Source organism: Zingiber officinale, chromosome 1A, assembly GCF_018446385.1.
Source record: "Zingiber officinale cultivar Zhangliang chromosome 1A, Zo_v1.1, whole genome shotgun sequence".
NCBI lineage: Eukaryota > Viridiplantae > Streptophyta > Magnoliopsida > Zingiberales > Zingiberaceae > Zingiber > Zingiber officinale.
In genome coordinates this window covers 133,379,252-133,451,340 of record NC_055987.1, presented here as the reverse complement: position 1 = coordinate 133,451,340, position 72,089 = coordinate 133,379,252, and the positions used below count along the sequence as shown (strand labels likewise).

The window sequence follows — 72,089 nt, the reverse complement described above, 5'->3', positions numbered from 1 at the left end:
GTTTCCTTGTTCCTCTTGATTTTTTTTTTGAAACATGCTGTGAAGGTTGTTGCTTGTGAAGCTTACTACCGTGATTTGAGGATTTGGATTCTTGTTTCCTCCTTGAATTTTATTTCGAAGCATGCTGTAAGGAATAGTTTTTTTTTTTGAAGTGTGCTTCCATGTATAGGGAAAACCCTCTAGATGAGGATGCAGTAAAATGGTTTTGTGTCTAGTAGACCTTTAGAGGCTTATGGGTTGTTGTAGGTAAAGCAAGGTTAGTTTGTATGGAATTCCAGTAGATTTCAGTGGCTTTGTTAGACCTTTGGTTTTGAAATTTGTAAACATGCTGATTAGACTATTGTTACATTTATTCTTTAACATGTTGTAGATCTTTAGTTCCTAGTTTCTTCATGCAGTTTGAGAACCCCTGATTGGGAGGTTTAGCACTTCAGTACAGACTACTTGTTAACTTTGGAGCATGTACCATTTTAGCTCAAGTGTGCGGCCAGACTTGCTTGTTTTTGTTCTTTTGTAAGCCAGAACAGCCACCGAATTCGCAGGGCAGGACTATTCCTTTTTGCTGGCTTGGTTGAGAATAAACGGCTATACAATTGGCATGGTTGGCATGGTAGATTTGGGTCTTTCTTTGAAACTTCTAGACCCGTACAGCATGTGTTTGAGTACTTTAGTTTAGGTTCCCATTAAGTGTTTAGTTTCTAGAATTTTGTTATCATAGTATGCAGATTTTGTATAAGTATGGCATGCAGATTTTTTATAAGTATTGCTTGCAGATTTTGATAAGTATGGCATGCAGATTTTTATAAGTATTGTACGCAGATTTTTATAAGTATTGCTTGTAGAATTTGATAAGTATTGTATGCAGATTTTGATTTGTTTAGCATTTCAGAATCTTGTTAGACAAAGTATGCAAATTTATTTCTGTTTAAACTACGGTTTTGGAACTTCCCAAGCACAGCAGTTTCAGTTGTTATAGCATTCAATTTTAGTTTGTTTAAGTATTCAATTTTGGTTTGTTAAAGTATTTGAGATCAATCTTGTATGAGTCATCCTTTTATTAGAGGTATTAACAAGTATAAGAAAGATAAAAGAAAAGAAAGAAAAAGGCCAAGGCCTTAAGTAGAACCCAAAGTCAAGACTTTAGGGATTTTGGCACACAAGGTGCTTTTGAAAATGTCAAGACATTTAAAGAAGAAGTAATTAAGATATTTTACTTTGAAGAGGCTAGTACCCGACTTCCAAGGTTGTCGTTAAACAAATCCAGGTGACTAATTCCAAGGTCTTGGCCCTGGTAAGACCAAGGTCTTCACCCTCGTAGGACTTGTGACTAGCTACCACAGTCTCTATTAGGGAGCGCGCTTTGGTACTACGCCTGGGCCCAAGAGAAGTTGATTATTATTTTAAAGTATTAAAGTATAAGTTTTCAAACAAGTGAAATAAAAGAATAAGTTTAGAATAAATGAAATAAGTTTCACTTTGTTTTAAAATCAACAAGTTTTAGTTTTCTTTTATGCTAGCATGTTATTTAGATTAGCTTACTGTTATTTGCTAGTAGATGAGTATGAGCAGCTTTATATGTTTAGCATTTCAGCCAGTTTGATTCCTTACTATTAGATGAGCATGAGTAGTTTTTAGTAAGCATTCAGTTAGTTTATGTTATAGATATGTGTACATGCATATCGAGATTTTGTGAGTTAGATAGCGCTTACTAAGAAATTTTGGTTATAGATTGCATTTCCTCTTACTGCAGATAAAGGAAAGGAAAGGCTATAGAAAAGGAAGGCGACGAGGTGGTGCAGATGGTGTGTGATTCCAGGACTATGGGAGAGACTTGGGATGTTATTGAGTTTCCGTGTTTTAGTGGTTAATAAATATTTGAGATTGTATCTTACATTTCATGCCATTGAAGATTATTCTGGTTTTAGATTGTATGCTGAGATGAGTTCTGTTTAATAAGTAGATATGTTGGTGTTTGACACTTATTTAATTGAGTGGTTGTTTGATATATGTTCCAGCCACCTGTGGCTGATGTATACTATATATGTATCTCAGTTTATGGTCACCGGTACAGGGGAGATACTGCCGAAATTTTTCGATAGAGACTCCTCGTGGTTTCGATCATACCGATTAAGTAGAGTTAGTAGTAAAGTAGCGTCCACCTCTAGAGAATAGTAGGGAGGTGTGGTCGTTACAGTAGCTTGGTCTAGCTCCCGTGGATGGTCCTTGTTCTTGGTTGTTATGATAAGAAAAGTTTGGATGATTCTTCCAACTAGAGTTGTATGTGTTGGAGTATGGATTGCCCTACCTTTGATTATAACTCATGATGGAGTCACACTGCTCAATTTGATTGACTTGTGTAGAGATGTCTCCTAAGGGGCATGAGTCTTGAGCATGATCTGAACTTCCACATGTTTCACAAACACATACTATGGTATTGACAGTGCTTGAACTAGTTCCCATATTTTTTAGCTTTTTGGTAAGAGCATCCATCTTTGCAAACATCAAAGTGATTACATCTAAATTAAATTTTCCTAATGTTTTAGTTGGGTTTGTAGATGAATAACCTCCACATCTTTCTGATGCTCATTGATGATAGTTCTGTGCTACACTTTCAATTATATCTTCAGCTTTATCAAGACTTTTATTCATCAATGTCCCTCCAGCTGCAGAATCTAAGGACACTTTTGTATGGTAATTGATGCCATTATAAAATGTGTGTAATACTAAGCATTTTTCAAGTCCATGGTGTGGGCATTGTCTGAGCATATTATTAAATCTATCTCATACTTTAAATAATGATTCAGAGTCTGACTGTCTAAAGCTTGCTATCAAATTTCTCATATGAGCAGTCTTGCTAGGGGTAGGGTTGTAAACGAGCTGAGCCGAGCCAAGTTTTATAGTGTTCAGGAGTGTTTGATAAGATTATCGAGCCGAGCCGAGCCGAGCCGAGTCTAAAATTAGCCAAGCTTTTGAAATGACTGTTCAAGCTTAGCTTGGTTTATACTTTTTAAGATCGGGCTTGGTTCGAGCTTGAATCAAACTTGGCTCGTTTAACTGGTATTGAGCTTTTAAACAAGCTCGAATCGAGCTTGGTTCAAATTCAAAACAAGCTCGGCTTGTTTAGGCTCTAACAAGCTCGGCTTGTTTACCCATTACCAAGCTTTAAGTCGAGCTTGCTTGTTTGTTTTAAAAAATAATTATAGGTATTTGTTTGATAAGAACTTATTTGTTTATTTATAAGCTTAAGAAAGCTTGTCATAAACTTCATTACTCAAAATCTGTAAGATAAATATTCTTTAATTATCATAATAAAGAAGTATTATTTATAAAAACTTTAAAAACTGCACCAAATAGGCAAATAGTATCCATAATTCATAACTCAAATAAATAAACCACATGAGAATATAACTTTGTAGCAAAACTACAAAACAATTATATAAAGTATCTAACTTCTAATTCATAACTTTAAAATAAGAATTCATACTTCATTACAAAAATATTACTAAATTGCTGCGTCTCCAAAATGCAACTTTCCCGTCTCCAAAGACCAAAGAGGCAAACACTCACCTTAACCCTTTCAGCCTTTCTCATCCTAAAAAGAAAACAAAAAATCTACAATTAAGATTGCAGTGTCATTTTATACCATAGTGAGAGGCAAATTATAAGGAGTTAATAGAATTTAGTTCAATTACTTATATTAGCATACTAAATAAAGATCATCAAGAAGGGTTAGCATCAAAGTGAGCAAACAATATTAAAGAATCAATAATTTAATAAAAGCATACCGTCAAGAACCATTTCTTTAGCATATGAAAATGGCTAAGATAAATTGTACTCCTTCACATTTTCCTTGTGATCTTGTTCAAAATTAAAATATCATAAGTTAAATACTAAATTACAACAAAAATCATAAAAATAAATAACGAATTACCTTTTTCTTTCTTTTGATACCATAAAGATGACGAAACCAATCCTCACCATAAAGTAGAACTTGAACTGTTTCAACTTCTAATGAAGCACAATAATTATCGATCACCCTACCACTAGCACTAAAAGCTGATTCTGAAGCAACAATAGTAATGGGAATAGATCATATGTCACAAGCCATCTTTGACAAAATTTGATATTTGAGATTATTTGTTTTCCACCACTCTAATGCATCAAAGTGAGTTTCATCATTTTGACATATATAAACACCATCATCTAAATAGATGTCTAATTCAGATTTGACATGTTGAACAATATCAATATTTCTAATAAAATTATCAAACTTTGACCGTCCTATCACAATAGCTTTTCCTTTCTCAGCATTTGAAGTGGGGTCAAAATCATCACCATTGAGATTTTTGTTGGATTTTTTTTCTTCATGTGCAGTGGCATATTCATTGTATAACTCATACAAACTATTCTTCACTAAAACAATTTGATTGGCACTAACTTCATGCTCATAAATTATAGGAAAAGCAAACTCAATAAGCTTCATTTTGTTCCTAGGATCTAAAATAGCAGCTATAGAGATTACCAAATTGCATTGACCCCAGTACTTATCAAACTTAGTCTTCATCTTTATAGGCATTGCTTTCATGAATGAACCCCCAATTAAAATTTGTTGATCTAGTATCTCTTTCATTTGCCAAAGTTCAGGAAGAAATAAATTTGAAGTAGGATATTCACTACCTATAATACATATGAAATTGGAAGGTTTAGTATCAAATAAATAAGTGGAGGTTAGGGCTGTAAATAATCTGAGAGAATAACTAGATAAAAACATTCACATGAGTCTATTAAAATAAATATTTAACTAATTGAAATTGATACCTGAGATGATTTTTGTGAGTTCATTAAAAAGCTCCAAAAAAGAACAAACTTCTTGAACATGAATCCAATTCTCTTCTCTTGGTAAATATTGATAATTAGAATCTCTTTGTTGATAATGAGGAAATACATCTTTGAACTCCAAAGCTGAGACAAGCATGGCGTAAGTAGCATTTCACCGAGTGCAAAAATCCAAAATCAACTTTTTTGATGATAACCTCAATTGTTTGGTTATGTCATAAAAAATGTGAAGGCGTGCCTTAGAAGCTGAAATGTGCTTTACACTTTCTCGAACATTTTCAATTATACTTTGAATTTCAGATAATCCATCTTGAACTAAAATATTTAAAATATGAGTACAACATCTAACATGAAATAGATGCCCATTTAAAGGAAGTTTCTTTTGGAATAAAATATTTTCTCTTAAAATTCTTACTACAGAATCATTGTTAGAGGAATTATCAATAGTGATTGTCCACACTTTTCTTTCTATACCCCATTCTTGCAAACATTTATATAAAGCATCATGTAAGACAATTCCAGTATGAGGAGGTGGAACATTACAAAAATTTAAGATCCTCTTTTGCAATCTCCAATCAGAATCTATGAAATGACATGTTAAAACCATGTATTTGAGTTTCTACCCTGATCTCCATAAATCTGTTGTGATGCTAACTCTATTTGTATCTTTCAACATGTACTTAATCCTTTTTTTCTCCATCTCATAGCTCAGTATACAATCTGCTTTAGTTGTTGCACGCAAAATACTTTGATAATTTGGAGTAGCCATTCTCATTAAGGCATTAAACAAATCATACTCAAAAAAATTAAATGGTAACTCATGCACCATAATCATATGAGACATAGCTTCTCTAATTCTCCCTTGATCATATTTGAAGTTTGTTAATTCACTCGTACTCATAGAAGTTGCAGTTTGAGCAAGATGAAGTTGTTTTTGACCCTTGTTCAATAAAATTTGGCACCTTGTACAACTTTTTAGATATCTAAACAATTGTGTTGTCGCACCATCCTTATTCTTTGAAAATAATTGGCAACAGTGGCTGCATTTGGCTTTTCTTATGCCATTAGCAAGATTAACTTCACTAAAGTCTTCCCAAAACTTTGAAGTCTTTTTTCGTTTCTTTTTATCAAATGGACTATCCTTACTTTCTTCAACTTCTCAATATTTGCCTCAATAATAGAAGCAGTTGTCTCCTCCATAGATGACCAAAGAAGATAAAAACCCTAAGTAAACCCAAACAAATGATATTGAAAATTTGTCACTAATTATAACAAAAGTGAACTGATGATATCATAAAGAGTTAATAAGACATATCAAACTTAATTAAACAAACAATGGAGTAACCATTGAAAAAATAAGAAAAAATAAAAATTACCAATCTTTTATGGAGCAAGACAAAGCGTTATTGGAAGGAGCAAGGTAGATCGCTACTGGAAGGTTAGGGCAAAGAGTATCCGACGCTGAGTGTGGCCAGGAAAATGAGTTGGAAGTGCACGATCGTCAAAGAAGACTAAAGAGAAGTATGAAAGCGAGTTGTGACTTGTGAGGAGAAAAAACATAAAGAAGTAGAAACAAGAAGAAAAATAAAGGAAGCAGTGGAAACTGGAAAGAAACTTGGAAACCAATTTAGGTTTTTGGCTGGATTAGAAGCTGAAGAGGAAAGAGTCGGGATTTGGGAAGACATTGGGATGTTGCAAACCTGTAATGTCGGCGCCTCGGTCCTGACGTTGCTGGTAAAGAGGAATTACAATTTACAAACTAGAAAATAGACTAAAAAAATAGTTGATAATAATTTTAAAATAGAAAACTAACAATTTAAATTTCTTATATCCTCTTAGAATTTAAAATATGTTTAATATTCGAGAAAAATAACTAATAATCTTATTGAAAATTAATATTATATATTTTAAAATTTAAATTGAGTTTTTTCATATTTGAGTTCAAAATAAATAAATTAATAATTATAAGAATAATAATTAATATACTTTATTTGATTAATCCAACTATATATATGATTTATTTAAATAAATCTATATTTAATTAATTATTTTTAATTAATCAAATTAATATGAAACTTAACCTACATATTCTTTTATAAATAAAATCATAAACTCAAAGCCACTTTTATCAACGTAATATACCTAAATATGTTACTACTTAATATTTTTATTTTTGCTAAAAAGTAAATAAAAATCAATCAAGATGAAGGTGAATTATTAAATTTATATATATATATATATATATATATATATATATATATATATATATATATATATATATATATATATATGATATCCTGCGCGACGCACACAGTACGTGACTGTGCGCGTCACGCAAGATATCAATTTGCTTTGCTTTTTTAAATTATTTTTTAAAATTTTGAATTTAAAAAATATTTTATTTTTAGGGTTCAAGCATCCCAATTGGGTTATAATTTGTAAGCTATTTTTTTTTAAAGATTTTATCTCTAGGGTTTAGGTTTCCCAATTGGATTATAATATTTAGTAAAAAAAATTAAAAATAAAATAAATTTAAGTATTTATGGAGTATTGTAATATATTTAGGGGATATATTCATGGATTAGAGATTTATATATGGATTTATATATGGAAATATTGATTTTTTAAAATTTAAAATTTAAAAAATAATAGATATCGTTTGTTATTATTATTTTTATTTTTAAAATTTTGAATTAAAAAAATAATTTAAATATTATTTAAAGATTTTAGTTTTAAGGTTCATGTTTCTCAATTGGGTTATAATTTTCAAGTTATTTTTTTTAAGATTTTACCTTTAGGGTTTAGGCTTCCCAATTAGATTATAGTGTTTAGTAAAAATAAAAATAAAAAATAAAATAAATTTAAGTATTTATGGAGTATTATAATGTGTTTAGGGGATATATTTATGTATTAGAGATTTATATAAAGAAATATTATTTTTTAAAATTTAAAATCTAAAAAAAAAGTCTGATATGCTCCGCACGCACAGTCGCGCACTGTGCGGCGCGCAGCATATCACGATTATATATATATATATATATATATATATATATATATATATTTGATAATCTAGGTATCTAAGCCTTCAGTTTGATTAATCCTAAAGGTGGGTGGTCTTCTATTGGCTCGCCTATCAAATAAATCTGAAAATATAAACAACAATCCACACAGTAACCTGATTGTCATAGTAGTTTGAATGTGGGATCCATTGAGTGCTTTAGAGATTACAATCCCTAAGATTTGAACCTTTGGTGCTCAAGATGGCCCATTATGTGCTTTAGGGATTATAAGGAACCCAATGGAGGATAATGATCTGAATGGATGATGGTATTGTTGGTGCAATATCCCTAGGTCAAGGATGACATGGTTGACTAAGCTTGAGTTGGCTCAAGCTTAAGTCTTTATGTTTGGGTTTCGATGTTTGACAATACAGATAATACGTGGAGATTACAGGTGTAATCATCCAATTGGGGAGATTGCTGGAGCAATTCCCCTCTGGTTAGGGTTTGACCAGTTTGAGTTTGAAGAAGAGTCAAGTAGGTCAAAATTGATCGGATACTTGATTGGGAAGTCCTAGTGAGTGAAGCTAGGCAGAAAGAAAAATCTTGATGAGTGAAGCCAGGTGAAAGACCTAGTGAGTGAAGCTAGGCAGTTGGAAAATCCTAGTGAGTGAAGCTAGGTGAAAGTCCTGGTGAGTGAAGCCAGATAGGTGGAAAGTCCCGGTGAGAGAAGTCAGGTAGTGGAAAAATCCTAGTGAGTGAAGCCAGGTGAAAATCCTAGTGGTTGAAGCTAGGTGAAAGTCCTGGTGAGTGAAGCCAAGCAGATGGGAAGTCCTAGTAAGTGAAGCTAGGCAGATGGAAAGACCTGGTGAGTGAATCAGGTATGTGGAAATCTAGGTTGGTCAAGGTTGACCGGACACCTGGTGTTTGGAAGTCCAAGTGGGTCATGGAGGACCGGAAACTTGGCATGAGATGGTAAGTCCAAGTGGGTCAAGGTTGACCGGACACTTGGCGCAAAGATAAAGTCCAGATGGGTCAAAAGTTGACTGAATTCTTAGCGATCGTAAGTCCAATAGGGAGTTGGCATGGAACTAGGAAGTTCAGATGTAGTAAACTTCCGAAGGCCATAACTTTTGACTCGGATATCGGAATGACATATCTCGAATGCAAAACGAAGCTAATTTCAAGCTCTAACCAGTTTTATACTTTCCAATCAATTGTCCAATCGATTGGGGGGTTCAATCGATTGGTCAATCTATTGGTTGACGTGAATTCGTGTAGAAATGGGCTGAATCGATTGGGTAATCGATTGAAACTTCCCCAATCGATTGGTCAATCGATTGAGAGAGTTTCTGAGCAAACAGTAAGCTTCTGAATCGATCAGTTGATTGATTGAAACCTCCAATTGATCGGTCGATCGATTGGAGCGCTAGAAATCGCTCGAGAAGCCTTGAATCGATCGGGTAATCGATTCAGGGCGATTCCAGATAGCACAGAGGCGCTCTGGATCGATCAGCCGGTTGATCCAAAGCCTCCCCAATCAATTGGGAGCAATCCAATCGATTAGGACTCGACCGTTGGCGCAAATAAAGCCGTTGGCGAGCGTATCTTCGGCAACTTCTTCGATTCTTCTCCACGGGCGATCACAGCAACTCTCCATAGCGATCTTTTCTTCCTCACCGCCAGTTCTTGAAGGTTCTTGGAGGTTCATCCAAGTCAAGAGGCGAGTTGCAACAAGAAGAAGAAGAAGCTGGGGTTTTCATTGTAATCTTGTAAGATTCATTTGTATTTTGCTTCTTTCTTTCTCATTGTTGTATTGTGAGGTTGTAAGGCTTCTCCGCCTTTGGTAGTTACCGAGAAGGAGTGTTTTTATAGTGGAGGGTGCGTGAGTGTGTGGATCCTTGGACTAGTCACCTCTTCTTGAGGTGGATACCAAGTAAATCCCTAGAGTTAGCGTTGTTGTTTGTGTTTCTTGTATTTCCGCTGCACATCATCCCAAGAAGCGAGCAACGATGAGCACGACGAGCTATTCACCCCCTTTAACTACATTTTGGTCCCAACAAGTGGTATCAGAGCAAGGTTGCTCTTCACCGGAATCATCGCAGGAAGGGGCAAAAAGATAGAGGGTGAAGAAGTTGGAGCAATTCTACAAGTCGAAGACTTCATTCAAGAAGCTCAACTTCAAATGGAATTCCAAGATGGACTTGGATTCGATACAAGGGTGCCTCCACCATTCACAATGATGAGCTTCGATCTTTAGAAATCAAGGATCAAAAATTTCTTGATGGTGGAGATAGAGCAATGGTTTGCTCTCATGGAAGGCTTCGAAGCTCCAACAAGTGCAAAGGGCAAAGTTCTCAAGAGAAGCAAGTGGAGCCAAGAACAAATTCAAAGGAGTGAGGCAAATGAAAAAGTGACCAAGCTTTTGGTCAATCTATTACCTAGCCACATTTTGGAGCAAACTGGAGAATTCAAGGATGCAAAGAAATTGTGGAGCAAATTGGCCAAGCTTCATGAAGAACCCTCCACTATACCAAATCAAGACAAATCCAAAGAGGGCAACTCATTGGAGCAAGATCAAGAGCAAGAGGACTCCGAAGTTGAGAGATGCTCAACTTCTGAAGAAGAGGTCCAAGAAGTTTTATCTTTAAAGGAATACAATGAAAAGGACAAAGAGGGAGCATACTCTTTGTTCCATATACAAGAGGAAGATGAAGAAGCCTCCACCTCTAGGATTGAGGGGGAGAGACCTTTGTTGACATCGGATCAAGAAGAAGGAGAAGCTTCTACATCCGGGTCAAATGGAGAAGAAGACAATGCATCCTCCAAAAATCAAGAAACATCAAATGGAGGAGCAAGTGTCATCCCTACATGTGAAGGTATAAATATTTCAATTAAAAATAAAAATCACATTATATGTTTTGAGTGTAGAGAACATGGGCACTACAAGAGCAAGTGCCCAAAATTGGCTAAGAAGAAGGGCCAAGTGGCACCTAAGGGCAAGGAGAAGCCCAAAGAGATCGCTCCCACAACAAAGAAGAGCAAGGAGCACATTGTGTGCTTTTTGTGCAACCAAAAAGGACATTATCGGAGCCAATGTCCTAAGGGGAAGAAAGTGGTCAAAGTCAAAGGAGGAAGCACGAGTCAAGGGGGAGCTTCTAAGATAAAACACAAGGTATCATTTATTGAACATATTCCTTTGATAAATGGTAAAAAGCATGCTAATTCCAATTTTTATCATTTTAATGCTATTTACCATAAAAATAGGAAATAAAATATATGTTCTACTATAGTGCACCTTTGATGAACGGACTCTACATTCTAGACTTAGAGAACCTCATCTATAACATAAGTACCAAAAGGTTCAAGTCAAATGAAATGAACCAAACCTATCTCTGGCATTGTCACTTAGGTCATATAAATGAGAATCGCTTATCTTAGCTCCATAAAGATGGTTTGCTGGACTCATTTGATTTTGAATCATATGAGACATGTGAGTCATGCCTACTGGTCAAGATGACCAAGACTCCCTTTAGTGAACACAGCGAAAGAGCGACTGACTTGTTAGGACTTATACATAATGATGTATGTGGCCCTTTCAATGTCGCTGCCAGAGGTGGTTATAGGTACTTCATTACATTTACTGATGACTTTAGTTGATATGGTTATGTGTATCTCATGACACATAAATCACAATCCTTTGAAAAGTTCAAAGAATTCAAGAATGAAGTACAAAACCAACTAGGCAAGTGTATTAAAATACTTCGATCAGATCGAGGTGGTGAATACCTTAGCCATGAGTTTCGTGACTATCTAGCTAAGTGTGGGATTCTATCTCAACTCACTCCTCCTGAAACACCACAGTGGAATGGTGTATCCGAAAGGAGGAATCATACCCTATTGGATATGGTACGATCTATGATGAGTCACACAGATCTTCCTATATCCTTTTGGGGATATGCTCTAGACACAGCAGCCTTCACACTTAACCGTGTTCCATCTAAGCCTGTGATAAAGACACCATATAGGATATGGACTGGGAGAGATGCCCAGGTGTCTTTTATGAGGATTTGGGGTTGTGAGGCTTACGTTCGACGTCAAGTCTCGAACAAACTGGGACCCAAATCTGATAAGTGCTACTTTATAGGATATCCCAAGGAAATGAAGGGATATTACTTCTATATTCTCAGTCAACACAAAGTGTTTGTGGCTAAGATTGGGGTATTTCTAGAAAGGGACTTTATTTCTAGAAAAACTAGTGGGAGTACGTTCGATCTTGAAGAAGTTCAAGATATGGACCATAGCACTGAAGCCTTGATGGAAGTTGAACTGGAACCACAAAGTGTTGTGGATGATGAGATTGTTCCACAAGGAGTTGAGGAACAACAACCAGTTCAAGTAGACCTACCTCTTCGCAGGTCTGATAGGGTACGTCGTCAGCCTGAGAGATACTCATTTCTCTTGTCTGACCATGATGACGTTATGCTCATTGAGAATGAGCCTACCTCCTATCAGGAAGCTGTGATGAGACCAGATTCTGAGTCATGGCTAGAGGCCATGAGATCCGAGATGGAATCCATGTACACCAACCAAGTATGGACTTTGGTTGATCCACCTGAAGGCGTCAAACCCATTGGGTGTAAGCAGGTCTTTAAGAGAAAGACTGACATGGATGGACTTATTACCTATAAGGGTCGCTTGGTAGCTTAAGGTTTCAAGCAAATTCATGGTATTGACTATGATGAAACCTTTTCTCCAGTAGCGATGTTTAAGTCCATTCGGATCATGCTTGCTGTTGTAGCATACCACGATTATTAGATCTGGCAGATGGATGTCAAAACTGTGTTTCTGAATGGAAACTTGCTTGAGGATGTGTACATGACACAACCTGAGGGTTTTGTAGATCCACTGCATATTGACAGAGTATGCAAACTGCATAAGTCCATTTATGGACTAAAGCAAGCTTCTCGGAGCTAGAATCTTCGATTCGATGATGCGATCAAATAGTTTGGTTTCATCAAGAATGAAGATGAACCCTGTGTCTACAAGAAGGTTGTTGGGACACAGTTGTCTTCCTTGTATTGTATGTGGATGACATACTACTCATTGGAAATAACATCCCTTTGCTGTAGTCTGTAAAGACTTGGCTTGGGAATTGTTTCTCAATGAAGGACTTAGGTGTTGGTGCAGCGGAGACCGGCAAGAGGGGGGGTGAATTTCTGAAAACAAAAAAAACAAACTATACCCTCCTCGGATTTCAACTCAGAATTTAAATCAGCAATAAAATAACAGCAACTAAATTAATGAAATATAAAAAGAAATAGGAACAGAAATGACTCAGGGATTTAACCTGGTTACAACCAAGGAGGTTGTTAATCCAGGACAGTAGAAAAGAGCGCAGTAAGAAAAATCTCCTTCTCTGAAGGCGGAGAAGCCTTTTACACTTTTGAAGCTCACTAGTTGCTTCGGAATCACTTACAGATTGATTGCTTGAGTTGTTGTTGAATTCCTAGCTCCAAGGGCCTTTTTATAGCTCCTGGAAAGTCTATCCCGAGAGTCCGAGGCGCCTCCAACAAGGTTCAAGGCGCCTCCAGCTCGGTCAGTGGATAAAACTTTATCCGCACGCAAATGGTCAAAACTGACCTGTTGAGGGCGCCTTCAACAGGGTTGAAGGTGCCTTCAAGGGCGCCTTCCAGGGCGCCTCCAATCCTGCTGGAGGCGCCTCCAAGCTGGCAGCATAGATTCCAGCTTGGTTTTTCCAGCTTCCGACGCTCCGTTCTTTTGGGTGATTTCGGCCAACCGGAATAGGGCTCACCTGAACCCAATTCCCGGCCTTCTCCTCAAGCAGCCTTCCATCCCGGCTTAACATCCCTCGAACGCTGCGCACGCTCTTCACGCCCACCGGAGTACTCTTCTGCAGCTCTCTCGTCCTTCGGACGCACCGATCCCGTCGGCTCCCTTCCCGTGTCGTCCTTCTCGTTAGCTGCGTCTTCCGCTCGACTTCCTGTGTTCCTAAGCTCCTGCATACTCAGACACAGGGATCAAACATAGCAGGACCTAACCAACTTGGTTGATCACATCAAAACTACCACGGAGTCGAACAATCTCCCCCTTTTTGATGTGCATCAACCCAAGTTCAAGTTAGGGTAAAAATAGACATAAAAAGTAATTTTAAAGAAAAATTACTAAACTAACAAGTTAAACATAATTTTCGCAATTTGTAAAATTGCAACACTTTTTATAAAAATAATAAAAGAAGTTTTAAATTTTTCTACCTCCCCCTAAACTTGTACTTTTCTTTCCCCCTTTGATCACAGCAAAAAATGGGGTCTTAAGTAAAATATTTTCAAGTAAAAATGAAATTTTGGAAAAAATTTTAAAGTTAAATTGGATTTTTTTTAAAAAATTATAAGTCAATAAAAAAATCCTAAGTAAATTTTTTAAATGTTCCCAAAAAAATTTCTAAGTCAAGTGAATGAACTTTTAGAATTTTCCAGAAGAAAATTTCTAACCCAAAAAAAATTAAGTTAGAATTTTAAAAAAAATTCTAATGAATTTTTGTTTATTTTAACAAATAATTGATAAACTTTCAAAGCATTATTTAATTCTTGTTTAATACTTTTTCAGAAAGTTAATTAAACATTTTCTTTCAATATTTTAGCTTCCAGGTCGTGGCGAGGCACTAGGCCTTCTTTGTTATTGGAGCAATAACCACTTCCTTAGATAAAGCTTCCATAAAGAATTTCAATGTTTAATTTTCTCACTGTAAGCTTTTTAATTTTTGAAAAATTAATTAAGCACAGATTTTGGAACCCAATAGAGGTTTCTTCCTACAGGATTATTCAAAAATCTAGGAGATACATAGTTTCTTGGTATTTTCCTAAGTTAACCTTGATGCTTCCTTATATACCAATTTAATTTACCATAAATTCTAATTTTTGACTTTGGAAATTTCTTCATTTTTCAATTTTTCAATTTCTAATTTTAAATTTTCATTTTCTGATTTCAAATTTTCTTTTTCTTTTTCTAATTTATCTAATTCTCTAGAAAGAGCTTTAATAAATCTAAAAGATTGATTCGGGGTTAGATTGCGTACCTTACTTACCTGATCTGGTGACGCTCCCCCTTCACTACATCTTTCTTTTGACGTTCCTCCCCCTTCATCGATGCTCATCTCTGAGCTGGACGTTTCTTCTAGCTGATGGTTGGCCATCAGTGCTAGTCCCGAGAATTCTTCGACTTCCGATTTGGAGGATGACGAATCATCCCACGTGGCCTTTAGGTTCTTGTGTTTGGAGGGTTCTGGCTTCTTGTACTTTACCCTTTCTTTCTCCTTTCTCTTGCAGCGGAGACTGGCAAGAGGGGGGGGTGAATTGCTGAAAACAAAAAAAACAAACTATACCCTCCTCGGATTTCAACTCAGAATTTAAATCAGCAATAAAATAACAACAACTAAATTAATGAAACAGAAAAAGAAATAGGAACAGAAAAGACTCAGGGATTTAACCTGGTTACAACCAAGGAGGTTGTTAATCCAGAACACTAGAAAAGAGCGCAGTAAGAAAAATCTCCTTCTCTGAAGGCGGAGAAGCCTTTTACACTTTTGAAGCTCACAAGTTGCTTAGGAATCGCTTACAGATTGATTTCTTGAGTTGTTGTTGAATTCCTAGCTCCAAGGGCCTTTTTATAGCTCCTGGAAAGTCTATCCCGAGGGTCCAAGGTGCCTCCAACAAGGTTCAAGGCGCCTCCAGCTCAGTCAGTGGATAAAACTTTTCCGCACGCAAACAGTCAAAACTGACCTGTTGAGGGCACCTTCAACAGGGTTGAAGGCGCCTTCAAGGGCGCCTTCCAGGGCGCCTCTAATCCTGCTGGAGGCGCCTCCAAGCTGGCAGCACAGATTCCAGTTTGGTTTTTCCAGCTTCCGACGCTCCGTTCTTTTGGGTGATTTTGGCCAACCGGAATAGGGCTCACCCGAACCTAATTCCCGGCCTTCTCCTCGAGCAGCCTTCCGTCCTGGCTTAACGTCCCTCGAACACCGTGCATGCTCTTCACACCCACCTGAGTACTCTTCCACAGCTCTCTCGTCCTTCGGACGCACCGAGCCCGTCGGCTCCCTTCCCGTGCTGTCCTTCTCGCTAGCTGCGTCTTCCGCTCGACTTCCTGTGCTCCTAAGCTCCTGCATACTCAGACACAGGGATCAAACATAGCAGGACCTAACCAACTTGGTTGATCACATCAAAACTACCACGGGGTCCAACATTAGGTGAAGTAGCCTGTATTCTAGGTATAAAGATCTATAGAGATAGATCTAAGAGATTGCTTGTCCTAAGTCAAAGTACATATATTGACAAGGTATTGCTACTGTTTGCCATGCAGAATTCCAAGAAAGGATTTCTGCCGATGTCACATGGTGTGAGTCTTTCGAAGACTCAAAGTCCCTCTTCTAGAGAGGAGAGAGATTGCATGGATAAGATCCCTTATACTTCAGCCATAGGATCTATCATGTACACCATGCTATGTACTCATCCTGATGTTTCGTATGCTTTGAGTATGATGAGCAGATACCAGTCAGATTCAGGTGAGCGTCACTGGATATCAGTCAAGAATATTCTTAAGTACTTAAGAAGGACTAAAAAATATTTCTTGATATTTGGAGGTGATGACGAGCTAGTTGTAAAGGGTTACGTGATGCCAACTTCCAAACTGACCAGGATGATTATAGATCGCAGTCTGGGTTCATGTTTTGCTTGAATGGTGGTGTTGTGAGCTGGAAGAGTTTGAAGAAGGACACAGTTGTTGATTCTACAACAGAGGCCGAGTATATTGCTGCATCAGAAGCAGCAAAGGAGGCAGTTTGGATCCACAAGTTCATTACTGAGCTTGGGGTGGTTCCTAGCATAGTCGATCCTATAGAGCTCTATTGTGACAATAATGGAGCAATTGCACAGGCTAAGGAACCTTGCTCACACCAGCGGACCAAACACATACTACGGCGCTTCCATCTCATTCGAGAGATCGTCGATAGAGGAGATGTGAATATTTGCAGAGTACCCACAGAGGCTAACATCGCTGATCCCTTGACCAAGGCTTTGGCACAGAGAAAGCATGATGGTCACACTAGGTCATTGGGCCTTAGAGCCTACACTGATTGGCACTAGTGCTAGTGGGAGATTGTTAGTTAGAGCCCTAGAGCCAATCATATGATGATTGTTGTATGGACTCGATGTATCATATTCCTATATATTAATAAAGGCATTTCTTTATGGTTATTATACTTACTTGTATTGGTGCCAAATAACTAAGTATAATAGCATCCTTGAGTAGAAGGTTCTTATCTATATCAATCAATTGGTTGAATTGATAGTGAGATGATATAGAGAACACCACTCTTAATCATTCCTAGTCAAGTATTAACATTCAGGGACAATATTAATGTGATGAGACTAGCATGTAGGTCAACTCGATAACTTGATCTCACAAGTTATGGATATAGAGATATCAAGTTGACACATGGGTATGCATTGGAGAATGTATACAGAATGACCGGCCATAAAAAAGTATCATGGATCGTTATATGAGTGTCATATACTTTCTCATGTGACTATTAGTATGACTATCAGTCCTTGGACCTGAAGTCATCATAGTTCCCTACATAAGGAGTTGCATACTTTGGCTTCGTCAAACGTTACCCGTAACTGGGTGGACTATAAAGGCGATTACTGGGTATGTAACAAATTATACGGAGGGATGTGAGTGATGTAGATGGGATCTATCCCTCCTATATGACGGGTGTGACATCATGATTCTTGATAGAGTGAGACCACTAAGTGCATGGCCATGTCCAAATGAGTCAATATGAGATATTGAGCTCATTTGATTAGAGTGAGTCTACTTGGGGTTCAAGACATAGATTGATTAGAGGATGACACGGTCTATGCCTCAATTGATCAATCTAGATGTCAAGGATAGAAGGACATTGTCACATATTGTGAGAGTCACAATTAGTAGTCACAATGGTGATGTTGGATCTCAACATTCTTGTAACTTGGGTAGTAATGATGTGTTGCTAGATACTGCTCATTACTTATATTTCTAAATGGGTTTAGGAGCATTGCCAACGTTACAAGAACCTATAGGGTCACACATAAAAGGTAATTAGATGGAGATTAGGTTCATATGATGAACCAAGAGGATTAGGTTCATATGATGAACCAAATTGGATTAAGTGTAATCCAAATTAGATTAATTGAGTAAGACTCGATTAAGTTAGACTTGAGTTAGACTCAAGTGAGGCTAGACTTGAGTTAAACTCAAGTGAGACTTAATGATAATATTCATTGAATTTTGAATTCAATGATAAATGGTGACATTCATTGAATTATGAATTCAATTTGAATATTAGATTTAAATTTCGATTCAAATTATGAAAAGAAGAGGAGTTTCAAAATGGTCATTTAATGAAGAATGAATATTCATTAAATACTCATTAAGACTCATTAATGAGGCTCATTAATAGAGTTAATGAACATTAAGTATTTTCATTAGATGAAAATACTTAAGCCATTTTTACTCTCATTTTTCATGAACAACGGATCATCATTATTCTTCCTCTCTTCTAGCTCTCTCTCCCTCTCCTCCATTGCCGAGTCACCCAAGAGTGCTAGCACACTCTAAGTGGTTCTTCTCCACCTATTGTCTGTGTGGATACGTATAGAGGAGTGTACGTTTGACACTCTCGAGATCTGGCAACCTTTTTGGACGAGCGGGATAAGCGAAGGGCGTCGCAACAAGGGTAACGCTTCTTATTCATGTAGATCTAAGGTAGATCTTGGTTAGAAACATGTGCATGATTTATTTTTATATATCTTTGCACGGATCCGTGGCAAGACTTTGAGATTTCCGCAACGCAAAAAGCAGTTTTTGCGGCTCGAAAGTCCCAACACCCCTTACCACAAGGATTTTCGCTGTGGTCTTTTGATTTTCTATTTATTTACTTAGAGCTATGTTTCAGACTTGTTCTGGTTTTGCACTCTGGATTTTATGTGTTTTGTCTTAAGCATTGTAATGGTTGAACTTTTGCTTGCTCGGTGGATTTTCTATTTGGTATGTTTAGCTACGCGCCTGCTGGTAGGCAGAAGAGTTAAGTTTGGATGTTGTTTTCGATTTCTTTTCATATTGTGATGACAGTTGGAGGCTCATATATTATAACTGCGTGGATTGTTTGTTTTTATATGTCATATATATTCCAACTGTGTTGGCTGATGAGTGTGAGCCCTAAGGGCTATGTAGATAAGTTTCAGATAGTTACCCGTACAAGGGAGATGTTGTCAAAATTTCTTCTGGCAGGAACTTCCCCGAGGCATGACAAGGCGCTCGGAACCCTTCTAGGTGTCCGGACCATAGATTTTATCCAGACCCGTTGTGTCGTGATCTATTATGACACGGATAAATTTTTATCTACCCCCAGGCGCCCGAAACCCTTCTTGGCACTCTGATCAGGTCTATAAATATAGTCCTAATTTTTGTAGTTAGAACAACACTTGTAATGAATTCTCTTTCTATTCTACTACTTATTGTGAGCTGTCAACATTGTAAAAAGGCTACTTCACCCAAAGGAGATTTTAGTGAGCTTCATTTATCTAAGATTAGCAATCTTCTGATTACAAACCTAGTAAATTCTCTTGCCTCTATTTTTAGTTTATTCTTTGAATTTTTGTTATTAATCAAGTCTATGCCTAACTTACTCCGAAGATCGAGAAAGGGTTGATTTTAATTTTAGGGCAATTCACCCCCCTCTTGCTACCCTTTAAGGGACCTTCATTACGAACTAGCAAATCTTGAAGGGGGACCGTGATCACGTACATGTGCTCACTCATGTACTATCTCTCGTACTCTCTGCTACACATGCTAGCTATTTGCTCATCCTCAGTACGAGATACTAAAGTTGAGGTATCAATCCACATCACCCATGGTCTCTATCCAAGTTGTCCGTGTCTCATCCTCATGATCTCATCATCCGCATTGTCCATCTCCGTCTTGTGTCCTCTATCAGTGAATGCCCAGCACCCTCCATGTCATGTGTCACCGTCCCATGTCTAGGAGCCATCAATAGCTCCAAGTAATCTATGTCAGCCTCTCCCTGTGTCATCAACCTCGGGCCACCCAGTGTCACCTCCAAGTCCCATGAAGTCACTTTTAGCAAGTGATAGCTGTCAACAGATTTGATGCACTTTTACGACGAGCCATTTTCTGTGGGCTAGATAGGCCTTTATGGTGGGCCAATGTATGCTCATGGGCTTTTTGGCAAAGCCTCAGCCATAAACGGATTTGATGTTATCCTTACCATGAGCCATTTGTTGTGGACTAGATAGACCTTTATAGTGAATCTATTCACCCTCTTAGGCTTTTTGGCAAAGCTCCAGCGATAAACGAATTTGACATGTCTTTACCGCTATCCATTTGTTGCAGATTAGATAGATCATTCTAGGGTGAATCTATGCACCAGTACATCACCCTCATCTCCTACAGGCTCTCCTACATACAGTTCTCATGATCTACTACATGACTCCACCTGCTGTAGTCCCTCCACTCATACATCACCTTCATCCCATAAGGTCCCTCCCACTTACAGTCCTCATGCTCTACTGCATGACTCCATCCGTTGTGGTCTCCCCGCTCGACTCTCCTCACTCATCACTCCTCACTACATACTCTCTATGATGACATCTAGTAAAACTCTGTCCACTGCATCAAAGTGCTCCTCCAGGTGTCCTGTATCCCATTCAACATCCTGCTCTAGTAGGTCATCCGCATATCTCCTCCAACTAGCTGTGGAAGGGTGTCTCTGTATTTGGGTCATCTGCCACTGAGTGTATCTAAAAGGAGGTATCCTCCACCATGGTGGTGTAGTGAGAAGTCGAGGCATGTGGTCCTCTGTGTGTAGTCTCATGCTGCTATCGGCTCTAAAATAGTACTCAAGTTTTTTTTCCTTTTTTTCCTCTTTTTTTTCCTTTTCCTCAGGGGTGTAGACCTCTCCTTAAAATGTAGATGAAGGATGACTACTATCTACTCTCAGTAGTTATGTCGGTGCCCTATCTACACGGGTGATGTCTATGACCTCAAAATGCATGTTCTTGCTAAGTGTTCCGCAATCCCTACACTCAAGCGATAACAAAATGCATGCCCTCATTGCCCTAATATATATGTATGCTATCATGTATGTCCCCAAGTTGGGACTATCTATGCATGTGTGAAGATATGTATGTAGTAAGCCAGTAACCCAAAAAAATCGCATGGCCTCTGAAGTATTACTAATGTCTAAGTACCAAATCTGATAGTATGCCGAGCATCCTGAAAACATGTATCTGTATCTTCCTCAGAACCAGCTCTTCATCAAGCCTCTTTCCCTCGAATATGCTGTGATTCCTTGTCATCCAAATGTGGTGTACCATTGCTGACATGGTAAGGTGGCGAGCCCTAGTCAAGGTAGACGACCCCTAGTGATGTCGTCTGAAGGTTCGCAACATGCATCGGTATGTGGTCATCTGAGGTCGCATCTGTAGCCAAACTCTAATCCGCCCCTTTAATTGTTGGATCAACTCACATCTAAAGAAGACATTGTAACGACCCAATTTTCCTTATTTTGAGTTCTAAATGTCCTTAAAAATATTTGGAAATGCTTTTAAAATATTCTAGAGATTTTTAGGAATTTTTAGAGTATTTTTATGCAATTTTTGGAGTCCGTTTGGTATTTTTTACCGAGAGGAGAAAGTTAAAAAAAAAAAAGTTGTAGAAGCTAGGTTTCGAACCCAGCTCCTCGGACCCAAGCACAACCGGCCCGACCAATCGAGCTAAGCTCGTTTTGTTAACTAAATATGGGAATAAATTTATTTAAGGTATAGTTTCGATTTAAACCCTAGTATAAGAAAAGAAAATTAGGTTTTGGGATTTCGGAAAATCAGAATTTCCTCTCAAAAATCCTTTCTCTTCTCACACGGCGACTCCGACTCCTGCTCGGGCGAAAACCGCAGCCTCTCCTAGGGTTTCCTCCCTCCGACAGTCGGTGAAGTTTTCTCTCCAGCGAACCCTCGCGGATCCGAGCTTCCCTCGTGGAGGAGGGTCTGTGGGCACAAGGGAGGTTGAAGCTCCGAGCAAACCGGAACTCTAGAGTTCTTCCCGTCGGTTGTAAGTCCAAGCAAATCACTATGAGTTGCTTCTCACCTGCAATAGGAGTAGTTCCGAGCTTTAATTTGTTTTCCTTGCTTTCGGATTGTGTAGTACAGAATTCATGTTGTTGCCGTGAGATCCATTACTGGTTAGGGTTCTGTATTGATTCCGAAGCTTTGCATCATTTTGCTCTCCTGTTGAATTTTTGTCAGAAATTTGTTAGTTAGTCATTCATGAATTAGGATTGGATGTTAGATGAAATTGGGTTATGTTATAAGTTGTTCTGTTGTTGTACACGAAATAGCAGATAAATGCTATAGCCATACCATGCAAAACATCATGTAAAGAGCCTATAGTTGCAAACTCATAGGCCTACGGACACATATTTCCTTCCACACAGTATCCTAGAATCTCAACAAAATTTTCATGCTTTAATCTGGATATCATTTAAGCCATCTTCAGAAGCATCAAGTTTTTTACAGCAACATGCTTTTCATTGTCTAGAATTGCAAAGTACACCCTTCCATATGACCCTATCCCAGCAAGTTTTAGCTTGAGTTGAAGCTTGCTGTGCAGGTTCGGTGGTGTTGATAATCCTTAACATGCTGCTAGATTTAGTGTTATTAATCCTTAACATGCTGCTAGATTTAGTGTTATTAATCCTTAACATGTTGCTAGACTTTGTGTTATTAATTCTTTGACACACAGATTTAAATTCCTTCTTAGTGTAGTTTAGCATTTCAATGCAGTTTTGTAACCTTCCTAACATTTTTCTTGTTACTCCAAAGGGCAAGAACAGCCTTTGTTCAAAGTATGTAGTGATAGTTTCTTGGTTTTCTTGAATAACATGGACAACCTTAGGTTCGGTTTCTATTAGCTAAACTTAGTAGCCTTCCTTTTAAAACAATCAGTTTCTAGTTTCTTTAGAGTTTATAGTGCAGAATTGTATAGCTTAATAAGTAGAATTGTGTTTATTCTGTGAAACTCAAGAATTTTCATGCATATAGTATTTTATTAAACTCTTTTAAGAGTTATGAGAGATTATAAGCAAGAAAGACCAAGGTCTAGACTTGATTTCAATTCCAGAAGATTGAAAATCAAAAGCGCACACAAAGTGTTTACGTAAATGCCAAGTAAGGGCAAGTATAAAGAAGTTATAGTTAAAAAGAAAGTATTTTACTTTTAATGGCATGTACCGGACACAAGGTCCAGGACACAAGGTCCATTGGGTGGGCTCCTAGATCGCCCCTAGGCACAAGATCGCCTAGAAGAACCTTACTAGTTTCGGGATTAGCTACCTCGACTCTTAATAAGGATGTGCGTAAAATTGGTACAATGCCGAGCCCAAAAGAAGTTTATTATTATTTTGAAGTATTAAAGTATAAGTTTTTGAAACAAATGAAACAAACTTCAAATATGTTTAGAATTAGAAAGTTTAGTTTCTTGTTATTTGAAGCATGCAGTAGTAGTTTATTTGTTTCTTGATACTAGATTATTCAGCATGTTTAGTTTTACATGTTTAGTAGTTTTACATGTTTAGTAGCTTTACATGTTTAGTATGCTTCTTTTCTTGGTTTATGTGCATAATTAGCTATACAAGGATTAGCATTTCAGTTAGCATGATTTGCTTTGCTATTTATGAGCATGATTAATTTTATATGTTAGCATTCAGTTTTAGCATGTTTTTATTTATATACATGCATATCGAGTTTTTGTGAGTAGATAGCGCTCACTAAGCTTTATGCTTATAGACTGCACTTCCTCCTATTGCAGATAAAGGAAAGGAAAAGATTTAGCAAGGAAGGCGACAAGGTGGTGGTGATGAAGGTGTGTGATGGCTGGACTATGGGGAGATCAAGAGTTTGCTAAGGAATTGTTAAGACTTTCCTGTTTAGAGTTCTTTTAGTTTTCTTTAAATGCTATTATGAGTTAAGATTGTAATTAAGTTTATTCCGCATTTGTAGTTGGGTTCTATTGATGGAGTGATATTGTTGTTTGCTATTGTTAGGGTAGTTTCCTTCTTTTATTTGTGATATTATACTGTGTGGTTGTGAAAATATATGTTTCAGCCGCCTGTGGCTGAGTATAGTTTGTTTGTATTGATGATTTGGTCACCGGTACAGGGGAGACTCTGCCGAAATTTTTCGGTAGGGATTTCTCGTGGTTTTTAATTATACCGGTTTTAGAGTTAGTAGATAAATAACGGTCACTCTTAGAGAGTAGTAGTAGTAGTAAGAAGGGTGGTCGTTACAGTTGGTATCAGAGCAAGTTCCATTCTCCAGCATCACACACACATCAGCATCATCCTTGCCGTCTCCAAGTAAGAAAGTATTTATATTCTTTCTTTATTCTGATTTCCTTATTATTAACTGCAGTACAGAGTAATTGCTTATGAATACTTAAGTAAGATAGAAGTTATTGTTTCTCCTTTCTTGATCCATATATATGTATGTAACGCCCGAAAATTCTCAAAACTATTTTAGAAATATAGTATAATTATTCTGGAATTTTTAGATATTTTTCCGGAATTTTTAGAGTAGCGGAAGTAGCAAAAATAATTAGAAAAGCAAAATAGCCTAAGCGGGGGATTGAACCCGAGACCTATGGCTTAGGGATAATGTTAGCAACCAGTTGAACCCAGCAGGGCCATGCTGAAAGAGAAGGGAAACATTTATATTTAAGTTTAAGTTGGGCCAAAATTACCCATTTAATATAAATAGGAAATTAGAAGAGGAGTTATGGGATTTTTATTCGTGACTTTCTCCTCCTCACCCTAACCTCACGCCGACTCCCCTTCTTCTCTCCTTCTCTCGGCGCCAACCACAAGGAAGACCTAGGGTTCTCTCCCTAGGGCCCCAAGGACATCTTCCGGCGATAACTCCGGCACGAGGACGCTCTCCTTCGCGAGGGGAACGCTTAGACGCAAGAAGATCGTCGAGAAGTCGTCTCCACCGGAATTCTAGCGAATAGAATTGTAAGGAAATTAGCGTACGAGGTAAGAAACCCCTCACCTGCAGTATAAGTAGCTTCCGTTTGGTTTTCTATGCATTAGTTTAGTAATATGCAGATTTTTCGACATATAGGGTGTATTTAACCCTCCTCGCAGGTTTAGGGATTTAGTGAGTACCTTTAGATGGGTCGGACACGTCTTTCCCCCTTCAGTTGGAGGTTTAGATGCTGTTGGGTGCCTAAAGGTAGTCTCCCTAATAGAGAGGGGAGTTAAAGCACACTAGATGTTTGATAAAATAGCTAGTTAAGTAAAAATGCAAATTAGGCATTTTAACAGCTCAGTTGAATGCATTAGAAGCATCTAAATCAGTAAATCAGTTTATTCTAGCTTATATGGGACTACGGTCCAATGGGTGGGCTCCCACAGTCGCCTCTGGGTTCAGACAACCTAGCTCTAGGTTCAGATAACCTAGAAACAACAATTTAGGACAGTTTAGCTATATTCAGTATTTTACTTTTCAGTTGGCACTGTATCGGATTAGATATCCATTGGGTTGGACTCCCACAGTCGTCCCTAGGTTCAGATAACCTAGTAAACCCTATTGAATTCGGGACTTGCAAACCCGGGTTTAGTTAGGGATGCGCGCACCCATTAGCACATGATTATTATTTTGATCTACTATGCTATTAGTTTTCAAAACTCATAAAATCAGTTATGTTAGTTGAGTTGATCTCAGCTTCAGGTTAGCTTCAGTTAGCTTAGTTCTCTATTATTGTTCTATGTGATTAGCTTGCTATGCCATGTTTCAGCTTACATGTTCAGTTATTTCAGTTTATGCTTGCAACCATAGTATGCCATGCCAGTACATGTTTTCAAATAGCATTCTTTAAAAGCATGTCTGCATCGTTGCATGTTTTAGTGTGGTAGTTGGTTTCTTACTAAGCTTTAAGCTTACAGATTCTACTTTCCTTATACTGCAGATAGAGGTAAAGGGAAAATGGACTAGCAGAGGAGGCTGGAGTTCAATGCAAAGATGGTGTGTGTGGCAGGAACTGGAATAAAAGATCCTCAGGGATTTTAGCAAGCTTAAATAGTTGAATTCTTAGTATTTCTTCTTTCATGCAGTTTTTAGACCTTAGAATATTTAAACCATGGGAGATTTATTTAGTTTGTTAGTAATTATGTTATAATGCTGGTTAATAGTTGCTAGAATATATTCCAATTGATTTTAGAATTGTTGGGTGAGGTTTTGGCACGCCAGAGTGCTGAAATCAGAGTTCCAGGGTGAAATCAGAACCCAGATCGGTCTACAGACCGATCAGAGTCGAGTTGTGCCGCTGGATCGGTCAGCCGACCGATCCAGATGCGAACAGAGAGTTCGCGTCTGCACTGGATCGGTCCGCTGACCGATCCAGAGGCGAACAGTGAGCACAGACGCTCACTGATCGGTCAGCCGACCGATCAGTGAGCCACTGGATCGGACAAGCCGACCTATCAGTGTGCTCCTGGATTGGTCGATAGACTGATCAATGTGCTCCTGGATCGGTCGATAGACCGATCCAGCCGCATACAGAAGCTTTATAGCTTATGGATCGGTCAGCCGACCGATCCAGAGCCTTTTTCCATGCCAGTATCAAGCTGGATCGATCACGGGATCGATCCGACAGCCCAATCGATCCATGGATCGATTGAAATGCCTGATTACAGCTAGCAGGACATCCGGGAGGCATAGATTATCTTCCCTAGCATGTGTACAACTCCTAGGTACATCCAGAATATTAAGTTCAGATTTTATAGTAATCAGTTTAGTAAAAAAAAATTTAATCAATCCAGATTTCCGCAATAGTAATTTAGCACAGCATTACGTAACGATCGGCCTTACAGCCTAGTCAGTAGAAGGCGGGTCGTTACGGAGTGGTATCAGAGCAGTGTTCCATACTTCCTACACACACATCAGCATTGAACCTGCAGCTTCCAAGTAAGAATACCTCTGCTTTAATTATGTTTCTTGCTTTCTTGTTATAGTTCATGTTTGTAGATAACTGATGCATGTTAGTATGTGATAGTAGATAACATGATAGCAATAGTTATACAATTATAATTGTATTAGTTATGCATGTCCTGTCCTCCATGTCTTTAGAAATGGCACGGGGCTTGACTAGAAGGACACCGACTCGAGCCCGCATGAGGCGGGCGGTTCGGTGCCTCCCCGGACCTTGACACTAGTGGCTCGATTCTGGCTAGAGCGAACAGAAATAGCCACCTTAAAGGCTTGTCGCAGAACACTCCCACTACCGAACCTAACGACACCGGTGGTCTTAGAGGTTCCACCATCCGACCCTCAAGACACAGTGGCTGACAGAGGCAAGGAGAGAAGCCTATCGATCCGGTGGCGGAGAGTCAAGCCGAGAACTTCAGGCACTAGTGAACCATGGGATGCACAAGCTTGGTTCAAAACATTGGAGAGGATGGAGCTTCGGATGGCGAGCAGGAGAAGGTGAAGTGTGTCTCCTTCTGCCGGATGCATGCATGTGGTGGGAGAGAATCGAGCGAAGCACCCAGTGAACCAGATGTTGTGGGCTGACTTGAGAAGGAGTTCTTTGAGGAATTCTTTCACATGCGGGTCACGAACCGCCACTACGACACTGAGTTTCGTCGGGGCAACCTTTCAGTGGAGGAAGCCGTGAAGAAATTCAACAGTTGGCTCGTCCCTGAACTAGTCAGCACTGAAAAAGAACGAGTCCGGTTGATGCTCAAAATGCTGAGGCGGAAATAGCAATGAACGTGGTGGCGGCATCCACAGGCCACAAACCACCGAAGAAGTAGTCAGCAGCGCCTTGAGCACTACAGAATAATATCAAGCAGCAGGCAAATCCTCTCGGAACCTAAGGGTCAAGGAGGCTCGGTACCCGAAGCAGGCCACGGCTCTCATGGCTCTAGCGGAAAGGAACTCCGCAACAAGCGCAAACCGTGGAGTTACCCAAAGGAGGACCGACCAGAAGCCCGATTATCAAAGTGTGCTACTTGTGGGAAATTCCATCCTGAGTTTATCGTAAGGGCACACGAGATGCTTTGAATGTGGACAAGAGGGTGCATGGCTAGCGGTGCCCAAACAAGACCCGGTCTTCCTCACCACACCGATTGATGCGGAGGCCATTTACATCATATGCAGGCCGCTTTAGATGGTCCACACATCAGCCAGGGCAGATTAGAAGCCGCTCCAGCTATGACTAATGCGAGGATCTACTCACTCACCAGAGAGGACGTAGCAAATGCTTCGACAGTTGTTACAGGTCAGATTAATATTTTTCAGCAAATAGCAACTGTCTTATTCGATACGGGGGCAACCCATTCTTATATAGCCAGGGCATTCGCAAACAAGTTAGCAATACCTCCAGAGGTACTCAGTAGTCAGTTTCTGACGACATTACCTTCGGGAGAAATTATGGCATCTACGCACTGGCTCAGAGCAGTATCAGTTATTATAGCAGACAGAGAACTCTTTTGTGATCTGATAATGCTAGATATGACTGACTACAATGTCATCTTTGGAATGGACTTCCTGATTAGATACGGTGCTTCCATAGAGTGTCGTAAACAGAAAGTCATATTCCAACCCGAAGCAGAAGCACAGTTTGAATACATCGGGGAACCAAGAAGAAAGACCAAGAAGTTTCTCTCAGCTCTGAAGGCACAGAGGTTGATGGATTCAGGATGTACGGGGTTCTTAGCACACGTAGTCGGTACCAGTCAGGACAAGGACCAACAGCTAGCAGAGGTCCGAGTCGTATGTGACTACCCAGCAGTCTTCCCTGAAGAGTTACCAGGCCTAGCACCAGACAGGGAGATCGAATTTGAGATAGAGCTCATTCCCGGTACAAATCCTATCTCCAAAGCACCTTACCGCATGGCTCCAGCAGAACTGAAGGAACTTCATGAGCAACTACAGGAGCTGCTTGACAAGGGCTTCATACGTCCTAGTCACTCACCATGGGGAGCGCCAGTGTTGTTCGTGAAGAAGAAGGACGGGAGCATGCGCCTGTGTATAGATTACAGAGCGTTGAACCAAGTTACCATCAAGAACAGGTATCCTCTTCCCAGAATTGATGACCTGTTCGATCAGCTAAAGGGAGCAGCAGTGTTCTCTAAGATAGACCTCAGATCAGGTTATCATCAGGTGAAGGTTAAAGAAGGGGATATATCCAAGACAGCATTCAGGACCAGATACGGACATTATGAGTTCGTAGTCATGCCCTTTGGCGTGACAAATGCTCCAGCTACTTTCATGGACCTCATGAATAGGGTATTCAGAGAATACTTAGATAAGTTTGTTATCGTGTTTATCGACGACATTCTTATCTATTCCAGAACTCAGGAAGAACACGCAGAGCACCTGAAAACAGTATTGCAGACCCTTCAGCAGAACCAGTTGTACGCCAAGTTCACAAAATGTGAATTTTGGTTAGATCGGGTGTCCTTCCTGGGTCACATCATCTCAGAGGATGGTATCATGGTAGACCCCAGTAAGATAGAAGCTGTGAGCAACTGGAAAAGACCCAAGAATGCCAGTGAGATCAGAAGCTTTCTGGGATTAGCAGGCTATTACAGAAAATTCGTAGAGGACTTCTCCAGGATAGCCTCCCCACTGACAGCTCTTACCAGAAAGAACAGAAAATTTCAGTGGACAGAGGACTGCGAGAACAGTTTCAGCGAGCTGAAAAGGAGATTGACCAGTGCACCTATTCTGACTCTACCAGAAAATACAGACAGCTTTGATATATATAGTGATGCCTCTAAATTGGGATTAGGAGCAGTACTGATGCAAAATGGCAAGGTGATAGCCTATGCCTCCAGACAACTCAAGGATTATGAGAAGAACTATCCTACTCATGACCTTGAGCTTGCAGCAGTGGTGTTCGCTCTCAAAATTTGGAGACATTACTTGTATGGAGCTCAGTGCAGAGTGTATACAGATCATCAGAGTCTGAAGTACTTCTTCACTCAGAAGGATCTGAATATGCGACAGCGCAGATGGTTAGAGCTGGTCAAGGACTACGATATAGACATCCTCTACCACCCAGGGAAAGCAAATAGGGTAGCAGATGCACTTAGCAGAAAGTCCAGTGCTACCCTATTATCTCTAGCAGCCATGTCACCACCCCTATAGAAAGAGATCACATATTTCGATCTCGAACTCATAGTTGGACAACTCTCTACTATGACCTTAGAGTCGACCTTGCTTGGTGACATCCAGACAGCTCAGGAACAGGATCCTGAAATTCAGAAAATCAAGCAAGGATTAGCAGAAACAGAAAGTGGAGAGCTTAGAGTGTCAAATAGCGGGGTGTTGTATTTTGGCGACAGATTATGTGTTCCAGATCAGGAGGAACTACAGAGGAAAATCCTAGACGAGGCTCACAAGACTCCCTACGTGATGCATCCTGGCTCCACCAAAATGTATCAAGACTTGAAGAAACGTTTTTGGTGGCCTGGGATGAAGAGAGACATCACTCGATATGTCAGCACCTGCCTAACCTGTCAGAGGGTTAAGGCAGAACATCAGAGACCAGGAGGAGTTTTGCAGCCTATTCAGATTCTAAAATGGAAGTGGGAAGACATTTCTATGGATTTTATAGTGGGATTACCCAGAACCACGAATGGTTTTGATACCATCTGGGTAATAGTCGACAGATTGACTAAATCAGCCCACTTCTTAGCTATCAGGATATCCTACTCCATGGAACAGCTAGCTCAGTTGTATCTCAAGGAGATCGTTAGATTACATGGAGTCCCACGAACCATTATTTCAGACAGAGACAGTAGGTTCACATCACACTTCTGGGAGTGTGTACAGTCAGCTTTGGGCACGAAGTTAAAGTTTAGCACAGCCTTCCATCCTCAGACAGATGGACAGACGGAGCGAGTAAATCAGGTACTCGAAGATATGCTCCGAGCATGTGCCCTAGATTTCAAAGGAAGTTGGTGCAAATATCTGAGTCTAGCAGAATTTGCATACAACAACAACTATCAGGCCACTATCGGTATGGCACCTTATGAGGCTCTCTATGGGCGGAGGTGTAGATCTCCAATCTGGTATGAGAGTGGTGAGCAGAAGAACTAGAGCTTCAGACGGATCTAGTAGCAGATACCACAACAGCTATACCAGATCCGCCAGAGGATAGAGACACTCAGGCGCGGAAGAGTTATCTTGATACAGCGCCCTTAGAGTTTTCGATTGGGGATTCAGTGTTCCTCAGAGTAGCTCCCATGAAGGGAGTAATGCGTTTTGGGAAGAAGGGCAAGCTAAGTCCCAGATATGTGGGACCATACCTTATCAGCAGAAGAGTGGGCAAGGTAGCATATGAGCTAGAGCTACCCCAGGAAATGTCAGCTGTCCACAACGTATTTCATGTCTCTATGCTGAAGAAGCATACCCCAGATGCCACCCAGGTGATTGAGCCCCAGTCGGTACAGATCCGCGAAGACCTCAGCTATGACAGTCGGCCTATTCAGATAATAGACCGAGCAGTTAAGAAATTGCGGAACAAAGAAGTACCATTAGTCAAAGTTATTTGGCACAGTCACACAGCAGAAGAGGCAACTTGGGAGACAGAAGCCAGCATGAGACAGAAGTACCCAGAATTGTTCTAAGTTCGAGGATGAACTTTTTATAAGGTATGGGGGATTGTAACGCCCGAAAATTCTCAAAACTATTTTAGAAATATAGTATAATTATTCTGGAATTTTTAGATATTTTTTCGGAATTTTTAGAGTAGCGGAAGTAGCAAAAATAATTAGAAAAGCAAAATAGCCTAAGCGGGGGATTGAACCCGAGACCTATGGCTTAGGGATAATGTTAGTAACCAGTTGAACCCAGCAGGGCCGTGCTGAAAGAGAAGGGAAACATTTATATTTAAGTTTAAATTGGGCCGAAATTACCCACTTAATATAAATAGGAAATTAGAAGAGGAGTTATGGGATTTTTATTCGTGACTTTCTCCTCCTCACCCTAACCTCACGCCGACTCCCCTTCTTCTCTCCTTCTCTCGGCGCCAACCACAAGGAAGACCTAGGGTTCTCTCCCTAGGGCCCCAAGGACATCTTCCGGTGATAACTCCAGCACGAGGACGCTCTTCTTCGCGAGGGGAACGCTTAGATGCGAGAAGATCGTCGAGAAGTCATCTCCACCGGAATTCTAGCGAATAGAATTGTAAGGAAATTAGCGTACGAGGTAAGAAACCCCTCACCTGCAGTATAAGTAGCTTCCGTTTGGTTTTCTATGCATTAGTTTAGTTATATGCAGATTTTTCGACATATAGGGTGTATTTAACCCTCCTCGCAGGTTTAGGGATTTAGTGAGTACCTTTAGATGGGCCGGACACGTATTTCCCCCTTCAGTTGGAGGTTTAGATGCTGTTGGGTGCCTAAAGGTAGTCTCCCTAATAGAGAGGGGAGTTAAAGCACACTAGGTGTTCGATAAAATAGCTAGTTAAGTAAAAATACAAATTAGGCATTTTAACAGCTCAGTTGAATGCATTAGAAGCATCTAAATCAGTAAATCAGTTTATTCTAGCTTATATGGGACTACGGTCCAATGGGTGGGCTCCCACAGTCGCCTCTGGGTTCAGACAACATAGCTCTAGGTTCAGATAACCTAGAAACAGCAATTTAGGACAGTTTAGCTATATTTAGTATTTTACTTTTCAGTTGGCACTGTACCGGATTAGATATCCATTGGGTTGGACTCCCACAGTCGTCCCTAGGTTCAGATAACCTTGTAAACCCTATTGAATTCGGGACTTGCAAACCCGGGTTTAGTTAGGGATGCGCGCACAGTAAGTACAGTTGCCGGGCCCAACAGCGCATGATTATTATTTTGATCTACTATGCTATTAGTTTTCAAAACTCATAAAATCATTTATGTTAGTTGAGTTGATCTCAGCTTCAGGTTAGCTTCAGTTAGCTTAGTTCTCTATTATTGTTCTATGTGATTAGCTTGCTATGCCATGTTTTAGCTTACATGTTCAGTTATTTCAGTTTATGCTTGCAACCATAGTATGTCATGCCAGTACATGTTTTCAAATAGCATTCTTTAAAAGCATGTCTGCATCGTTGCATGTTTTAGTGAGGTAGTTGGTTTCTTACTAAGCTTTAAGCTTACAGATTCTACTTTCCTTATACTGCAGATAGAGGTAAAGGAAAAATGGACTAGCAGAGGAGGCTGGAGTTCAATGCAAAGATGGTGTGTGTGGCAGGAACTAGAATAAAATATCCTCAAGGATTTTAGCAAGCTTAAATAGTTGAATTCTTAGTATTTCTTCTTTCATGCAGTTTTTAGACCTTAGAATGTTTAAATCATGGGAGATTTATTTAGTTTGTTAGTAATTATGTTAGAATGCTGGTTAATAGTTGCTAGAATATATTCCAATTGATTTTAGAATTGTTAGGTGAGGTTTTGGCACGCCAGAGTGCTGAAATCAGAGTTCCAGGGTGAAATCAGAACCCAGATCGTTCTACAGACCGATCAGAGTCGAGTTGTGCCGCTGGATCGGTCAGCCGACCGATCCAGATGCGAACAGAGAGTTCGCGTCTGCACTGGATCGGTCCGCTGACCGATCCAGAGGCGAACAGACTATCAGTGAGCCACCGGATCGGTCTGACCGACCGATCGGTAGACCGATCCAGCCGCATACAGAAGCTTTATAGCTTATGGATCGGTCAGCCGACCGATCCAGAACCTTTTTCCGTGCCAGTATCAAGTTGGATCGATCACGGGATCGATCCGACAGCCCAATCGATCCATGGATCGATTGAAATGCCTGATTACAGCTAGCAGGACATCTGGGAGGCATAGATTATCTTCCCTAGCATGTGTACAACTCCTAGGTACATCCAGAATATTAAGTTCAGATTTTACAGTAATCAGTTTAGTAAAAAAAATTTAATCAATTCAGATTTCCGCAATAGTAATTTAGCACTGCATTACGTAACGATCGGCCTTACAGCCTAGTCAGTAGAAGGCGGGTCGTTACAATGTATGTTTAGGATGGATAGAGAAGATAGCAAGTCTCTTTCTTTGCATAATTAGATGGCAAGAAGAGAACATCCCCGTACTGTTCATACTGAGGACCAAGTTCAGGAGAACGTAGAGCCCAGAATCCCTGGGCCTATTCTCTCTGAAGTTGTTACTCAACTTCAGAGACAAGTAGCGAGCAGCAGCAAGTGATTGCCAATCTAATGGCCAATCAGAAGCCAGCTCCTCTCACTCCCCCAACCATTAATGTGGAGACCCCAGTGGTGACTGAAGTCCTATCGGTTTTCCTAGAAGTCGCCACAACACCTAGAAGACAAGAAGCATACCACATCCAGTGGCTGGAGCTGAAACCAGAAAGATTCTCAGGCACGACTGAGCCCTGGGATGCCCAGGCTTGGTTCAAGACATTTGAGAGCACAATGGAGCTTCTTGACTGACCAGAAGTCGAGAAGGTTGATACCATTAAGTGTGCCTCTTTCTGCCTATCTGGAGATGCTTGTATGTAGTGGGAGTGAGTTAAGAGTAAGAGAGCAGTCAACCAGATGAGCTGGGTTGACTTTGAGATAGAGTTTTACTAAGAGTTCTTCCGCCAACGGATCACCAATAAACATTATGAGCAGTTTATAGAATTTAGACCAGGTGACCTACCAGTAGAAGAAGTGGTTAAAAGATTTAACAAGCTAGCTCACCTTTGCCTAGAGTTAGTAAGTACAGTGAAAGAATGAGTCAGACTGATGCTCCTAATGCTGAGACCAGAAATAACACCTAATGTGAGTAGTGAAACTCACCGACCATAGATTGGCGAAGAGCTGGTCAGCAGGGCATTAGTGAGCACTGTCTGAACAGCAACAAGGCTCAACAAACGCAACACAAGCCAATCAAGATAGAAGACAAGACAGTGGGGAAACAGAGAACCCAGTCAAGTAATCAGAACTGGAAGGACAAAGATAACAAGAAAGACCCAAGCAGGAAGATGTTCGGGTAGTCTGTAAGTATCCAAAGGTATTTCCAGAAGGGCTACCTGGACTACCTCCCAACAGAGAAGTGGAGCCAATTTCAAAAGCTTCGAACCGAATTTCTCTAGCAGAGCTAAACGAGTTACAAGAACAACTTCAGGAGCTGCTTGACAAAGGCTTTATCCACCCTAGTCATTCACCATGGGGAGCTCCTGTGTTGTTTGTCAAGAAGAAGGACGGATCTATGCGGATGTGCATAGATTATAGAGCTCTGAATCAAGTGACCATCAAGAACAAGTATCCACTGCCCAGGATCGACGACTTATTTGATCAGTTGAGAGGGGCAACAATGTTCTCAAAGATGGACCTGCGCTCTGGGTACCATCAGCTGAAAGTGAAAGAAAGAGATATACCCAGAACGACTTTCAGGACCAGATATGGACACTACGAATTTGTAGTCATGCCTTTTGGTATGACTAATGCACCTGCCGTCTTCATGGACTTAATGAACAGAGTGTTCAGAGAATACCTCGACAAATTTGTCATCGTGTTCATCGACGACATTCTGTTCTATTGCAGAACCCCAGAGGAGCATGACACGCACTTGAGAATAGTCCTGCAGACCCTACAGCAGAAACAGCTTTATGCTAAGTTCTCAAAGTGCGGATTCTGGTTAGATCAGGTGGCATTTCTAGGCCACATAATTTCTAAAGAAAGTATCCAAGTGGATCCAGCCAAAATAGAAGCGGTCAATAACTGGAGTAGACCCAAGAACGCTAGGGAGATCAGAAGCTTCCTTGGTTTAGCTGGATACTACAGAAAATTTGTGGAGGATTTTTTCCCAGGATAGCCTCTCCACTAACGGCCTTAACCAGGAAGAACAAGAAGTTTGAATGGTCAGATAAATGTGAGCAGAGTTTCCAAGAGCTAAAGAAGAGACTGACCAGTGCTCCCATTCTGACAGTCCCAGAAAGTGACAAGAGTTTTGACATCTACAGTGATGCTTCCAAGATGGGTCTAGGAGCTGTACTCATGTAAGAAGGAAAAATTATAGCTTATGCTTCCAAGCAAAGCTAATAAAGTAACAGATGCACTAAGCAGGAAATCCAATGCATCCTTGATGTCTTTGTCATCATTAGCTCTACCACTGCAGAAGGAGTTGTCAGATTTTGGTATGGAAATTATTTATGGGCAACTCTCTGCATTGACCTTAGAGTCAACCCTACTTGAGGATATACAGAGAAAGCAAAGTGAAGATCCTGATATCCAAAAGGTCAAGCAAGGGATACAGGAAGAAGGAAATTTGGAGTTTCGAGTATCAGACAGTGGAATTCTTTATCAGGGGAGTCGCCTTTGTGTTCCCAATGATGAAGAGGTGAGAAATAAAATTTTAGAGGAAGCTCATAGTACACCCTACTCCATGCATCCTGGTTCTACCAAGATGTATCAAGACGTGAAACAGAGATTCTGGTAGTCTGGACTCAAAAAAGATGTAGCTAAGTATGTCAGTACCTGCCTGACATGTCAGAGGGTCAAAGCAAAACACCAGAGACCAGGAGGAGTTCTACAGCCTCTTCCTATACCAGAGTGGAAGTGGGAAGACATATCCATGGACTTCATAACAGGTCTTCCAAGAACCACAAATGGATATGATGCGATATGGGTGATAGTGGACAGATTGACCAAGTCTGCTCTTTTTCTAGCCATCAAGGTGTCTCATTCTATAGAGCAGTTGGCACAGCTGTATGTTAAAGAGGTGATCAAAATTCACGGAGTTCCTAAATCTATTGTTTCTGATAGAGATGGGCGCTTCACCTCTCACTTCTGGGAGTGTGTTCAGACTGCACTAGGCACCAAACTCAAGTTCAGCACAGCCTTTCATTCTCAGACTGATGGACAAACAGAGCGAGTAAATCAGATTCTAGAAGATATGCTCAGAGCTTGTGCACTAGATTTCAAGGGAAGTTTGTGCAAGTACCTGTGCTTAGCTGAATTTGCCTACAACAATAGCTATCAGGCCACCATCAAGATGGCTCCTTATGAGGCATTGTATGGCAGGAAGTGCAGATCACCCATTTGCTGGCAAGAAGCAGGTGAAAGAAGAGAGATGGAAGTGGAACTGGGCATTCAGACAGAACTGATAGATGAGACTACTCGGGCTATCCAGAAGATTAGACAGAGGATTGAGACTGCCAGAGTAGACAGAAGAGTTATGCTGACACACGCCGTAGGCCACTTGAATTCCAAGTAGGGGATTCAGTCTTTCTCAAGGTCGCTCCTATGAGGGGAGTGATGAGATTTGGCAAGAAGGGCAAATTAAGTCCTCGTTATGTAGGGCATTACCTGATCACAGAAAGGATTGGGAAAGTAGCTTACAGGCTGGACTTACCACAAGACATGTCAGCAATACATAATGTATTTCATGTCTCTCTGCTAAAGAAGTGTCTCCACGACCCTAGCCGAGTGATTCAGCCTCAGTCAGTGCAGATCCAAGAGGATCTTAGTTATGAGAGCAGACCTACACAGATAGTGGACAGAGCAGTCAAGAGACTAAGAAACAAAGAAGTACCACTAGTGAAGGTCGTCTGGCAGAACCAGAAGCACGAGGAAGTCACTTGGGAGCGGGAGGACAGTATGAGACAGAAGTATCCAAAACTATTCAAAGTTCGAGGATGAACTTTTTATAAGGTATGGAGAATTGTAACAACCCAATTTTCCTTATTTTGAGTTCTAAATGTCCTTAAAAATATTTGGAAATGCTTTTAAAATATTCTAGAGATTTTTAGGAATTTTTAGAGTATTTTTATGTAATTTTTGGAGTCCGTTTGGTATTTTTTACAAAGAGGAGAAAGTTAAAAAAAAAAAGTTGTAGAAGCTAGGTTTCAAACCCAGCTCCTCGGACCCAAGCACAACCGGCCCGACCAATTGAGCTAAGCTCGTTTTGTTAACTAAATATGGGAATAAATTTATTTAAGGTATAGTTTCGATTTAAACCCTAGTATAAGAAAAGAAAATTAGGTTTTGGGATTTCGAAAAATCAGAATTTCCTCTCAAAAATCCTTTCTCTTCTCTCACGGCGACGCCGACTCCTGCTCGGACGAAAACCACAGCCTCTCCTAGGGTTTCCTCCCTCCGACGGCGGGTGAAGTTTTCTCTCCGGCGAACCCTCGCGGATCCGAGCTTCCCTCGTGGAGGAGGGTCTGTGGGCACAAGGGAGGTTGAAGCTCCGAGCAAACCGGAACTCTAGAGTTCTTCCCGTCGGTTGTAAGTCCAAGCAAATCACTATGAGTTGCTTCTCACCTGCAATAGGAGTAGTTCCGAGCTTTAATTTGTTTTCCTTGCTTTCGGATTGTGTAGTACAGAATTCATGTTGTTGCCGTGAGATCCATTACTGGTTAGGGTTCTGTATTGATTCCGAAGCTTTGCATCATTTTGCTCTCCTGTTGAATTTTTGTCAGAAATTTGTTAGTTAGTCATTCATGAATTAGGATTGGATGTTAGATGAAATTGGGTTATGTTATAAGTTGTTCTGTTGTTGTACATGAAATAGCAGATAAATGCTATAGCCATACCATGCAAAACATCATGTAAAGAGCCTATAGTTGCAAACTCATAGGCCTACGGACACATATTTCCTTCCACACAGTATCCTAGAATCTCAACAAAATTTTCATGCTTTAATCTGGATATCATTTAAGCCATCTTCAGAAGCATCAAGTTTTTTACAGCAACATGCTTTTCATTGTCTAGAATTGCAAAGTACACCCTTCCATATGACCCTATCCCAGCAAGTTTTAGCTTGAGTTGAAGCTTGCTGTGCAGGTTCGGTGGTGTTGATAATCCTTAACATGCTGCTAGATTTAGTGTTATTAATCCTTAACATGCTGCTAGATTTAGTGTTATTAATCCTTAACATGTTGCTAGACTTTGTGTTATTAATTCTTTGACACACAGATTTAAATTCCTTCTTAGTGTAGTTTAGCATTTCAAAGCAGTTTTGTAACCTTCCAAACATTTTTCTTGTTACTCCAAAGGGCAAGAACAGCCTTTGTTCAAAGTATGTAGTGATAGTTTCTTGGTTTTCTTGAATAACATGGGCAACCTTAGGTTCGGTTTCTATTAGCTAAACTTAGTAGCCTTCCTTTTAAAACAATCAGTTTCTAGTTTCTTTAGAGTTTATAGTGCAGAATTGTATAGCTTAATATGTAGAATTGTGTTTATTCTGTGAAACTCTAGAATTTTCATGCATATGGTGTTTTATTAAACCCTTTTAAGGGTTATAAGAGATTATAAGCAAGAAAGACCAAGGTCTAGACTTGATTTCAATTCCAGAAGATTGAAAATCAAAAGCGCACACAAAGTGTTTGCCTAAATGCCAAGTAAGGGCAAGTATAAAGAAGTTATAGTTAAAAAGAAAGTATTTTACTTTTAATGGCATGTACCGGACACAAGGTCCAGGACACAAGGTCCATTGGGTGGGCTCCTAGATCGCCCCTAGGCACAAGATCGCCTAGAAGAACCTTAGTAGTTTCGGGATTAGCTACCTCAACTCTTATTAAGGATGCGCATAAAATTGGTACAATGCCGGGCCCAAAAGAAGTTTATTATTATTTTGAAGTATTTAAGTATAAGTTTTTGAAACAAATGAAACAAGCTTCAAATATGTTTAGAATTAGAAAGTTTAGTTTGTTGTTATTTGAAGCATGCAGTAGTAGTTTATTTGTTTCTTGCTACTAGATTATTCAGCATGTTTAGTTTTACATGTTTAGTAGTTTTACATGTTTAGTAGCTTTACATGTTTAGTATGCTTCTTTTATTGGTTTATGAGCATAATTAGCTATACAATGATTAGCATTTCATTTAGCATGATTTGCTTTGCTATTTATGAGCATGAGTAATTTTATATGTTAGCATTCAGTTTTAGCATGTTTTTATTTATATACATGCATATCGAGTTTTTGTGAGTAGATAGCGCTCACTAAGCTTTATGCTTATAGACTGCACTTCCTCCTATTGCAGATAAAGGAAAGGAAAAGATTTAGCAAGGAAGGCGACAAGGTGGTGGTGATGAAGGTGTGTGATGGCTAGACTATGGGGAGATCAAGAGTTTGCTAAGGAATTGTTAAGACTTTCCTGTTTAGAGTTCTTTTAGTTTTCTTTAAATGCTATTATGAGTTAAGATTGTAATTAAGTTTATTCCGCATTTGTAGTTGGGTTCTATTGATGGAGTGATATTGTTGTTTGCTATTGTTAGGGTAGTTTCCTTCTTTTATTTGTGATATTATACTGTGTGGTTGTGAAAATATATGTTCCAGCCGCATGTGGCTAAGTATAGTTTGTTTGTATTGATGATTTGGTCACCGGTACAGGGGAGACTCTGCCGAAATTTTTCGGTAGGGATTCCTCGTGGTTTTTAATTATACCGGTTAAGTAGAGTTAGTAGATAAGTAACGGTCACTCTTAGAGAGTAGTAGTTGTAGTAAGAAGGGTGGTCGTTACAGTTGGTATCAGAGCAAGTTCCATTCTCCAGCATCACACACATATCAGCATCATCCTTGCCGTCTCCAAGTAAAAAAGTATTTAAATTCTTTCTTTATTCTGCTTTCCTTATTATTAACTGCAGTACAGAGCAATTGCTTATGAGTACTTAAGTAAGATAGAAGTTATTGTTTCTCCTTTCTTGATCCATATATATGTATGTTTAGGAAGGATAGAGAAGATAGCAAGTCTCTTTCTTTGCATAATTAGATGGCAAGAAAAGAACATCCCCGTACTGTTCATACTGAGGACCAAGTTTAGGAGAACGAAGAGCCCAAAATCCCTGGGCCTATGCTCTCTAAAGTTGTTGCTCAACTTCAGAGATAAGTAGTGAACAGCAGCAAGTGATTGCCAATCTAATGGCCAATTAGAAGCCAGCTCCTCTCACTCCCCCAACCATTAATGTAGAGACCCCAGTGGTGACTGAAGTCCTATCGGTTGTCCTAGAAGTTGCCACAACACCTAAAAGACAAGAAGCATACCTCATCCAGTGGCTGGAGCTGAAACCATAAAGATTCTCAGGCACGACTGAGCCCTGGGATGCCCAGGCTTGGTTCAAGACATTTGAGAGCACAATGGAGCTTCTTGACTGACCAGAAGTCGAGAAGGTTGATACCATTAAGTGTGCCTCTTTCTGCCTATCTGGAGATGCTTGTATGTAGTGGGAGTGAGTTAAGAGTAAGAGAGCAGTCAACCAGATGAGCTGGGTTGACTTTGAGATAGAGTTTTACTAAGAGTTCTTCCGCCAACGGATCACCAATAAACATTATGAGCAGTTTATAGAATTTAGATCAGGTGACCTACCAGTAGAAGAAGCGGTTAAAAGATTTAACAGGCTAGCTCACCTTTGCCTAGAGTTAGTAAGTATAGTGAAAGAATGAGTCAGACTGATGCTCCTAATGCTGAGACCAGAAATAACACCTAATGTGAGTAGTGAAACTCACCGACCATAGATTGGCGAAGAGCTGGTCAGCAGGGCATTAGTGAGCACTGTCTGAACAGCAACAAGGCTCAACAAACACAACACAAGCCAATCAAGATAGAAGACAAGACAGTGGGGAAACAGAGAACCCAGTCAAGTAATCAGAACTGGAAGGACAAAGATAACAAGAAAGACCCAAGCAGGAAGATGTTCGGGTAGTCTGTGATTATCCAAAGGTATTTCCAGAAGGGCTACCTGGACTACCTAACAGAGAAGTGGAGCCAATTTCAAAAGCTTCATACCGAATTTCTCTAGCAGAGCTAAACGAGTTACAAGAACAACTTCAGGAGCTGCTTGACAAAGGCTTTATCCGTCCTAGTCATTCACCATGGGGAGCTCCTGTATTGTTTGTCAAGAAGAAGGACGGATCTTTACGGATGTGCATAGATTATAGAGCTCTGAATCAAGTGACCATCAAGAACAAGTATCCACTGCCCAGGATCGACGACTTATTTGATAAGTTGAGAGGGGCAACAATGTTCTCAAAGATGGACCTGCGCTCTGGGTACCATCAGCTGAAGTGAAAGAAAGAGATATACCCAGAACGACTTTCCGGACCAGATATGGACACTACGAATTTGTAGTCATGCCTTTTGGTATGACTAATGCACCTGCAGTCTTCATGGACTTAATGAACAGAGTGTTCAGAGAATACCTCGACAAATTTGTCATCGTGTTCATTGACGACATTCTAATCTATTGCAGAACCCCAGAGGAGCATGACATGCACTTGAGAATAGTCCTGCAGACCCTACAGCAGAAACAGCTTTATGCTAAGTTCTCAAAGTGCGGATTCTGGTTAGATCAGGTGGCATTTCTAGGCCACATAATTTCTAAAGAAAGTATCCAAGTGGATCCAGCCAAAATAGAAGCGGTCAATAACTGGAGTAGACCCAAGAACGCTAGGGAGATCAGAAGCTTCCTTGGTTTAGCTGGATACTACAGAAAATTTGTGGAGGACTTTTTTCTAGGATAGCCTCTCCACTAACGGCCTTAACCAGGAAGAACAAGAAGTTTGAATGGTCAGATAAATGTGAGCAGAGTTTCCAAGAGCTAAAGAAGAGGAGTTCTATTCCCAGAAAGTGACAAGAGTTTTGACATCTACAGTGATGCTTCCAAGATGGGTCTAGGAGCTGTACTCATGCAAGAAGGAAAAATTATAGCTTATGCTTCCAAGCAAAGCTAATAAAGTAGCAGATGCATTAAGCAGGAAATCCAGTGCATCATTGATGTCTTTGTCATCATTAGCTCTACCACTGCAGAAGGAGTTGTCAGATTTTGGTATAGAAATTATTTATGGGCAACTCTCTGCATTGACCTTAGAGTCAACCCTACTTGAGGATATACAGAGAAAGCAAAGTGAAGATCCTGATATCCAAAAGATCAAGCAAGGGATACAAGAAGAAGGAAATTTGAAGTTTCGAGTATCAGACAGTGGAATTCTTTATCAGGGGAGTCGCCTTTGTGTTCCCAATGATGAAGAGATGAGAAAGAAAATTTTAGAGGACGCTCATAGTACACCCTACTCCATGCATCCTGGTTCTACCAAGATGTATCAAGACGTGAAACAGAGATTCTGGTGGTCTGGACTCAAAAGAGATGTAGCTAAATATGTCAGTACCTGCCTGACATGTCAGAGGGTCAAAGCAGAACACCAGAGACCAGGAGGAGTTCTACAGCCTCTTCCTATACCAGAGTGGAAGTGGGAAGACATATCCATGGACTTCATAACAGGTTTTCCAAGAACCACAAATGGATATGATGCGATATGGGTGATAGTGGGCAGATTGACCAAGTCTGCTCATTTTCTAGCCATCAAGGTGTCTCATTCTATAGAGTAGTTGGCACAGCTGTATGTTAAAGAGGAGATCAGACTTCACGGAGTTCCTAAATCTATTGTTTCTGATAGAGATGGGCGCTTCACCTCTCACTTCTGGGAGTGTGTTCAGACTGCACTAGGCACCAAATCTTTCATCCTCAGACTGATGGACAAACAGAGCGAGTAAATCAGATTCTAGAAGATATGCTCAGAGCTTGTGCACTAGATTTCAAGGGAAGTTGGTGCAAGTACCTGTGCTTAGCTGAATTTGCCTACAACAACAGCTATCAGGCCACCATCAAGATGGCTCCTTATGAGGCATTGTATGGCAGGAAGTGCAGATCACCCATTTGCTGGCAAGAGGCAGGTGAAAGAAGAGAGATGGAAGTGGAACTGGGCATTCAGACAGAACTGATAGATGAGACTACTCAGGCTATCCAGAAGATTAGACAGAGGATTGAGACTGCCAGAGTAGACAGAAGAGTTATGCTGACATACGCCGTAGGCCACTTGAATTCCAAGTGGGGGATTCAGTCTTTCTCAAGGTCGCTCCTATGAGGGGAGTGATGAGATTTGGCAAGAAGGGCAAATTAAGTCCTCGTTATGTAGGGCATTACCTGATCACAGAAAGGATTGGGAAAGTAGCTTACAGGCTGGACTTACCACAAGACATGTCAGCAATACATAATGTATTTCATGTCTCTCTGCTAAAGAAGTGTCTCCACGACCCTAGCCAAGTGATTCAGCCTCAGTCAGTGCAGATCCAAGAGGATCTTAGTTATGAGAGCAGACCTACACAGATAGTGGACAGAGCAGTCAAGAGACTAAGAAACAAAGAAGTACCACTAGTGAAGGTCGTCTGGCAGAACCAGAAGCACGAGGAAGTCACTTGGGAGCGCGAGGACAGTATGAGACAGAAGTATCCAAAACTATTCTAAGTTCGAGGACGAACTTTTTATAAGGTATGGGGAATTGTAACGACCCAATTTTCCTTATTTTGAGTTCTAAATGTCCTTAAAAATATTTGGAAATACTTTTAAAATATTCTTGAGATTTTTAGGAATTTTAGAGTATTTTTATTTAGTTTTTGGAGTCCGTTTGGTATTTTTTACCGAGAGGAGAAAGTAAAAAAAAAAAAAAAGTTGTAGAAGCTAGGTTTCGAACCCAGCTCCTCGGACCCAAGCACAACCGGCCCGACCAATCGAGCTAAGCTCATTTTGTTAACTAAATATGGGAATAAATTTATTTAAGGTATAGTTTCGATTTAAACCCTAGTATAAGAAAAGAAAATTAGGTTTTGGGATTTCGGAAAATCAGAATTTCCTCTCAAAAATCCTTTCTCTTCTCACACGGCGACGCCGACTCCTGCTCGGGCGAAAACCGCAGCCTCTCCTAGGGTTTCCTCCCTCCGACGGCCGGTGAAGTTTTCTCTCCAGCGAACCCTCGCGGATCCGAGCTTCCCTCGTGGAGGAGGGTTTGTGGGCACAAGGGAGGTTGAAGCTCCGAGCAAACCGGAACCCTAGAGTTCTTCCCGTCGGTTGTAAGTCTAAGCAAATCGCTGTGAGTTGCTTCTCACCTGCAATAGGAGTAGTTCCGAGCTTTAATTTGTTTTCCTTGCTTTCGGATTGTGTAGTACTGAATTCATGTTGTTGCCGTGAGATCCATTACTGGTTAGGGTTCTGTATTGATTCCGAAGCTTTGCATCATTTTGCTCTCCTGTTGAATTTTTGTCAGAAATTTGTTAGTTAGTCATTCATGAATTAGGATTGGATGTTAGATGAAATTGGGTTATGTTATAAGTTGTTCTGTTGTTGTACACGAAATAGCAGATAAATGCTATAGCCATACCATGCAAAACATCATGTAAAGAGCCTATAGTTGCAAACTCATAGGCCTACGGACACATATTTCCTTCCACACAGTATCCTAGAATCTCAACAAAATTTTCATGCTTTAATCTGGATATCATTTGAGCCATCTTCAGAAGCATCAAGTTTTTTACAGCAACATGCTTTTCATTGTCTAGAATTGCAAAGTACACCCTTCCATATGACCCTATCCCAGCAAGTTTTAGCTTGAGTTGGAGCTTGCTGTGCAGGTTCGGTGGTGTTGATAATCCTTAACATGCTGCTAGATTTAGTGTTATTAATCCTTAACATGCTGCTAGATTTAGTGTTATTAATCCTTAACATGTTGCTAGACTTTGTGTTATTAATTCTTTGACACACAGATTTAAATTCCTTCTTAGTGTAGTTTAGCATTTCAGTGCAGTTTTGTAACCTTCCTAACATTTTTCTTGTTACTCCAAAGGGCAAGAACATCCTTTGTTCAAAGTATGTAGTGATAGTTTCTTGGTTTTCTTGAATAACATGGGCAACCTTAGGTTCGGTTTCTATTAGCTGAACTCAGTAGCCTTCCTTTTAAAACAATCAGTTTCTAGTTTCTTTAGAGTTTATAGTGCAGAATTGTATAGCTTAATATGTAGAATTGTGTTTATTCTGTGAAACTCTAGAATTTTCATGCATATGGTGTTTTATTAAACTCTTTTAAGGGTTATGAGAGATTATAAGCAAGAAAGACCAAGGTCTAGACTTGATTTCAATTCCAGAAGATTGAAAATCAAAAGCGCACACAAAGTGTTTGCGTAAATACCAAGTAAGGGCAAGTATAAAGAAGTTATAGTTAAAAAGAAAGTATTTTACTTTTAATGGCATGTACCGGACACAAGGTCCAGGACACCAGGTCCATTGGGTGGGCTCCTAGATCGCCCCTAGGCACAAGATCGCCTAGAAGAACCTTAGTAGTTTCGGGATTAGCTACCTCGACTCTTATTAAGGATGCGCGCAAAATTGGTACAATGTCGGGCCCAAAAGAAGTTTATTATTATTTTGAAGTATTAAAGTATAAGTTTTTAAACAATTGAAACAAGCTTCAAATATGTTTAGAATTAGAAAGTTTAGTTTCTTGTTATTTGAAGCATGCAGTAGTAGTTTATTTGTTTCTTGCTACTAGATTATTCAGCATGTTTAGTAGTTTTACATGTTTAGTAGCTTTACATGTTTAGTAGCTTTACATGTTTAGTATGCTTCTTTCATTGGTTTATGAGCATAATTAGCTATACAATGATTAGCATTTCAGTTAGCATGATTTCCTTTGCTATTTATGAGCATGAGTAATTTTATATGTTAGCATTCAGTTTTATCATGTTTTTATTTATATACTTGCATATAGAGTTTTTGTGAGTAGATAGCGCTCACTAAGCTTTATGCTTATAGACTGCACTTCCTCCTATTGCAGATAAAGGAAAGGAAAAGATTTAGCAAGGAAGGCGACAAGGTGGTGGTGATGAAGGTGTGTGATGGCTGGACTATGGGGAGATCAAGAGTTTGCCAAGGAATTGTTAAGACTTTCCTGTTTAGAGTTCTTTTAGTTTTCTTTAAATGCTATTATGAGTTAAGATTGTAATTAAGTTTATTCCGCATTTGTAGTTGGGTTCTATTGATGGAGTGATATTGTTGTTTGCTATTGTTAGGGTAGTTTCCTTCTTTTATTTGTGATATTATACTGTGTGGTTGTGAAAATATATGTTCCAGCCGCCTGTGGCTGAGTATAGTTTGTTTGTATTGATGATTTGGTCACCGGTACAGGGGAGACTCTGCCGAAATTTTTCGGTAGGGATTCCTCGTGGTTTTTAATTATACCGATTAAGTAGAATTAGTAGATAAGTAACGGTCACTCTTAGAGAGTAGTAGTAGTAGTAAGAAGAGTGGTCATTACAGACATGATCCAGTGTCTCCTCATCATGTCGACAGAAAGTGCACAGTTTATCCTCTAGGAAATCCTATCCAGCTGGCACTGGGAGCCTCCCATGTGCCAAAAGCCACACTGTAAAGCATGACTTGGTTGGAGGTTCTTCTGTCATACTGTGGCTGCCTAGGGCCTCCTAGCTTTGGTGTCTTTGAAATGATCATATGCCTTACTGACACCGTCTCTCTCCTGATTGAACCATAAAGATAGGATCTATCTTGTTGCCTCTAGATTGTCTATCATGCCAAGGATACTATCGATGATGTGCACCAACTCACTACAACAAAAACCCTCATAGACATCGGTTTTCCACCGGTGTCTATTACATTTTCGATTGATGTCTATGAAGGCGATGTAAAAGGTCTGCCATTTTAGACATCGGGTTAAAACCGATGTAGTATCACTTAACGACACCGGTGTTAGAATCGATTATTAACTGGTGTAGTATCACTTAACGACACTGTTTCATCAACGATGTAAAACCGATGTAATATTATATGTTAATAACACCAATTTTGGCAGCGGTATACGATCGATGTAAATATTAGTTAATGACACCGATTTTGCAGCGGTGGAAATTCAATATAATATCAGTATTTTTTAACAACACAAATTTGATTTCCGAAACAGTGAAAAACCCACAGTAACAAAAAAAATACACAAATATTCACAAATTACTCAAATATTCTTCATTCAATAGGATCCATAAAATACATAAATATTCATAAATTACATAAATATTCTTCTTACAACAGTATCCATAAAATACAAACACATTCTTTTTACATCAAAAGCTAATAGATATCAGAATCAAGGTAGAATATTCTTTTAACAACACATCAAGGTAGAACATCGTGAGTCAAAAATCAAGCTGAGGCTACATTAAATTATGAGAATCAGAATATGTTCAACTTGCTATCCTGCTCCATTCTTCTTGCGCCTTTCATTTCCCTAATCTCACCGCTTTTCACCTTCAAATGCCTAGTTTTCTGAGTTAAAACATCCACTGTTCTAATCTGTCAAACAAAAGTATCATTTGGTCTACTTAACTACAGTAAAGAACAAAAACAGAAGAATTATACATGCTACAGAGTGAGGCCATATTGATAACAGGTAGTTGAAGATTGTAAACCTCAAATTTCATTCCCATGCTCTGATGAATCAAGGTATAGCAAGATTTTAAGATTTACGAACTACTAAACAAAAATATCATGAGGAAGAATCTATAGAAGTACCTGAACAACATGGGAAAATTCATTAAGGAATACATTTTGTGTGGCTAGGGACAGATGACTGCAAGCCAAAACCTCCAGCATATGCTTGATAGCCAAATCAAGAACTCCAATAAAAGAATACCACGTAAGTAAATGGAAGGAGATAAGGTGAAAAGCATCAAAGATAAATGCACAAATATACAAACAAAGCATAGAGAACCTTCCAACATTGTAGTGAACATGATCAGATATATAACTCCAACCATTTTCTCTGTAAACGAAGAGTGCATTCCTGTAAGCTCGAATCGCATGTTGTCTCTACATTTTACAGAATGAATGTTTTACAATTAGCACATAAAACTTTGAACATGCTTTAAATATCTAAGACAAGTTTCAATATGAAGATGAATTTGACATGCAATCGAGTACCTGATCAGAAATGTAGTAACGATTTCCAGACAAAACAAGATGAAAACCATACTTACGTAACATTGGTGGAATGGAAAGCAAATAGCAGTAGGATGCTAGTTCAAGCATCACAGCTGCATGCAGAGAAGGCTCCTGATGAAATATGTACATTAGTTGCACGCTTAGACACTCAGGTTTAGTCAATTTTATTTACACGCTTATAAGATACTGGTTGAGAAAGCCAATGGGAACCATATGACATTATAAGAAATGAAATAGGATTTACCTATTCTAGACTCTAGCTGAATCACTTATTGTTCTAACTTCTAACTATGGCTCATTTATGAAAATAGATATTAATGTAATGTGTTTTTTTTTTTAAAATATTATTATGATGTAGATACGAATAATTGGCATAATATTCTTTTAGAAAATACTATTCTGATATACTAATGATGTATAAAGGAATTAAATGGACCAAAAGAACAAGTGTAATCAAATATAATTTTTTTTTAAGCAATAGGATAGTGTTTAACTATGAGGCTTTGAAATGACAACCAAACCCGATAAATTCAACATGTGGGAATCAAATTATCATTAGCAGGATAATAATATCATAAGGAACATTACATGAACACTCTTTTGACACATCCGAAGGCCAAAAGAATCATGTTTACGGATCTTTCACACAAGTATATCAAATTGTTTGATTTTACAAGCAAGATACTCTCAGTTTAAAGTAGAAAATATACCAAAACTATGTAATATCATATCTTAATATATTACAGAGCATGGAAAAAAAAATTAAGAACCCAGACTTCTAGAAAATCAACATAAATACCTCATTAGAAGGTACTTTTAAGCATGCCCGCAATGTTGGATTCTCCAATTTCTGAAGTAATACCCCAAGAGAAGGAAATCCTAATTTTGCCAAAAATAAAAAATAAAAAAATCTAACTGTCATTTATAAAAAAAATATGATACACACACGCACATCAATACTAGAGGTGCAAACGAATCAAGCCAATTCGCGAGTTTTTCAAGCTAGCTCAAAAAATATTTGATTCGTATTCGAAATTATTGAATTCGAGCAGAACTCGAACATGTTCAATAATTTTTTCGGGCCAAATTCGAACCCATAATATTTTGTTAGATTGTTCACGAGCTGCTCGCGAGCCGAACTCGAATTGAATTCTAATTATTTTAACATTATTTTAACTTAAATATATTCAAATTAAGATTTGAATAATTGGAACAAAATTCGAATTTAAGTCATTTCGAATTATAGTTCGAATATGCTCAAATCAAGGTTCAATCAATTCAAATCGAACTCGAGCTCGAATTTTATTTTGAATCGAGCTCGAGATAAAATTATTTGTATTTTCAAGCTTCGAATATCATATATATTTTTTGAGTTTGAACTCAAATATCAATATTTTCATATTATTCGGCTCGATTTGATTCATTTGCACCCCTAATCTATACATGCATTTATTAAAGTGAATAACTCCAATATGATGTGAGAAGCAAAAAAAAAAAAACCTATATTACCTTAAATAACATACAAAGAATTAATTCAACAACCAAACTGACAAAGGTATAAATTTAAATCTTTATGAAGACACAAGTCATAATCACGCGAAGTGGACCCAAGTAGTCTAACTAGCATACTTACAGCTTAATCAGAATAGAATAGTCATAGGTATCAGAGGTATTGCATTCTCTATATCAATTAGCTAGGAACTCCAATCAAACTAGTGGAAAACATTAGATAATTATATCTAACAATCATTCTGAACTAGATCTATCAAAATAGAATCTTTCAGATGTCAGCTTACCAGTATACTTCCCATTTCTTTCATAATCATCAAGAAAATGAGAAACCACAGTGGTTGGAATAACATATCCAATATTTTCAGTGTCTTCGGATCTGAAAACCTAAATGAAATCTCTAGTGAGATATGAAAGAAGGTAGAATGCTTTTTTAGGTGCAAAAGCAGTACTCAGATGCATTTCCATTAAACATTATTCTGGGACAAAGTTAATCTATAAAAGATTTTTGAAAAGTTTGGAATAGATAAAGTAGGGAAAATAAAAGGCAGATTTAGCAGAAGGAATACCTGGAATGCCACACCAATACACTCACCACGATCATTGAAGGCAGGACCACCACTGTTTCCTGCAAAACAAGTACGTTTCTTTGACAACATTAATATGCTTTTACAAGAATATATCTGTACCTTGCTAGAGAAAGTGGTGCAATACTATCTAAAAAATAAAATGCTATCTTTCTAGCAAGGAAACTAGGTTGAGTTACCAACCAGGGTTTATTGCAGCATCAATCTGAATACCAAGCAGATCAGAGGATCCATGAGCATACTAACCTGAAACAGAAGCAAAAAAAAAAGTGATTAATATTAAAAAAACTCATTTGGACACCATGTTCTAAAATTTTCAACCAACTTAAAATTGATAACACTTAAGTCAGCCATTTATCATCTATAAAACAATCTCAGCAAGAATATAAAATTCACCAAAAAAATACTAAAAGCTTATGATCACAATTTAATGAAATCAAACCTCAATTCGTGATACCACACCCTTTGTCACAGAGATTGTATCTCCACCAAGTGGATATCCTACAACAGTTACTGAATCCTGTGTATCATATAACTTGTTAGTTTGATGAATTATGGAAGAACAACTAGATTAAATAACCCTATAGAAAAGAGAGCCTTAGAAAATGTGAAGTGCTTTAACTTTGTGAAGCACTTGGGGGGGCGGTACATGGACCGGCTGACAAGGGCCCTCAGATCGTCCGCCTTCTGCGGCAGCAGCAGCTCGCACACGTCTCTCTTCTCTTTTGCAGACATCACCCTCAACTGCTCCGGCGACATGCAGATTCCAGCGGTGAGAATAGCCACGCGCTCCACCGACTCCGCCTCCATCTCCGCCAGGCGGAACGCCACGAACCCGCCGTAGCTGATCCCCATCACGGAGTACCGGGCGACCCCGAGGAGGCACATCGCCTCCGCGACGCACCGCGCCTGGTAGCCCACGGAACGGTCGGCGCAGGAGGAACGGGATCTGCCGAAGAAGAGGAGGTCCGGGATATAGAGATCGAAGGAGCGGGATAGGGCCCCGATCTGGCGGTCCCATTGCCACTTTGAGTTGCCGCCGAAGCTGTGAATGAGGAGGAGGGCAGGGTTCCGGCTAGCGCGGTGGGGGTTGGGGCCCCAGATGTGCAGCGACGCGTGGTCGATGTCGAGCGTGACGGATCGGAGACCGCAGTGGAGGAAGGAGAGGTGGAGCAACAACTCGAGTAGGGAGACAAAGGAGAGCAGGCGTCGAGCGGCGGCGACGACTCGGCGGAAGAAGGAGAGGAGGGCGACGGCGAGGAGCAGAAGCAGGTGGTGAAAGGATTTCGTGGATGCCATCGCGATAGAGATCGATGGGAATGGGTTTAGGTTTGGGGGGAGAGGAAGGTAGGAGGAGAGGCGTTGTGGCAGACGGTTCGAGTCGCGGTTACGCCAGACTGCCACTGCCTGCCCGCTTCATATTAATAAAATCTGCTTACGATATTGGTTTAGGTTTGGAGATAACTTTGTGAAGTGTTATAAATTTGGGCTGGTGGAAAAATTAAATTATTATTTTTGGTTCATTAACATCGGATTTTAAAAACCGCTGTTAAAATCGGTGTCTATTAACCAAAAAAAAGGCGCTCATAGACATCAGCTAAAAAACCGATGTCTATGAGCGAAAATCTGTGCTCATAGACACCGGTTTTTGGAAAAACCGGTGTAAAATACTCAAAGACATCGGTTTTTGCTTAAAACCGTTGTTGTTCCACCGATGTCTATGAGGGTTTTTCTTGTAGTGACTACTTAATAAGTGGAGAGTCTGTGTGTCTAACCTTCCACCCCCATACCCCCACCTACTGTAAGTATGTGTGGTGCATCTAGCATATCCATAGTGTGTCCTATTTGTCCTATACGCGCCATAGAACCTTTGCTAGGAGAGATTGGTTTCATGCACATAAATCCCTCAAGTCAAGACCACCTTTCAGCTTCATCCAGACTATCTCTGACCATGCAATGGGGCGTCTCTTGGTCGTCCACATAAAGGATTGGTTGATGTTATAAATGTGGTCAACCACTCCTTGGGGCAGGGGTAAAATAGACATCCAGTAGCACTCCACCCCCCTATAGGTCTGATGAGATGAACTGAGCTTTCCCGGCATAAGACAATATGGCATTTTTCCATGAGTTGATCCTGCAGGTGAGAGAGTCTAGCTAGAAGCATACTGTAGTATGAGATCTTCAACTTTTGGGAGGCTCTGGGGATCCTCAGATATCTGAGCGTAGATATTATGATTGTTTATGCATGTTTTAACGTACATTCACTTGTTTAATTTGCATATATTGTTTACACGATCATCTCTCCTATTGTTTATTCTGCATTAATTACTCTTTTGTTGGAGATCTGCTCTTTGTTTGGTTTTGTGTTGACAGAGATAACTTTTGGAGCGAAAACAGCCATTGTCGATGCATCGGAGCAAAGCAGGGAGCCACTTGACATCGGTCATGCAACCCTGCCCAGCTGTGTGGCCATTCCCGAGAGAGAGCAGCACACGGTCGTGCAACCTCGCACGGTTGTGCCTAACGAGCAGTGGCCAAGAAGCACACGGTCGTGTGAACCTCACATTGTCGTGCAATGCAGACCCGAGCTGAAGGAAGACACGGCCGTGTGAATCTCGCACGGCCGTGGCACTCAACCCGAAGGGAAGAAGAAGTTGGTCGTGCAGATCTCGGACGGCCGTGCCACTCCACCCGAAGAGAGGGAGGAGCTGGCCGTGCGGATCTCGCACGGGTCGTGTGGCGCCCGTGCCCTAACCTATAAAAAGGGCCTTTAACCCTTCTCCAAGAGGGCGAGCCGTCAGAAAGAGATATACCTTGGTGTCGTTCCATGCCATCCTGGACCTCCATTCGACAATCTGAGATCATCTCCATCACCACATTAACTTCATAAGCAAAGGATTGGATCCGAAGATCACTGGACAACATTGAATAAGCATCTCTTTTCCCTCTCTATGGAGTAGATTTTTTATTCTAGGATCAAGGAGTAGTTGTGGATATGTATTGATGTAAGACTCATGTTTATGCCTTTTTCTCATTGAATGATTTCACTTGTCTTGTTTCTATTTGATATGCATGAAACTTACCATGTTTTATTAATTGATTGTGTAAGAATTGCTAATTTCGTAAAGATATTAGATTGTATACCCGAGGGGCCCTAGTGACAAGGATAACCCATTCATAGACATCTAGGATACACCCTTGAAAGGAGAGGCAATTTCCACATAAGGAAGTAGGAAACCAAACCAAACCCCTATCTCTATCCTTGATGATACCGATCAGATTCGCATTCTTGTGATCTACCGAGGCGTCCTAGTGACAGGGGTTAATCGTAATAGGATTTCACAAGAATCTTCTCTGTTTAGTGCTTAAGGGTAGTAACTTGAACTTCCGACGAGTACGTGTTGATTGACAATGAGGAAAGGATAGAACATGATACATCAACTACCACCACAACGAAACTAAACTCCTAGAGCTCTTCCCAAGCTAAGTAAAACTCTCTCTCTCTCTCTCTCTCTCTCTCACACACACACACACACACTAGTTCTCACATCTACTTCCCAAGTTCTTTTCTTCTTAAGAAATAGTTCACCTACAACCATCGGTAGTTTAGCTAATTCTACGCGAACAATTGCTAGTTCTTATAACTAGTCCTCGTGGGATTGATAATCTTTTATTACTGGCGACGTATCCATGCACTTGCGGAAGCGTAACATGTTTTTGGCGCCGTTGTCGGGGGTTGCGTCTATAACATTAGTGATAATCATATTAGATTATACTAGACTAATTTTCCTTTATTTTCGCTTTACTTTCTGCATTCTTATTAAAACATTAGAAAAAAATTAATTTAACTCTTTCTTTTACTCTATACTTGGATTATTCAATATCTGGTTCTTACATGCGAAGAGTTAATCTTTCAGGAAAACTTCTGTCATTCGATCCAGAAATTGATAGAACTTACCTGAGGAGAAGAAACTTGCAAAAACTCCAAACAGAACAAGAAACTTCCGAAATGGATGATAAGCTTTTGAAGGACTACGCAGCACCTTATGCACGAGGGTTATGGTCTAGTATCACCCGACCCCCAATTGAAGCCAACAATTTTGAAGCCTGCAGTAATCCACATGGTCCAGCAAAATCAATTTGGAGGAGGACCGAATGATGATCCAAATCATCACTTGGAGCTTTTCTATTAAACCAAAAAGTGAAATCCACGAGCGTTATTCACCCCCCCCCCCCCTCTAGTGCGTCTCGATCCAACAATTGGTAACAGAGCGGGGTCGCTTCGATTTGGTACAACCACCAATCAAGTATTTTTTTTGTAGTGATTTTCAATTTTTTGGAGTCGATCGGAATTGGTATTATTGTCGCCTTCTGATCTAGTTTTCTCGTAATCGAATTTTTCCTCGAAGTTGGTGCAATACCACTCTAGTTCGCGTGTTTATTTTTTTAACCCGCACTACTAAATCCAAGACCTAGTCTTGGAATCTTTATCATTTATTTTTCTGTGTACGAGCTTTATTTCTCAAATGACCCATCAAGAAGGCTATAGCACAGCCCGACCACCGCTCTTCTCCGGGGAAGACTTCGGCTACTGGAAGGATCGAATGGAGTCCTACCTCCAAACTCAGTTTGAGGTATGGATGATCATCAAGACCAGCATCTCGCTCCCACTTGTCGGCACAGGAAAACCTGTATCATGCAAAAACTGGGAACCTAGCATAATAAAGAAGGTAAAAGCCAACGCAAAAGCAACGTGTATCCTTCAATGCGACTTTACAAAGGAGGAGCTGAATCGAGTTGGTCCATTCTCAAGTGTAAAAGAGTTGTGGCAAAATTTGATTGAGCTACATGAGGGTACATCAGACGCGAAGGTAAGTAAGAGGGATCTCATTTTTAACAAATTATATAATATAAAGTTGTAGGAGGGTGAAACGGAAAGCCAATTGCATGCCCGTATACAAGATCTGCTCAACGAACTCCACGCGACGTCCTAAGGTACGCTCTAAATGCCTTTCCAAGGAATTCCTTATGGCCATCCATGGTATATGCTTACAAGGTATCCAAAGATTTATCTTTAATTAAACTTGACGAATTATTTGCTGAATTTGAATTACATGAATAAATTAACGCTCAATCGTCCGAGAAGGGTATAGTTTTGATTGCAGGTACAAGCAGAGTGCGCGAACCAAAAGTAAGACGTAGAACTGAACCGGAGTCAGAAGAAGAACCAGACTCAGACGATGATGACAATGAGATCACAGTCGAACTCGTCAACTTGGTAAGAAAGCTCTACAAAAGAAGAATGGCTTCAACAAGAAGGACATCAAGAAGGTGATCCAGTCCAAGGAGGTTCAACCAAGCTCAAAAGTGAAGTTCGAAGTAACCTGCTACGGCTGCAACCAAAAGGGGCATATCAAAGCCAACTGTCTGAATCAAAAGGATGCAAAGAAACAAAGAAAGAAGAAAGTTCTGAAGGTAACCTGGGACGAGTCCTCATCAGAAGAGTCTGATGAAGAGCTTGAACAGATGAGCTTCCTTGCACTGACGGCCTGGGACCAAATCAACGAATCCGAAAGTGAGAACGAATAAGATGTAGAATTAGAGAGAAGCCATGGATCCATATTCATTTCCAAAGGGCCTAACCCCGATGTAAGTATTTCTCGGTTGCATAATCTAGTTAATTATCTTATGCATAAATTAGCTAAATCTAACGTTCAGATCAAATCACTTCTAAAGGAGGTAACAACCCTTAAAGAAGTGATTAACTCTGAATCCTTGACTGACCCTATGCAGACTAAAACCTCAACTCAAATCTTAAAACTTGAGGAGGAGAATTCCAACCTAAAAACTCAAGTCAAGGATTTGAAGATTACGTTGGAACGGTTTACACTGGGTTCCAAGAATCTTGATTTGATTCTTGGAAAACAAAAGGTCGTATATAATCGATTCGGACTAGAATTTAGGACAAAAAATAAATACCATTCATATCTATCTCTTGTCAATAGAACAAACAAAAAACTAGTCCAAGCATGGGTCCTCAAGTCAAACTTGGTTAATCAAGTTAGACTTGGTCAATATTGGATCCCCAAGGATCAAATTCATTACCTTGATAGACCATATCGAGACTATGATCCAGGGGGAGTCAATAGAAAGACCATTGTTTGAATTGTTTGATGAATGATTTGTTTCTTCTACTTTTATTATATGCTTAGATTAGGATAGATTAAGGACTCAGGCGTAATTTACACTTGATTGGTTAATCCTAGGAGTTTCAAAAAGGAAAATTAAATACCCAATTTCTTTGAACGGCTTTGTCTAGAAGTGGTAGATGATCTCATACCCAAGAAGGCCTAGTGTCTCGCCATAACCTGGAAGCCAATCTTTGAAATGTGTATTTAATTGACCAATTGAAAAACCTGAGTCTAACTCAAATGTAAATTAGTCCTTAGACATAACATAAATCAAAGATAAAATTAAACCATCTCACAAAATCCATAAGGATCCCTGATTGATAACTTAGAAATGGGTGAGATGGATCTAGGTAAAATTTAGAAGTGAATTAAAAATTTTAAATTAACAAATTAATTTTAAACAAACAAATCAATTGTGACCTAATCAATTTCATTTTAAATAAACAATTAATTAATTTTAACTTAATTTTCACTTAATTAATTTTAACTTAATTTTCATTTAATTAATTTTAACTTAATTTTCATTTAATTAATTTTAATTTAATTTTCACTTAATTAATTTTAACTTAATTTTCACTTAATTAATTCTAACTTAAATTTTTAATTTTTTTCTAATTAAATAATTTTAACTTAATTTTTAATTAAATAATTTTAACTTAATTTTTAATTAAATAATTTTAACCTAATTTTTAATTAAATAATTTTAACCTAATTTTTAATTAAATAAATTTAATCTAAACTTAACAAAAACAAAAAGAGGAGAAGAAGAAATGCCTCAGCAAGGCGCCTCTCGAAGGCACCTCCAACACAAAGGAGGCGCCCTCGAGAGCGGCGGGAAATTTCTCGCCAACCCGTCTTAGGGTGCCACTAACCGAATACAAGGCGCCTCCCATACAACCTTGAGGGTGCTTCTGTTGGAACCCCAAGGTGTTTTGATGTGATCAAACAAGTTAAGTTAGGTCTTGTTTAGTTTAATCCTTGTGTCTAAGTGTGCAGGAGCTTAGGAGCACAGGAAGTCGAGAGGAAGACGCGGCTAATGAGAAGGATGGCACGAGAGAGAGCCGACGAACTCGGTGCATCTGAGGGACGAGGTGACCGCGGAAGAGTACACCGGTGGACGAGAAGAACGTACGCGATGTTCGAGGGACGAGAAACCGGGGAGTAAGGCTACTCGAGGAGAAGGTTGGAACTTGGGTTCTGGTGAGCCCTATTCTGGATGATCGAGATCACCCAAGCTAGTGGAGTCGGAGTGAAAGACCCAGACCGAGACGAGATGAACCGAGGCAGAGGTCCCGGACCGAGAAAAGTCAATTCTGTTGACTTTCCTGGTCCGGGAGCCCGGAACCATTTCGGGCGCTCAGGATGCTTCCGGGCGCTCGGACCCAACTTTTGACCAGATCGAGTTTTGACTCGATCTGAACGTTGAGGGATAAAATTTTATCCCCCCCCCCAGGGTGCCCGGACCTTTCGGGGCGCCCCGAACAGTACTATAAATATAGCACTGTTCTTCACAGTTTATTCAATTCACTTGTAATCCATTTCTCTGTGCTTTACTTTTCTGTCTGTGTTGTCAACGCTGTAAAGAGGCTACTTCACCCGAAGAAGATCGTCAGATAGTGCGCTACACTTTCCTTGGATTAACAATCCTCTGATTGCAAACCAAGTAATTCTTTTGTGTCTGTTTCTTTTAGTCTCTTTCTGTTTTAATTACAAGTACTAGTAACTTAGTTGAAAATCCGAGAAAGGTTGTTTTATTTTTGTAGGGCAATTCACCCCTCCCCTCTTGCCGGCATCCAAAGGGACCAACACCTTCAAGGGCAGTAAAGGCGCCCTCAACACACGAATTTCTAGCGAACAGAGCCTTCTCTGTTTGTTGTTTTCTCATGCTTTCTCGCTGTTTTCCTCACAAATCAACCACACCGAGGCGCCTTCAACTCGAGTTTCTCCCCTCTAACTTCATCAAAACCTCACAATGCCTCCTAAGTATACCCCAATCCATCTTAAATGTTTCTATATGCTTTTGTTGTGCATTTTTGTTGTTATATCTATGTTTGTTTAAAATTAGGAAATGACGTAATATTGCGTCTACTTCCGATAGTGCCCCATCCACCGATCCTTGGTTCCCCACTAAGTGACATAGGATTGAGTTTATTGAGTATACATTTTCTCCAATTAAATGTAGATATTTGAGTACAACATTTTTTTCTAGATATTGTCAGCTTGTGGTCCAGATGATTGAGCACTTTCAGCTTGATAAGTTGGTTTACTGCAGTAATGCAGTAAATCAAGACTTATGTGCTCAGTTCTATAATAACCTTGAGAGGGTTAATGACCTGACCTATTCCACCAGAGTTGGTGGAAAGGATCTTCAGTTTATCCCTGCCTTGATACGTACTAGTCTAGGTCTTAGACCCTCTGCATGCCCCTTTTTGTGCTACCCTAGTAGGGATCTGACATTTGGCGAGCCCTACTCCCACATTACATTAGATACACTCTATATGTACTTTTATGGGGAGGAGAGACCACCTATAGTTTCTGACTTCAGGTCATTTTCCATTAGGGTCCAAGACTACATTATGTATCGAGTCCTGACGGCATGCATTTTGCCGATCACATCTCAAAACGTCCCGAAGATCTGTCTCTCTCATTCCTTCTTTTTGTATGCCTTATGTCAGCGTTTAGATATAGACATAGCATTACACATGTTTCATAACATCATTCATGCGGCTAATCTTATTACGTCCCTTGTAGTCCACATGTCTTATTGTCATGTCCTGACATATATCTTCTCGACTTTAGAGATAGATACGACCCAGGGGACGGTTACCTCCCTTAGACCTTATGACGAAATCAGCCAGTTGATGTGCGTAGATTATATACACTTTTACGCATATCTTGGCGCACATCTACTTGTATTTCATTAGCATAATCTATGTTTATTGACATATAGCTTTTCTCTATTTTTCTTTTGATTTAAATTTTTTTCTCTACTTTTCTTTTGTAAACATATCTTGCAATATTGTTCTTGTGTATGAGAAGATCAAACTTCATAAAGGCATCAGAAATAACAAGAAATTATAAATACATTAGTTGATTAGCATATGAATTATTCTAGACATTTTTCTTTTTCCTTTTATCTTTTCTTTCTTGTTTTCATTATGCACTTTCTTTCTTGCAATTTAAATTCTGTATTTTCTTTCTTGCTTTTCATATTTCATTTTATTTCTTATCTTTAATTCTTCAATTTTTTTCTTCTAATATTTTTTTTCTTGAATGTCCATGAGCACTAACATGTCAAGCAGGCCCATGAGAAATTTTTCTACACCATTTTCTGTAATATTTTTATCTCCCATTGTGCAACATCAAATTAAAGCGGAAAGTTTCCAACTAGACCCTGAGTTAATTTCCATGATACAAGGTCACAAATTTGGAGGAGAAGTATCAGAAAGTCCTTATCTGCATCTTGAAACAGTTTTATAGATTTGTGATATGGTGAAATGTGAAGGAGTGTCAGCAGATGTAGTTCAATTGATGGCATTTCCTTTCAGTATCAAGGATAAAGCAAGGACTTGGTTATATTCTCTCCATCTCAAAGTATCACAAGTTGGGAGCAATTGGAGAAGAAATTTCTGAATCATTTTTTCCCTCCAAGCAGAACAGTGTATATGAGGAATTGTATAACAAATTTTGCTCAGACATATGGAGAATCATTATTTGAAGCATGGGATAGATTCAAGAGTCTTCAAAGACAGTGCCCTCATCATAGTTTTGAAAAATGGTTGATTCTGCACATATTCTATGGGGGAATTTCTTTCTCAGACAAGAGTTTATTGGATTCATCAGCTGGAGGATCTTTTATGGGCAAAAGTGTAGATGAAGCATATTTGTTAATTGATCAAGTGACATTGAACCTCCATGAATGGTCGAACATAAGTTGGATGAAATTTTCCTCAAACATTCATGAAGTGCAAGACATAAATGCTATAGAGCCTGTCAAACAAATTGTAACTCAACCATCTATAAGTTTTGAGAATCACAAGTCACAGAACGGGGAGTTCAAACATTTGGGGGCAAAGATTGAAAGTATTGTTTCAAAATGGTTTAATGGAGATCTCCCTCTTTCGTAGACAAGATCTAGTGAAAAGTGTGATGATGTTGGGTTATTGATCACACCAACACTAGATAAGCAAGTTGGACCTCCTCCAAAAGCTTAAAGGGAATTTGGGAAAAAGGAAGTTCAATCTTTCCCAGGACCTTCACTAAGGGTTCCTTTTCCACAAAGGTTAGTGGGGGTCAATGAAAATAAAGACTTCGGCAAATCCTGTGACACTAATATAGTTGAGTGCAGGTTTTTGAATGTATATGAAGATGAGGATTCTTCAGATGAGGATTTTATTGATAATGCAGTGATAAATAAGTTTTCAGATCTGCCTTCAAATTTTATAGGGTGTTATAGTGACATTAAATTTTCATATGATGAATGTGATGTGGTAGATCAATTTAAAACTACAAGTGAAGTTATTGATCCTCTTATTATTGATTCTCCTATTAAGGATATAGATGTTGATTTATTTTTTGATGTATGTGTTGATGATGATGATATGGAAGAATATGTAGGGAGCTGTGTTGTGGAAGCAGCATCTCAAGAATCACCACCTTTGTCCACAAAACCTTTAAGGTTGTAAGAATTGATCATGTTGTGGAACAATGTGTAGGGACTTTTGTAGAGCTAGCAGAGTCTCAAGAATCACCATCATTGATATCATCAACACCTGAGCTAGAGTTAGAACCATCATTTGATTTAGAGGAAGTCACATCTACATGTTTAGACATTTCAGTTTTTATTTCTTATTCTGCTTATCTTAATATGGTTATGGCTCTATCTTATCTAATATGTTTGTCGGAGATTTGTATTTTCTTTGCATGTACAGATTTCACTTGGGCTAATAATTGGAAGCCCACACTGAACCGTCTTCGACCACCTAAGAGAACTTCAAAGAAGACGAAGATGGAGAGAGCAATACTTCATTTTGTAATTCCTATATTGGAAGCTCTCTCCATAATAAGAGCCCTTTGTAGGAGGGTGTTAAAATATCTTACCCCTCCAAGAGCGAGATTTAGATGAATATGATGAGGTGGTCGAGCTAATGACCTTAAACAAGCGCTTCTTAAGAGATAACCCAAGTTCTTCAATCTTGTTTTTATTCATATTTTCAGTTTCTTTCTAGTTTCATTTCTTTCTTTATAATAAATTTGTATCCTCTACATAATTTTTGTTGTCTATTTTCTTTTATGGGACTCAAAGATTAGGAGGAGTGCAACTACATGATGGAGAAGTTCATGACATGGACATTTGGCACGCATCATTTGGTAACTTCTCCTCCACATTATTTTTTGTCACGCCCCAGAAGAGTCCCTGTCCGAGAAAATTTCGGCAGCATCTCCCCTGTACGGTGGACAATCTGAAACTTTTCTACATCCTCACATACCTCAGCTACAGGCGGCTGGAATAATAAAAACAATAAAAATACAACCACACATTCCACGCAGTTTATATAACTAGTAAACAGAAAGATAATACCCTGACTCGAAATCAACACTACTCCACTACACTCGTAAAACTCAAATCCGATGAACTCACCTCTTCTGCAGTCCAGGCAGGCATGCAGTAAAATAAATCCAAATCCAAATCCATCGACAAAATAAAATCCATACAATGTCCATAAGTAAAATAATCCAAAACATAACAAGTTCAAAACAGTCTAGAACAGAAAAGAAACCAAAAGAAAACCAATCATATCCTCGAGGTCTGTAGGGACCAGCAACTGGAACTCTCTCCTGACAACATCAACCTGAAAATATCAACAATGGAGGCGGGGTGAGTCCAACACTCAGCAGGTACAATGGATATACAAGGTAGGGAAATAACACCTAGCACTAATCATGCGTACAGTCTCCTGATATAAGAAAGATAAAGATATGCATCTGAAGTAAACAGGAGAGAAACTGTACTAACCAGAACCTGAGTATAAGGTCAAACAGTCCGAGTGGTATAGGAATCCTGTATGCATGTCAAACATAGGTATCCAAACAATATGCAGCATATAAATGCAGCAAACACAAACACAAGCAATAAATGCATCATGCATATGATGCCAATGATGCGTCCTGGTCACCCCTAACGCCAGTCGATCATCTCACACAATAGTGAGGCCGAGTGGGTAGGGCTGTGACAACCGTGCACTCTGTCGTCACTACTCATAATGAGTGACCAAGTGGACGGGATGCTGTCGGAGTACACCTATCCTCCTACCCCAAATCATAAATGGGGGAGCGCAATGCTCTCATCTCCCGGTACACAATGACGGGGAGGAATCCCTGCCGGATAACACGTTGTGTCACACTACCCATGAGCGGACCAACGGTGCCTAACAGAGTCCCTGCTGCAACACACTCTGCCTGAATCGACCACTAACCCATGAGTGGTGGTGTGTGCAGATCCATGTAACTGGCGATGTGCTCAACAATAATGGAGCGGACTATCGCACAGCATGCAATCATGCAAATGGTGCATGGCAATAACCATAAAAACATCCTGACCTAATCCATATATATAGAAAAGTGCACCCTAGGTCAACGAATCATATCGAATCAAAGGTACACAGAAGGAATAAAAACCTAGGTCCTGAACATGGTGAAACATGGTATATCACTACCCCCTATAAGCATGTATAAACAAATAAAGTATACATGGGATGCAAATCAAGCAATCAATCAATCATATATCAGATATTGGGTAGTGACTAACCGAAACAAATAAAGGACATAATTAATGCAACTTGTTAAATTCACTACTATGTATATCAAATGACATAAGTCAAAAGTACCCGCCTCCAATAGGAATGTCCAAATCCGACAATCAAGATACTCGTCGAGATACCGTCCCGAATCAAAGTCCTGTGTCGAACATATAGATATATTTTATTTAGCTAAAATTCAAATGAATTGCTAAATAAATCCTTAAAACTATTTAGGGCAAAAACCCTAAATAATAATCACCAATATACCTAATCAATATACACGAAGCTCAAAAACCCTAAACCTTACCTCAAATTTTTCGATGCCTCAGTGCTGCTCAAATCCTGAAGAACTTACTGTCGAGACCCGGAGAAACTGCTGTGGGAAAACAGTGACAAGTACCATAGTTATCAACCAACAAATTCAGCACAGGATCCAAATCAAAAATCCAAATGCCCCTTTTTGCCTTACCTAACTCGCTACCCCCTGTTCTCCTCACTGCCGGCGGCTAGTGACGAAGAAGGAGGATCCGGTGGTGCGTTCTAGGGCAGAAATGTTTGGCCAGCTAGGAAAAATTCCAATGGCTGGCAACCGAAGATCGGCAGGGCTCATCTAGGGCTTGCTTCTGCCGTGAATAGGGCGTCTCCGAGAAAAAGAAGGCAAGGTCGGTTGTGAGCTCAAACCTAGGGCACGGGCAGAGGAGGAGGTTCGGTGGTGGCGAGAGGTGGCTGTCGGAGAGGGCGTCGGTGCTTAGGCTCGGCGTCGGGTCGGAAAGACGGCGACGCGGCTAGAGCTCGGTGGACCTGGTGGCCGGCGCTCGAAGAAGAGGAGAAGGAAAGGCCGGCTGCCGGCGCTAGGGCACAGGTGACGGCTATAGAAGGGGTGGCTCCCAGCGGTGTTAGGCTCGGGTGGCTGACGGCTAGGGCACAGATTCGGTGGGGAAGAAGGAAAGGCTCGGCGAGGGAGAAGTATAGAAGAGGGAAAAAATGGCGTCGGCGTCGCAGAAGAAATGAAGAGAGGGAGAAGGAACTGCTCGGCGCCGGTTAGGGCTCGAGAGAATTCGGCGAAGGAGAAGAAGAATGGCATGTGGGGAAATAAAATAAAAATGAGGGAGAAAAGAAATAAGAAAGGAAAAGTAAATAAATAAAAATCAACTTTTCCTCACTTAAATGGGTAGCCTAAACAGGCTTTCCCGGGCTCCGTTTTTATCCCCGTTAACTCGTCCATACGAACTCCGAAAAATTCCCGGAAAATTTCCAAAAATTCCTTTATTCATATTCGCCTATTTTCCGGTATTTTACATTCTCCCCCACTAATAAAAATTTGGTCCCCAAATTTCGTTATCTACCATCAGCAAGTACTAACAACATATATAAAGTATATAAATGTTGAACGGTAAATTAAATCACATACCTCAAGTGAAAAGATGGGGATATCAAGCTCGGATAATATCCTCGAGCTCGCAAGTAGCCTCCTCGTCCGAATGATACTACCATCTAACCTTAACAAGCCGGATAGTCTTGTTCCACAACTGACTCTCCTTCCGGTCTAAAATCCGTATCGGAATCTCCTCATAAGTGACGTCAGGCTGTACTGAAACTGAGATATCTGTCAGCACATGTGTCGGTTCGGGTACGTATCTCCTCAGCATAGATATGTGGAATACATCGTGCACTCCTGCCAAAGACGGTGGTAGTGCCAACCGGTAAGCTACCGCTCCAATCCTTTCCGAGATCTAGAAAGGTCCAATGTATCGTGGAACTAGCTTACCTCTGAAGCCAAATCTCTTCACCCCTTTCACGGGTGAAACTCGCAGAAATACATGGTCGCCAACAGAGAACTCTAGTGGTCTGCGTCTCCGATCAGCATAACTCTTCTGGCGATCCTCCGCCTCTAACATCATCCGTCTGATAATACGGACCAACTCTGCCTCATGCTAGGCTCTATGAGGTCCCAACAACTGAGCCTTCCCAACCTCATCCAGAGGGTGGGTGTCCGACAAGGCCTACCATACAACACTTCAACGGTGGCATTTGGATAGTCGAATGCAAACCGTTGTTGTAGGCGAACTCTACCAATGGCAAATGGTCCTCCCAACTGCCTCCAAAAATCCAATACACAAGACCTCAGCAAGTCCTCTAGAGTCGGAATGGTCTGCTCTAATGGTCCATCTGTCTGCGGATGGAAAGTTGTACTGAAACAGAGCTGCGTGCCCAAGGTCTGCTGCAGTCTCTATCAAAAAAGAGACGTGAACCGGGGGTCTATCCGAAATAATAGTCAATGGAATACCACGTGATCTGATAATCTCTCGGCAAAACAGATCTACCAATCGATCCAGGAAATCAGTCTTCCGGATCGCTAAAGAGTACGCGGATTTGGTTAATCGATCAACGATTACCCAAATCGCGTCATGGTCTCGTCGTGTCCCCGGCAAACCTACCACAAAATCCATAGTAACGTGTTCTCATTTCCACTCAGGATTAGGAATCTGCTGAAGTAAGCCGGCAGGTCTCTGGTGCTCGGCCTTTATTTGCTGACAGACAAGACATCTAGCTACAAAATCCACGATGTCTTCTTTCATGTCGTCCTTCATGTCGTTCCACCAATAGAAACATCTCAAGTCTCGATACATACGGGTCCCGCCTGGATGGATCGCAAATCGAGAGCGATGAGCCTCCTGAAGTAGCTCCTGTAAGACCGGATGAGACTGAAGTACGCATAATCTGCCTCGGAAGTGAATAACACCCTCCTCGTCTCGTGTGAACTCGGTCTGCTGCCCGGAAGCTATCTGGCTGCAAATAAATTGCAAATACTGATCAGCTGCCTAGGGCTCTCGTATCCTCGTCCTGATCAACGACTGAGCACCCATGGTACCAAAGTACCCTGCTCTGTCTGTCCTTACCCCTCAAGGACCAAATCGGAGGAACCTTAAATCAAGTCTGTGACCACAACTCGGTGGCAAGCTAAAGTCCCTCCGGACTTCCTGCTAAGCGCATCGGCAACCACATTAGCTCTCCCCGGGTGATAGCTAATGGTACAATCATAATCCTTCAGGAACTCCATCCATCTCCTCCGTCGGAGATTAAGTTCCTTCCAAGTAAACAGATATTTGAGACTCTTATGGTCAGTGAGAATCTCAAATGTAACGCCATATAAATAATATCGCCAAATCTTCATGGCAAAAATAATGACGACTTGCTCCAGATCATGTACAGGGTAGTTCTTCTCATGTTCCTTCAATCGACGAGAAGCATAGAAGACTACCATATCGTGCTGCATCAGAACAGCGCTCAACCCTGAATAGATGCGTCGGTCTAGAGGACATATCCGTCCTCTCCAGAAGGTAAAACCAAAATCGGAGCCGACACTAGTCTCCGCTTCAACTCCTAGAAGCTGGTCTTGTCATCCTTAGTCCAAGTGAACTTCACACCTTTCCAGGTCAGACGTGTCAGTGACATAGCTATCCGAGAGAAACCCTCAACGTATCTCCGGAAATATCGAGCCAAACAAAGGAAGTTGTGAGCCTCTTCTATAGACTCCGTCTACTCCCAACGGTAACAACCTCGTCCTCCTGTGGAACCACGGTATTCTCCTACTGGTGACCGTGTGTCTCAAACATCTCATAGAAGACAATCAAAATACACACTACTGAACTTCACATATAGACGTTTCCATCGAAACATCTCTAGAACTATGCAAAGATAGTGTACGTGATACACCTCAGATCAGGAATAAAACACCACATCATCAATAACGATAATGAATTCTGATCCAATATCCTAGGGATACCCAAATCATCTAGTCCATGAAAACATCTAAGGCTCCGCAAGCCCTAATGGTAAAACCAATACACATAATGTCCGTATCACAGACATTCCCAATCCATAAGATCCTCGACAATAAATCTGAAATATGATCACCAACGATATAAATCATCTAAGCATAGATCCTCCAGTGTGAGAGCAACGCTCCATCACAAAAAATACCACATATGTGGGAGCAACGCTCTACCACAAGAAATCCTCAATATGTAGGAGTAACACTCCACTACAAATAATCTATAACATGTATTTGCAATAGATATGGAAGCAATGCTCCTCTACAAGCAATCCGAAATATGTATATGTGGGAGCTCCGCTCCACCAAAAACGATCCATAAGTGTCCAAGACACCTAACTATCCAACTAGAGGCTGCACGAGACCACTCAACCACATATCACTGTGGGCAGCCAAAGGTATAAACTACCTAGTAAACAAATCAAATCTATAGTCAACTCTATCATCATCCTAGTGGGTTGGTCACCCACTAATAGGAGAATTAGTTGACAGGTTTATACAACCAATAACATAATGTAGACACTCAGCATTCTACATTCAACATAGGTAGAATCATCATGATGCTACCAACAAGACACCTGGCACACGTGCACACACAACATAGGTATGATCGACATAATCATCCAATTAGTACATACCAAACACACTCATAGCACAGGTATAAATCAGTGTGATACCTCCAACAATACCTACCGAACCCGTGTGCATATATCAACATAGGTATAATCGACAATACACCTCAAACAACCTCACCTGGCATATATACACCTATGCCAAGAGTATAATCAACGTAATACTTCCAACAAAGCCTAATAGACACAAGTGCATCCACAAATCAAATATAATAAAACCTCAAATATTACACCGAACACATCTGCACATATCACAACATAGTTTTTAATTGACAAATACCTCCAATAAACAATCAGATATGTATGTCTAACCACTCGGGTATAATCAACTAGAAACTCATAATAATCATATGTATAAATGTGTACGACCCAAAAGATAAAGTCAGAATTCAAGAACATCAAGACACTTTCATTTTTATCCTAAAAAATATCAGCTCACATAATATCAGATGAATCAATCTCTACTCCCCATAAGAGCAAGTTAGCATTCAAAACATCAAATCATTATTTATCCACATAGTCCAATATCAGAGATAGCAAATATCAACTTTATCATCCTGTTAAACTAATCACAACTAACCAGATTTTATTAAAATCCATAAGTACACTCAACCGTAAACTCTCTAGCACCCGATTATAATCTGATCACCAACTATAATCATCAAACCTGTGAATATCATACATGACACTCACTATGTTACCATCAACGACAACCCAAATAATAGATCATCACAATAATTATCCACTAATAGATCATCCAAACAAATATCTAGTAATAGATCATCAGACAATCACATAACATTTACTCTCATAAATCATTAGAAATTAACATATCACAATATCTGATCTCACAATATTCCTCAACCTCAAATCATTCTCAACAATGATCAAACATGATAACTCCCCAAATGACTAATTTTCATCGTATCGGATACCCTAATATCCAAAAGATATGAGTATAAAAACTCTACTGGCTAAGTCAACAAGAATATGTAGGTATCATCCATTAGCCAACTAACAATAGCAGAGGCTGATATGTGCCTCCATCTCCTAATAGTAGTAACAGAAGCTAAAACTACTGATGGTATGATATGAAAAATCACCAGAGACTATAATCCTTGATCTCTATTAGGGTCGACCAAGATCAGTGGCTAACCCATCACATGTAATATGGCTACAACAACCAGACAGGTAATAAAGATAAAGTGCTAATAGATGTCCTAACTATCATAAAATAAACATCATACCTATTTGTCGTCTGGAGATGTTCCATCGCTGTCCAGTCCCCAACTTCTGACCTCAAAATTCTGAACGAGAAAATCGCCGGAAATGCATATAATCCGAAACGGAAGTCCGAAACATAACCATAACGAAAATCCGTACAAACCGAAATAGACATCCAAAAATCCAGAACACCAAAAGCAGGTATCCATAACCTGCTCTGATACCAATAAATTGGTATCAGATAAATCTCGAAAATCCAAAACACGGAAATCCAACAAGCGTCGCCGAACTCTGGCGCTCTGATACCAAGTAAATAAATTGGTATCAGGTTATCCCAAACATCAAAAATACGAAAACAAAAGATCGTATACCTGTGCTTTGATACCACTAAATTGTCACGCCCCAGAGGAGTCCCTGTCCGAGAAAATTTCGGTAGCATCTCCCCTGTACGGTGGACAATCTGAAACTTTTCTACATCCTCACATACCTCAGCCACAGGCGGCTGGAATAATAAAAACAATAAAAATACAACCACACATTCCACGCAGTTTATATAACTAGTAAACAGAAAGATAATACCCTGACTCGAAATCAACCCTACTCCACTACACTCGTAAAACTCAAATCCGATGAACTCACCTCTTCTGCCGTCCAGGCAGGCATGTAGTAGAATAAATCCAAATCCAAATCCATCGACAAAATAAAATCCATACAATGTCCATAAGTAAAATAATCCAAAACATAACAAGTTCAAAACAGTCTAGAACAGAAAAGAAACCAAAAGAAAACCAATCATATCCTCGAGGTCTGTAGGGACCAGCAACTGGAACTCTCTCCTGACAACATCAACCTGAAAATATCAACAATGGAGGCGGGGTGAGTCCAACACTCAGCAGGTACAATGGATATACAAGGTAGGGAAATAACACCTAGCACTAATCATGCGTACAGTCTCCTGATATAAGAAAGATAAAGATATGCATCTGAAGTAAATAGGAGAGAAACTGTACTAACCAGAACCTGAGTATAAGGTCAAACAGTCCGAGTGGTATAGGAATTCTGTATGCATGTCAAACATAGGTATCCAAACAATATGCAGCATATAAATGCAGCAAACACAAACACAAGCAATAAATGCATCATGCATATGATGCCAATGATGCGTCCTGGTCACCCCTGATGTCAGTCGATCATCTCACACAATAGTGAGGTCGAGTGGGTAGGGCTGTGACAACCGTGCACTATGTCGTCACTACTCCTGATGAGTGACCGAGTGGACGGGATGCTGTCGGAGTACACTTATCCTCCTACCCCAAATCATAAATGGGGGAGCGCAATGCTCTCATCTCCCGGTACACAATGACGGGGAGGAATCCCTGCCGGATAACACGTTGTGTCACACTACCCATGAGCGGACCAACGGTGCCTAACAGAGTCCCTGCTGCAACACACTCTGCCTGAATCAACCACTAACCCATGAGTGATGGTGTGTGCAGATCCATGTAACTGGCGATGTGCTCAACAATAATGGAGCGGACTATCGCACAGCATGCAATCATGCAAATGGTGCATGGCAATAACCATAAAAACATCCTGACCTAATCCATATATATAGAAAAGTGTACCCTTGGTCAACGAATCATATCGAATCAAAGGTACACAGAAGGTATAAAAACCTAGGTCCTAAACATGGTGAAGCATGGTATATCACTACCCCCTATAAGCATGTATAAACAAATAAAGTATACATGGGATGCAAATCAAGCAATCAATCAATCATGTATCAGATATTGGGTAGTGACTAACCGAAACAAATAAAGGACATAATTAATGCAACTTGTTAAATTCACTACTATGTATATCAAATGACATAAGTCAAAAATACCCGCCTCCAATAGGAATGTCCAAATCCGACAATCAAGATACTCGTCGAGATACCGTCCCGAATCAAAGTCCTGTGTCGAACATATAGATATATTTTATTTAGCTAAAATTCAAATGAATTGCTAAATAAATCCTTAAAACTATTTAGGGCAAAAACCCTAAATAATAATCACCAATATACCTAATCAATATACACGAAGCTCAAAAACCCTAAACCTTACCTCAAATTTTTTGATGCCTCAGTGCTGCTCAAATCCTGAAGAACTTACTGTCGAGACCCGGAGAAGCTGCTGTGGGAAAACAGTGACAAGTACCATAGTTATCAACCAACAAATTCAGCACAGGATCCAAATCAAAAATCCAAATACCCCTTTTTGCCTTACCTAACTCGCTACCCCCTGTTCTCCTCACTGCCGGCGGCTGGTGGCGAAGAAGGAGGATCCGGTGGTGAGGTCTAGGGAAGAAATGTTTGGCCGGCTAGGAAAAATTCCAATGGCTGGCAACCGAAGATCGGCAGGGCTCATCTAGGGCTTGCTTCTGCCGTGAATAGGGCGTCTCCGAGAAAAAGGAGGCAAGGTCGACTGTGAGCTCAAACCTAGGGCACGGGCAGAGGAGGAGGTTCGGTGGTGGCGAGAGGTGGCTGTCGGAGAGGGCGTCGGTGCTTAGGCTCGGCGTC

The 72,089-nt window shown here is 39.9% G+C and overlaps 1 protein-coding gene, 1 long non-coding RNA gene and 2 other non-coding genes across 4 annotated transcripts; 1 reads left to right on the top strand and 3 right to left on the bottom strand.

The window, feature by feature from the left end:
* Nucleotides 1-2,737: 2,737 nt before the first annotated feature.
* LOC122039291 lies at nucleotides 2,738-2,844 on the top strand. The gene has a single exon (XR_006128146.1). It is a non-coding gene; the product is annotated as a small nucleolar RNA R71 (small nucleolar RNA).
* Nucleotides 2,845-49,551: 46,707 nt separating this feature from the next.
* LOC122010069 lies at nucleotides 49,552-51,450 on the bottom strand. The gene is made up of 5 exons (XR_006119778.1): nucleotides 51,290-51,450; nucleotides 51,031-51,093; nucleotides 50,830-50,888; nucleotides 50,548-50,647; nucleotides 49,552-49,630 (listed from the first exon to the last, which is right to left on the bottom strand). It is a non-coding gene; the product is annotated as an uncharacterized LOC122010069 (long non-coding RNA).
* Nucleotides 51,451-51,518: 68 nt separating this feature from the next.
* Nucleotides 51,519-52,146, bottom strand: LOC122003298. The gene is made up of 2 exons (XM_042558540.1): nucleotides 51,581-52,146; nucleotides 51,519-51,534 (listed from the first exon to the last, which is right to left on the bottom strand). Exons 1-2 carry the CDS (start codon nucleotides 52,144-52,146, stop codon nucleotides 51,519-51,521), a joined length of 582 nt encoding a protein of 193 aa, XP_042414474.1.
* An 8,555-nt stretch (nucleotides 52,147-60,701) lies between these two features.
* On the bottom strand, nucleotides 60,702-60,807 carry LOC122039127. The gene has a single exon (XR_006128022.1). It is a non-coding gene; the product is annotated as a small nucleolar RNA R71 (small nucleolar RNA).
* Nucleotides 60,808-72,089: the final 11,282 nt, after the last annotated feature.

What these genes read in the sequence shown, in the direction of transcription:
- LOC122003298 (XM_042558540.1), bottom strand. Translation starts at nt 52,146, where the DNA reads ATGGCATCCACGAAATCCTTTCACCACCTGCTTCTGCTCCTCGCCGTC.